The sequence below is a fragment of the Budorcas taxicolor genome, chromosome 11 (genome assembly GCF_023091745.1).
Source record: "Budorcas taxicolor isolate Tak-1 chromosome 11, Takin1.1, whole genome shotgun sequence".
Lineage (NCBI taxonomy): Eukaryota > Metazoa > Chordata > Mammalia > Artiodactyla > Bovidae > Budorcas > Budorcas taxicolor.
Window position 1 is genome coordinate 117,815,319 of NC_068920.1, and position 72,089 is coordinate 117,887,407.

The window sequence follows — 72,089 nt, forward strand, 5'->3', positions numbered from 1 at the left end:
ATAGATGAGGATAAGAGGCTTGTGGAAGCTTCCTGATGGGATGGGCTGGCTGTGGGGAAAACTGGTCTTGCTCTTGTGGGCAAGGCCATGTTCAGTAAGTATTTAACTCAATTTTCAGCTGATGGGTTGGATTGTGTTCCCTCCCTCTACTTTGGCCAAAGTAGAATGGGCTAATAGCCACCTCCTACAAAAGGACTTGTGCCAGCAAACATTGCCTTACAGTACTGCTGCTGTCAGTGCCTGTGACCCTGTGACAGGCCACTGTCAACCCACGGCTCTGCTGAGGAATCCCAAATACTCACAGACAATCTGGCTCAGTCTCTTGTGGGATCACTCTTCCTTTTTCCTGGGTATTGTGTGCACAAGGTTATGTTTATGCCCTTTTAAGAGTTTCTGTTTCCCCAGTCCTATGGAAGTTTTAAAACCAAACCCCGCTGATCTTCAAAGTCAGATTCTCAGGGTATTCTCAGTCCCTTTGTCAGATGCCTATGTTGGCAAGTCTGTTGTGTGGCCTAGAACTTTTGCAACAGTGCTAAAACTTCTTTAGTGTAACTTTTCTCCAGTTTGAATCACCCACCTGGCGGTTCTATAGGGGGGCTAAAGGTGACCTCATTTAGGAGGACTTATGCCACATGCCATGCCTCCCAGGACTGTTGCTGTCAGAGCCCCTGTCCCCACAGCAGGCCACTGCTGATTCATGTCTCCACAGAATACACTCAAATACTCCCAGGCAGGTCTGGCTCAGTCTCTTATTGGGGGGTCACTTTCTTATTACTTGATTGTATAAAAAGTGTTTGTTAACATGATATAATTTAAGGTTACATAATTAGCTAAATAATATTTGATAAATTAAATTTAGATCTTAATTTTAAACCAATGAAAATAAATTTGTCTAGATTTCATGTTACAAAGCCATTGGCAAATTAGTACTAGGATGTTAGTGATGCAATGTCCTAAGTTAAATTTGTAAACTACAAAGGGTTTTATTAATAGAAAATTTTTTCCAAGCTCAAAAGTGAAGCAGGGCATAGAAAAAAACATTGCAAGTTATTTTGTAAGACCAATAGCTTAGATACAAAATCATAATAATGACCTTGCAGTAAAGAAATCTACAGTCCCATAATTTATAAGAATATGGGTTTTTAAAATACTAATACATTTAAGTAAATTTTATTGAGCAATTTTAACTAAATAAAGTAATATATCCAAAGAATTAAGTATCCTAGAATTTCAAGGATAGTTCAGTCATAGAAATCATAATAACAATTCATTTATTCAGTATATTTTTATTGAGTATGTATTAATGACCATGTGCTACAATAAGTACAAATTTACCTGCCCTCATAGGACCTGAATTTTGGATAAGGAGAGAGCAAATGAAGCAAATAATAATTAATATATATAGTAAGTTAGAAAGGGAAAATATTTTCAAAGATGCCAGAGATAGGAAGAACTGGAATTATTCACATTAATAGATTCAATGAGAATAAAAGTATGAATATTGATAGTTGAAGTTTCAGAAAATATGACATATACTGAAAAAGCACTTGGAAAATAATATACCTATCTCAAATACAGAAAACATTGGTAAAATATGAATAAAATGATGTCTTTATCATAAAAGTATCTGTACCTTAAATTAATAACCAATAAAATATGTTATATTAATGCATATTATTTTTATCTTCTTGTTCTATTTTTTCTTACTAATTTATAATATTTTGATTTATCCTTTATTATTTTATCAGATTGAGCTCCAGCTCTTTTCTAACTGAGATAACTTTTTTCACCCTAGTTTCACTCTTCATTCATAAAATAAATATTTATTGAGAGCATACCAAATTCCAGGCATAACTGTTTTGTTTGAATCATAAAATATTAACAAGCAATATATTTATAGAAAATCAGCTTAGAGATCATGAATTGCCATTTTAAATAGGTCAGTTAGGATAAGCTCATTGAAAAAGATAGAACTACAGCAATAATTTGAATTCAAAAAAAGGAATTTTCCATGAAGTGGAAAATTGTGTGGTATAATGAAATTGTACCACACAGGAGAATTATTTGGCACTAACATATAATGATGAGAAAATGCTTAGCATGTTTGAGGAAATGTGTAAATTGTGGTAGTGGCAAAGGGTGTGAGGGACAGAATAGTATTAACAGAAAAGAGAGAATTCTTCTTGCACTGGTTTCTGTGTGTTATTATATAGATATTGGCTTTCACCTTGGGTGAGGTGCAAAACCATCAGGTGGTTTTAAGGGAAAGGAAAACATATTGTGCATTAAAAAGATCACTCTGTTCATCCAGGTACAGACTGATGAGGGCACTGTTGAAAACAGGGAAACAGAAATTTATTGCAAAGAACTACCTAAAAGATGATGATTGGTGGAAAGTACTACTACATTTATCATGAGTTTCTAACAGTCATATAGATATATTGTGAAGACAATCAAGGATTTCCTGTAATATTATATTTGGTTTGTTAGTGAAAAATGAGGAAATGTTAAGCTTGAGCAATTAGATTAAGAGCTGTTATTAACTCAGAAGGGTGGTTTATGTATGGAATATGTTTGAGAGACAAAAACAAAAGTTCACTTTGAATATGAAATATTGATATTTATTAGACCAAATGGAAATATTGAGGAAACAGTGTATATGAATTTGGATTTAGAGAAATAAATCTGAGCCATAAACCTAAATGTGTGAGTCACTAGAGTTTAGAAGGTTTTTAAAGACATCACAAAGGGAGTTAGTGTAGTTAAAGCAGAGAAGAAAACCAAGAACTAAATCATGGCATTCTTCAATGTTAAGAACTTTGAGATTAAAAAAAAAAAAACAATGAATGAAAGTTGCTTATAGCAGAAACTAACACACACTGTAAAAAATTTGTACTCCGTTAAAGAAAAAAAATAGCACACACACACAAAGAAAGAATCAGTGTGGTAGAAACACAGCCAGGTGAGTGTGGTATATCAGAAATCAAGAGTAGAAAGGAAAGAGAGATAAACTCTGTCCAAGACTTCAAGTAATATAGTATTTAAAAATAGCCATGTTATATTGATGTAGCAATTATGAAGTTATTGATGACATACACATGAACAAGGAATGGCGGAAACAAAAGCCTAATTTGAGTAAATTTAGTATAGATAAATTAGAGGAAAAGATACAATGAATAAATGTATTTCTTTCAAGGAATTTTCTGCAGATGGAGCAAAGAAGTGGGATAAGTCTGGTAGAAAATTCAGGAAATTATGGCATATTATTTTTTATATAATATTAGAGAGTTAATAATATATTTCCATTTTGAAAGAAATTATAAAGAAGGAAAATTAACAAAGCAGGAGAGAGAAGAATCCTTGGAACCACTTACTTAAGTAACTGAGAGGGGATGGAATCTATACACAAGTGGGGATTTTGGCTATATATAGAGCACAGATGGTTCACTATAGTAACAGGTGGGAAGGTAGATATTATGGGTGCAGATGGTAGAGGGTTGGAACATGAAGTTGTGGGAGTTTGTGGACTTTTGCTTCTGATTGCTTAATTTTCTCAGTGAAATAGGAAAAGTTCATCAGCTAAGAGTGAGCATGAGAGAAGCTCTGTTGTAGGTTTCAAGATAAGAAAAGTGATAGTTATCTAGGGAAATGGTTGAATATATGGTTAGAAAAATACAATGGAATTTTTGTACAGCATTTGTGTAACATTGTAAATTTTGTGCATCTTTTGGAGACCATTTCGTGATAACAGTCATTGTTTCAAGTGGGATTTGTCAATGCAGGGTTTTTTTTTTTTTTTTTTCTCTCTACAGCACTATTTAGTTTCTGGGGTGGGTGTGATGTAGGCTGGATTATATTTAATCAGTATGATTTCATCAAGTGAGCATGATGATAGCAATCTACAGGTGGGAAAACAGTATATTTGCAAGAAAGAGATTATTATGATTACAGAATTTAAGCTGAGGAAGTAGATCAGAGTCAGGAGGGTGAACAGGTAATAGATCACAAGTGTTTAATGGACAAGGAATTGTGGAGATTAGGTGGTGGAGGGAATGAGATGGATATATATGAGTTTGTGATCATGTGTGAAGTGAAGTGAAGTGAAGTCGCTCAGTCATGTCCGACTCTTTGCGACCCCATGGACTGTAGCCTACCAGGCTCCTCTGTCCATGGGATTTTCCAGGCAATAGTCCTGGAGTGGATTGCCATTTCCTTCTCCAGGCGATCTTCCCAACCCAGGGATCGAACCTGAGTCTCCCGCATTGTAGACAGATGCTTTACCGTCTGAACCAATCATGTGTAAGATGTGCCAAATGAAATTTGAGGAATGATTTCAGTTATTTGACAATAAAAATTGTAGGGTATGACAAAGCAATATGTACTTGAAACTGGATGATATAAAAGACCACTTTATAAAATGTGATGGGTGAAGACTATGGTGACATCAGGCTTGCGTACACATTGAAACTTCTCGCTTTGGGCTTGTTGGGTGTGTCTGAGGCAGCCGGGCAGGAATTTTCCTTTAAAAAATTTTAGTAAAATTTGACAAAAATGGCATTTTATCATATGATTGTCCTCAAAACTCATAACCCATATCTAGTTAACTACGAGAACATAAAATGGATTTCAGTTGAGAAACATCACATAGTAGTACACCTGATAGGACTCCTCTCAACTGACAGAGTCATCAGAAATTGGTAGTCTGGAAAAATGTCACACCCAAGAGGAGCCAAAGGAGACATGACAGTGAAATATAACGTACTCTGGATGGGATCCTGGTTCAGAAACACTACCTAAAAACAAAGGACATTTGAATAAGCTGTGGACTTTAGATTATAATGATAATTAACATTGGTTCATTATAGCAAGCTTATCATCCTGTGTTAATAACAGGGGAAATTAGATATAAGTGTATATGGATATTCTGTGTATTATCTTATTTTTATGTAAATCTAAAGCTTTTCTAAATAATAAAGTTCATTAAAAAAAATGTGATCCTAAAAATCACATTGACTGGTTGCAGTTAGAGTGCCCTACATTGGTAGTAGGTAGAATATTGGTAACCCCTGAGGTGCTCTTTTGTATAATTATTGAATGTTTTCCAAAGTTAAATACTAGATTAGTGATGCAAGGAGTGCAATGGTCTCCAATATCTCAGGCATTTAGAATTTAGTACAGAGCATACAATTTTAAAAGAATTGTAGAGTCAAATGCCACTTTTATTGTTCCTAATCATTTAATTTAGTCTAGTACCATTTATTAACTTTTATATAGATCTATTTCATAATCCTTCCTGACAATATGTATATCTGAGATACTCATAGGTCTAATTTTTTGATTTACTTCTGGTTATTCTCTGAGATTTTCATGTGTATTATTTTTTCAGAGATCTGTTGGGTGACCTGACGAGTCTGAGTTTAAGCTATATTCCTCCAGGGAAAATTTTCAATTGTTTCTCTCTAGTGGACTGGAAGACTGCTAACTAGAGAAAACTTAAAAATATTTTCTGGGCTTGAGGTCTTCAATTCAGAGATAATGAACATTCAAATCCAAAGTATACATTGGACAAGTCTGGGTTTTAAATTCTTGTGGGAAATTGCCTTTATTCTCCAGCCAGATGTATAATCAAGAAATACAATTTGGCAAGAAGGAAGATATTTTTCTAGCAAGCTCCATCCTACAATGAAAGAACTGCAGTGTCTTCAAGAATGTCAATTCTACTTTCCACATTATTGTTGGACCATGAATTTTTGTCAACAAATATCTTCTAGGCAGCTTTTAATTCATGCAAAGTCTGCACTGGCTGGTTTTCCCTTATTGTCTTAATACCCAAGCCTGTGTGCTTGTGTTTGTGTGGAGAGACTGCACTATTTTATCCAGCATGTTTAGAAATTCAGTAGCTGGAAATTTTTTTCAGAATATATAGTCTGCTATTTTTCTGAAGTCTATAAATTCCAGTGACATCTAGTTTTTAGTATTGTGGATGAGAAGTTGATTCTTATGCTAATAAATTTTTTCTTTTATACATAAACTCTTCTCTCTGTATAGGTTAGATATATTTCTCTTTATCATATGAGTTCATAAATTCCACCATGGTATGAGTGGATATTTTTAAAGTTAGTATATCTGACATTCAAACTTTTTAAATCTAAAAACCTAAGTTTGTAGATTTGGAGAGTTTATTCTATTATTTATTTCTTCTTCATTATTACTATTTCTTCAAGAATAGCTTTTCATTCTGTATAATATTTTTATGCTTTCTCTTCTATTCAATCATTTTCTTCAGTAACAACTCACTTGTGGATTTCATATTTTTTAGATCAATATTTCCATTTAAATTATTTCTTCTTTAGTGTAAGGAATGTCTTCTAACCATTATCTATTTTCTCACTGCCTCCACTTGTGAAATGTGCATGCCATCTTCTAGAAGATAATATTCTGAGACATACCCTTCTTCTGAATCCTCACAGAACAGTTTTCCTTCCTATTTTTATTCCCAGAGCCCTGACTTCTGATTTGTTATGATTATTACTTTGCTTCTTTAATTTTCCATTTTTTCTTGGTCTTACATTGCAAAGCAGCAAGTTGAAAATTACAACCACAGGTCATCTTCTACTTATTAAACATTCTCTGCTGGAGATCTTCTATTCTCCAGAAATGAAAGCTTCTCTCACCTGCGTGTCCTGACTGTTTCATTGTTTTTCTTTGTTTGTTTTAACACAAAAAATTTAAAAAACTGATCATCACCAAGGAAACCAGAATTGAAAGAGACACGTGTACCCCAATGTTCATTGCAGCACTGTTTATAATAGCCAGGACATGGAAGCAACCTAGATGTCCACCTGCAGATGAATGGATAAGAAAGCTATGGTACATATACACAATGGAGTATTACTCAGCTATCAAAAAGAATACATTTGAATCAGTTCTAATGAGGTGGATGAAACTGGAGCTGATTATACAGAGTGAAGTAAGCCAGAAAGAAAAAGACCAATACAGTATACTAATGCATGTATATGGAATTTAGAAAGATGATAATGATAACCCTGTATGTGAGACAGCAAAAGAGACACAGATGTATAGAACAGTCTTTTGGACTCTGTGGGAGAGGGAGAGGGTGGGATGATTTGGGAGAGTGGCATTGAAACATGTATAATATCATACAAGAAACGAATCGCCAGTCTAGGTTCGATGCAGGGTGCAAATGCTTGGGGCTGGTGCACTGGGGTGACCCGGAGGGATCCTGTGGGGAGGGAGGTGGGAGGGGGGTTTGGGATTGGGAACACGTGTACACCCGTGGCGGATTCATGTTTATGTATGGCAAAACCAATACAAGATTGTAAAGTAAAAAAAAATAATAATAATAATAATAAATAAAATAAAATAAAAAATGATCATCAAAATTGTTACCTTACTATGTTTGTTCCTCCCAAAGAACTTACAAAACAGTACTTCAGTTCCTGTATATCAACAGATTTGAGAGCAGTGCTATTTTGTAAATCAAAAGAACACATTATAAGAGTGATAAAGGAGGTTAGATATGGAATAGGCAAAAGTAAACCAAATTCTGGCCTGTATTTACAAGTCATGGAAATTCAGTTTCCTTGATAATGTTAGAGCAGGCTCCCTGAAATCTTCAATATATGTATATGCAGTGTGGGGGAGGTAAATAATCCTTTTTTTGTAAGTGGTCTGTTTTATGAGATGGTAGTTGAAAAACTTTTTGTTAATTAGCATATGGTAAGTATAGAAATTCTTCAAGGTCTTGCTATTAAACCTGTCATTTGGATGATGAGTTGAGCTTGATGTATTTTATTCTGAAAGTTTCTCTTATGTTTCTAGTATCTTGATAGTTATTTTTAATGACAATTTGGAGAGACTGCACTAGGGACCACCATTCAGATTCTCCTTTTAAGGATTTTATGATTTTATGTTTTCATGCAGATATACCTATTACTGACTTTAGAACCTAATTGCTTCATCCAGGAATTGGAAACTGTAAACTTGTTTTTATCATATTTAAACTTGTAGCTTTTAAATGTTCCTTCTATTAGAGTGAACTTTGAAATTTTTCATGGCCCATGTTTTAAAAGCTCCTACATTTTTCATATACAGAAGCTAAATAGATTGATTTTGAAAGAAATTAATAAAAAATAAGGACAAAGTACATTTTCATGGGACATTTGGATGTTAGAGATGTTTGCTAATTTCATAGAAATTATGATCAGATATTTGTTAATGCTAAGGTAAAATTATATAATGTTTCATATTTTGCTTACTTTTCTTATCTTACAAAGTTGAAGGGAAATATCTAAAATCAGTGCACAGTGCTCAATTTTAAAGCAAGATTGTTTGGTTGGTTTGTGATTTTCAAGAGTATAAGTGGTAAAAATGGTGGAACAGGGAGAGTAAGACATAGATGGTGAAATGAAAAGTGTTAGTTGCTGTAAACCTCATCTACAATTTAATTTTGAATTTTACTAAAAATATTTAGTATGAATAACCTCTCTTTATTTCTCGTTCCTGTTCCCATGAAAGTTCTATTAAATCAAGTCCTTCCTAGCAGTAGAATACAATGGTAGTCTTATGTTTCTGTAGGTATATATGTACTCAAAACAAAATAGAAGCATCAGTGATGTCCTCAGAATGTGAGAATGTTGCCTAGGTACTGATCGCTGTTCTGTCAACTTTTCTGTTTCTTAACAGAGGCTCCGAGTTTATGCCAGCAGACTCTGTTTAACTGGCAGACACAGTTATAAAAATTAAAAATGAAAAAATATGATAAATTGCATTTCTAGATAGCCTAAGACTAGTAAGACTGAGACTATGTTTTGTCTTTAACTTAACTAACAAAGACAATAAATAAATAAATGCAGATATACTTTGTGCACATGCACACACACACACACACGCACACCATATTTGTTCCCCAGGGAGATTTTGAACAGAAGTTGTTTTAAATTATGTTACTTTCATTCTAAACATAGTTGTTCCCATTCCTAATCTACCACACTTACTGATTTCAAGAAAGGATTATGAAAGAAATTCATAATGATTCTAAGATAGAATGAACTTAATATAAGATGCCTTATGACTTAAATATTTAACTAGTAGCTGAAGTACTTCAATATTATTCCTGTAGTTTCCACAAAATTTTGAATTATCTAATGCCAAATATAACCTGCATCTTGGTTATAGGTAATAAGTGCTCTGAAAAGGAATTTTGCCATTGTCACTGGCCATCAATCTGACCAATTTGATGTTTAACTGTGTTTCAATGATCTTTTGCTCTATACCCAGCAATTTTCAAAAGTTAGTGGCCTGAAGCAATAGTCATACAAATATATTTCATTATTGTGTGTCTTTGAAATAATGGGGAAAGTTCTACAATGGGATCTTTTAGCTCCAACACAACATTGACAAGAATCACTCAGTGGTATTTAGCTTGTGGTCTGGATTGCCAAGATGGCTTCACTGAGATGTCTGTCAGCTTAGCAGAGATGGCTTGAACACTGGGCATAGCTGGGCCCTTTACGTCCCCAAATAGTCTCAGCCCTCTCATTTGGTCTCTGAAAGAGGGTAGCTAGACTTTTTACATGATGGCTAAAGGCTTTATGAACGTGAGTTCCTAGAAACCTGGGAAAAGTTTTTATGTCATAAAAACGTCTTTATGACTCAGCCTCAGAAGCCACAGAGTAAAGTCATCTTTAATAGTCTAAAACTATGTTAGATACCTCATGCTTAACTCCAAGACATCCTGAAAAAATGAATCAATAATTTTTGTTTCTAACATGTAAGTTCTTTAAAAACAATCACTGGTATTTCCTGGAAAATTACATTCGGGTGGCACTTCTAGGAATTAAAGTATACATAAAGTTAAATACACAACCTTTTCTCTGAGGTTGAGAGCATTATCAGGCAAAACAAAGGGGATTCTAAATTATGAGACAGAGGAAGATACAGAGGAGATGAATAGAAAAGCAGTTGGTACGGTGAATCTGAAGACCAATGGAAGCACAGAGTGAAGAGGCAAATTAGGACACCATGAGATTTAGATTGGCAATAGCAGAAAATTAGATCCAAGCCTACTCATCTGCTGTTTGGAAACTGTAGCCAATTCATTTTTTAAAGTAGGAATTGACTTTCTAAGCAAGACCCACAATTATAGAAGCTGGTAACAGGCTTTATACTTCATCTATTTGTTAATACTAATGTAAATTTTATTTTACATTGTCTTACTAAAACATTTAAATAAAGCCTGAAATTTTACTTAAAGGCTTAGTATATTTGAATTACAATTCATAGTGTCTTAATACTAGCAAAACTAGATTATGGCCAGAGAAGTTGATAGAGCACAATGCAGATTGCTGTTTTCAGGACCAGTGTGACCCCAGCATCAAGACAGAATTTGGTCATTGTATATAATCCCATGATATACAAATGTCAGAACAAAGTACATGTTTGAGTTAAAAAACAAGGATCACTGGAAGCTAACAGTGTCCAGGAAATAAGATGTTAACAAGCCTAAAAATCTTTACATGCCTTCCTTGGCTATTTGTCTATAAGTGATATTGAAGTCAAAAGAGGAGAATAAAATGAAAGTTCCTGTAACCCCTTAAGGTCATCAGTGTCCTTAATTAGACATTCTATTTTGCATCCCCAAACTACTATTTCCCTGTTTATCCATACAGATCACTGAAGTGAAACAAAAACGGCCCAGAAACTTCAACTTGTTGGACTAGAGGTACAGCACATGATCAAGGCTATTCCAGATTAAGAGCAGAAGGACCTCAGCTGAATTTCCTGTCACATTTTGAGGCCATCACTGATGCTGCTTTTTGTTTAGCTTTGAGTACATGGAAGAGGAATCTGATGGGCTACTACTCTTCATGGGGTCACAAAGAGTTGGATGCAATTGAGCATATTGACTTGACACCTGCAATACCTTTCAATTCACCAGGGCATACTGTGGAACATCTTTGTTGAAGGAGATGTAATTGGAGACACTGAAACGATCCACATTTCTAAATATATGTGTCCACTCAACTGGAATGATTAAGAGATTGTGTCAGAGGTTTACATCTGTATCTTACAAATTATTAATTTGAGTAAAATGTTTCTGTGTAAATCTTAATATTTAAATGAAACATCTACTTTGTGTTAAGTATCATATGAAGTTCAATGCACTGGATTTACTTCACATAATTAAATTCTGGTGGAGACTTCTCATTGCACCTGTCAATGAGATTGTTCTTAGGGAAAACTGACTTCACTTCATTGGGTCTATCTACTTTAAACTTACTTTGATCTAAAAGACAGAGTCTTCAGTGTTTAATTAAATGCATTAAAATATTGAATGACTTGAATTTTGATGAGGCTTGAAAAATAGCATTGAATAATATAGATATTTTTAAGAAGTTTTGTTAAAGTTTAAGAAGGTTAAAAACCATCATGCAGACAAGACATACTACAAAAGTAGAGATCTGACAAAGTATCTGTTTAATAAAATTATATAAAAATTTTCTTTGTAGATGACAGAGTTCCTTATTTTTCTTCTTTTAGAAAGATTAATTAGGATAGGAATAGTTGTCAAGAACTTGCCTTTATTATGGATATTTGAGCATATAGCTGTCTTAAATTTCTTTAGCATTTTGCTATTTTCCATGTATTACATACTTCTTACTTAATTACATTCAAAACAGTATTTTAAAAATTTTTGGAAATACAGTTGTTGTACTGTGTATGACAAAATGAATCAATTAGACATATACAGTGATCAAAACCATCCCCAAGAAAATGAAGTGTGAAAAGGCAAAATGGCTATATGAGGAACTCATACAAATAACTGAGAAAATAAGAGAAGTAAAAGGTAAAGACAAAAAGAAAAGGTCTGAATGCAGAGTTCCAAATAATGACAAGGAGAGATAAGAAAGCCTTACTAAGTGAACACTAGATGGGAAACACTAGAGTTCTCTTCAAGAAAATTAGAGATACCAAGGGAAAATTTCATACAAAGATGGGCACAATAAAGGACAGAAATGATATGGACCTAACTGAAGCAGGAGGTATTAAGAAGAGGTGGCAAGAATATACAGAAGAGCTATACAAAAAAGATATTAATGACCCAGATAATCATGATGGTGTGGTCACTCACCTAGAGTCAAACATTGTGGAGTGGGAACTCAAGTGGGCCTTAGGAAGCATCACTACAGACAAAGCTAGTGGAGGTGATGGAATTCCAGCAGTGTTACTCCCAATCCTAAAAAATAATGCTGCGAAAGTGCTGCACTCAATATGTCAACAAATTTGGAAAACTCAGCAGTGGCCACAGGACTGGAAAAGATCAGTTTTCATTCCAGTCCCAAAGAAGCAAACTGCCAAAGAATGTTCTAACTACCACACAATTACACAATTTTCACATGCTAGCAAAGTAATGCTGAATATTTTCTAAGCCATTTTTCAACAGTACATGCATTGAGAATTTTCAGATGTTCAAGCTGGATTTAGAAAAGGCAGGGGAACCAGAATACAAATTGCCAACATCTATTGGATCATAGATAAAGCAAGAGAATTCCAGAGAAACATGTACTTCTGCTTCACTGACTATACTAAAGCCTTTGACTGGATGGATAACAACAAACTGGAAAATTCTGAAAAGGCATGAATCTCAGACCACCTTACCTGCCTTCTGAGTAACTTGAATCCAGGTTAAGAAGCAACAGTTAGAACTGGTCATGGAACAACAGACTGGTTCCAAATTGGAAAAGGAATATATCAAGATTGTATACTGTCATCCTGGTTATTTAACTTATATGCAGACTACAACATGAGAAATGCTGGGCTGGATGAAGCCCAAGCTGGAATCAAGATTGTCAGGAGAAATATCAAGAACCTCATGTATGCACAGAGAAGGCAATGGCAACCCACTCCTGTGTTCCTGACTGGAGAATCCCAGAGATGGGGGAGCCTGGTGGTCGGACAAGACTGAAGCGACTTAGCAGCAGCAGCAGCAGCAGCAGCAGGTATGCAGATGACACCACCCTTATGGTAGAAAGTGAAGAACTAAAGAGCCTCTTGATGAAAGTGAAAGAGGAGAATGAAAAAGTTGGCTTAAAACTAAACATTCAAAAAACCAAGATCATGGCATCTAGCCCCATCTTTTCATGGCAAATAGATGGGAAGCAATGACAGACTTTATTTTCTTGGTCCCCAAAATCACTGCAGATAGTGACAGCTGCCACAAAATTAAAAGATGTTTTATCCCTGGAAAAAAGAACTATGACAAAACTGGTGAAAAGTGAAAGTCACTCAGTTGTGTCAGACTCTTTGCAATCCAATGGAACTATAGAGTCCATGAATTCTCTAGGCCCAAATACTGGAGTGGGTAGCCTTTCCCTTTCCCAGGGGATCTTCCCAACCCAGGGATTGAACCCAGGCCTCCCACATTGCAGGCAGATTCTTCCAGCTAAGCCACAAAGCAGAGACATTACTTTGCTTATGAAGGTCTGTATAGTCAAGCTATGGTTTTTCCAGGAATAATGTATGGATGTGAGAGCCAAAGAAGTGATGCTTTTGAACTGTGGTGTTGAAGAAGACTCTTGAGAGTCCCTTGAACTACAAGGAGATCAAACCATCAATCTTAAAAGAAATCAGTCCTGAATATTCATTAAAAGGACTGATGCTGAAACTGATTTTCCAATAATTTGGCCACCTGATGGGAAGTGCCGGCTCATTAGAAAAGACCCTGATGCTGGGAAAGATTGAAGGCAGGAAGGGGAAGGGGAAGGGGACTACATAGGATGAAATGGCTCAATGGCATCACTGACTCAATGGACATGGGTTTGAGCAAGCTCTGGGAGGTAGTGAAGGACAGGGAAGCCTGGTGTATTGTAGTCCATGGGTTTGCAAAGAGTCTGACATGACTGAGTGACTGAACAACAACAGCTCCATACTGATTTTCATAGTGATTGTATCAACATTCCCAGCAATATAATAGAGCTCACTTTTCTTCGCATCCTCTCCAGTATTAATTTTTACTTTTTTTTTTTTTTTTGATGGCCATTCTGATGGGAGGTGAAACCTCATTGTAGTTTTGATTTGGGTTTCTCTAATAATCAGTGATGTTGAGCATATATTCATGTGCTTCTTGGCCATCTGTATTTCTCCTTTGGAGAAATTTCCATTTAGATTTTCTGCCTTTTAAAAAAATCAGGCTTATATATCTAAGCTGCATGAACTGTTTGTATATTTTGGAGATTAGTACCTTGTGGCTGCTTCATTTGTAAATTTTTTTCTTATTCTCATTAACCATTTCAACAAAGAATAGAACACCTTGGAATAAACCTATGTAACAGGCTAAAGATCTGTACTCAGAAAACCATAAGATACTGATAAAAGAATTAAAAAATGACACAGACAAATGAAGAGATATTCCATGTTCTTGGATTGGAAAAGTCAATATTGTGAAAATGACTATTATATTCAAAGCAATCTACAGTTGGTAGTTTTCACAGAGTAAGAACAAAAAAAAAAATTTACAATTTGTGTGGAAACACAAAAAAACAGTGAATAGCCAAAGCATTCTTGAAAAAGAAAAAAAAAAAAAAAATGGAGCTGGAAGAATCAGGCTTCCCAACTCCAGACTATATTACATAGATTAAGTTGGATATACTTTATCAGGGATAGGACCTTATGAGCTCACTCTCTGATAGTTATTCAAGAATTTGCATTTAGCTGTTAATATAATAGATCTATTCATTCTGTCACTTACTTAGATAAATGGACATTGTACATGTCCGTCAGGAGAGCAGAAACTGAGTGTAGAAGATTTGAAGTGCTATGCCTGAGAATCTAATTGAAGTTGAAACCCAGCCACATAATAGATTCATTCAGATACACAGATACACTTCAAAACGTATCAGTCTAGCTCAGGTCAGAATAAAGAGCCCACTCTAGTTAGTTCAAGACATGCAATAAACAGGGATTTCCTCAATGACTCAGTGGGTAAAGAAACCACCTGCAGTGCAGATGACATGGGTTCCATCCCTGGGTCTGGAAGACCCTCTGGATGAGAGGGTGGCAACCCACTCTAGTATTCTTGCCTAGAGAATCCCATGGACTAAGGAGCTTAATTTGCTACAGCCCAAAGGATTGCAAAGAGTCAGAGATGGTTTAATGACTAAGCTTGCAAGCCTGCATGCACACAATAAATGAACTAGTAACTAAAAATCTTTTAAAAGATCAATATGCAACAATAGCAACAAAAGTTAATATAATTCAAATTGACTATAGTAGTTCCTACCTTTCTGGCAATGGAAGAGCAAGAGAAAAGGGTCTTACCAAAACCTCCAATGTGAGGTTACTTACATGAAGTTGAAACAACAATGAGGGCTTCAAGTGGGAACTGTGTTCATGGATGGAAGAACTGTTCCTGGGTGGGAGTGCAGGTGGGAGTGGGTGGAGGCCCAAATCCAGCAGAAATGTAGACAATGACATAGATTCAGCCCAAAATAGAGAGAGTGGAGTCATGAAACCCCTGTCTTCAGTCTCTCACATATCATCTAATTAAAAAAAAAAAAAAAATATATATATATATATATGGAAAGGTGCCAGGTAAATGTTATTTACAACAATATGGTGAAGCATAATAGACAGCATATTAAAAAGCAGAGACAACTTTGCCAACAAAGGTCTATCTAGTAAAAGTTATGGTTTTTCCAGTAGTCACGTATGGATATGAGAGTTGGACTATAAAGAAAGCTGAGCACTGAAGAATTGATGCTTTTGAACTGTGGTGTTGGAGAAGACTCTTGAGAGTTCCTTGGACAGCAAGGAAGATCCAACCAGTCAATCCTAAAGGAAATCAATCCTGAATATTCATTGGAAGGACTAATGCTGAAGCCTAAACACTATGGCCACCTGATGCGAAGAATTTACTCATTGGAAAAGATCCTGATACTGGGAAAGATTGAAGGCAGGAAGAGAAGGGAACAACAGAGAATGAGATGGTTGGATGACATCAACAACTCAATGGACATGAGTTTGAGTAAGCTCTGGGCGTTGGTGATGGACAGGGAAGCCTGGCGTGCTGCAGTCCATGAGGTCACAAAGAGTCAGACACAACTGAGTGACTGAACTGATGGCGAAGAATAGAGGAAGTACAGTAAGTAGATGTGACAGCAATGGGCACAGAAAAGGGTATATACTGCATGCAATCTAAGAATTATGGTTCTTGTGTAGTGAGTATTCACTGGCTAGAATTTTAAGGTTTACGTGCAGAAATTCTTTAAATGGTGTTTTGGATAATCTGTTAATCTTGCTTGTTTGAATTACATTTCTACTTTATATAAACAGAGAGGATTTTTTTGCTCTATAAATTGCTGCATCTTTAGGAGATAACCATGTAGCTAAAGTCTGGTTTAGTCAGTTAGCCGCAATTTGGAAATTTAATCAGCAGTTCATCAGTGGATGATTGGAAGTTCCACATAGGATATCAAGAAGTTATAGCCTTTGGATCACCTTACACTATCTTCCTAAAAAACTATGACAATAACAAGAAAAGGGAGAGAGAAAAAAGGAGAGGGGCTAAATAAGTTCACAGACTAGGATTGGAATGTGATAAACTACTAAAAATAAAATGAGAAGACTATCCAAAGCTAAAATCTGGGATACTAATACCAGATAATGCCAGAATAGGACCATGATATTGATGTGCTGGCAAGGAAGGAAGGGGGACTTTGAAAGGGGCCTAGAATATAAAATGAAAGGCTATATCTGAAGTTATGTTAATTGTATTGATTAAAGAAGCAACTTTCTTTTCACATCAAGAAAGTGTTAAAGTGAAGGGAAAGAAAGGCACTACCATATATTGTTTATTACTTGTGTTTTCTCTCTGTAACTAAGGCCATGCCAGAGGATATACTTCCCTCTCCACTCTGTTTTTACAGTATTTGGAAACTGCAAAATACATTTTAGTCCATTTTAGTAAATCTACAATTTATATAAATAAATCAATTTATTCTAATTGTTTTATGATAACGAATTTGTCATTCTCTCTTCAAATAAGGATATAGAAACTAATACTTTATTTCTCTGCACATATAACATTCAGATCTTTCAGTTCAATCATAATCTTCTCTCCTGAAACCTATGATATAGTCATGGAGTCTTCATCCACTAGGGAAGGCTAGTATTGTGCTTTTCAAAGTTGTACTCTGAATGTCTAGATGTTACCATAAGCCAATTCCCACTCCAATATTTATTTAATTGATCTGTTTGGACCCAGTGATGCATGGCATTTAAATTATGGCATGTGAAATTGAGAGCTGGAGAAAATGAGTTTGGAAAGGGCATTGGAATGATACAAAAATACTTTTATCTAGAAGAAAAAAGAAACTCTGTTTCAAGTTATCCTCAGTTAAACTTTACATCTTGGAAAAAGAGTAACGTAATGGCAACTTCAGATCAGTATAGATTCAGAAAAGAAAGGCATAAAAATAGCAGGAAGTTACATTCAAATGGTGATCCATCAGTCCTCAGTAAGTTATATCCATCAGTAAGTTATTTATAACACAAAAATGTTGGGTTAAGATGAACATCAACAAAAAACCACACAATTAGGTACTCAAAAAAAAAGGTGTTAAAAAATGAAAAATATATATGGTATAATACAGGTCTACGTGTCACTATTAAAGATTTTATAGTCATTCTAAGCTAATTTCATTCTTTTAATTATTATAGTGAAAGTGAAAGCCGCTCAGTTGTGTCCGATTCTTTGTGACCCCATGGACTATACAGTCCTAGGAATTCTCCAGGCCAGAATACTGGAGTGGGTAGCCTTTCCCTTCTCCAGGAGATCTTCCCAACCCAGGGATCGAACCCGGGTTTCCCGCATTGCAGGAAGTTTCTCTACCAGCTGAGCCACAAGGGAAGCCCTTATAATAACACATCAATTCATTTCACAGGGCCGTGCCACTACCAACAACAGACTCACTTTGTCCAAATCCCTTCTCATTCAAACCTGGAGTCGCTACATAAAGGAGAGGTTTTTTGTTTAATTATTTTATTTTGTTTCAATTGATTTTTTTTAAGGAGAAGAGAAAATTTGAGGTCACTATTCTAGATTTTCATCTGCAATGAAAATTTGATTTAAAGAAAATATTCTTTACATCATACATTTCCATTTTCAACTGAAAAAAAAAATAGCAAAGACAGTCTAAGTGGCCTATAGTAGATCATTTTGGGGGCATATGTTTTGGAGGAAGTATGTTGGCTGACATAATCTATCAACTTTGAGCAGCTTTTTTTTGTAAGCACTATTTGAAAGTCATCTCAAAGATGAAATTCATAGTTTAAATCTACATTTTATGTCCCATAATAAATTTTTCACAAGTGAAAATGAGACCAGGTAAAGAGAATAGAAAAGTCTGAGAATAAAAGTTTTAATCTTAGGAGAGTTAGAGTTAAAATGAGTTAGTGAGAGACAGCCTTTAAGAATTGTGTTCAGTTCTGTGCAAAGTACTATAATGACAATGTAATGACTTAGCATGAATTCCAAAGAGAGTAAATGGGAGAATAAAGATACTAAACATCATGTCATATGCAAGTTTTTAAATAACCAGGCCATATATATTCCAGAATAAGTAAAGAAGTTGACACAGGAAATATTCCTTCAAATATTTGAGATGTCCTGTAAGAAAGGACATATGAATGCCAGATTTCACATCAATGATAATAGAATTAGGTTTCAGAATAGAATTGTTGCTCAATAGCAGGAGGGAAGACCTGTATCTCAACAAAAGCTAACAAAAATTATAATGAATTTTATTAATTGCATAGAATGAATATAAACAAATAATACTATATTTGAGTGTATATAAAGCAAAAGTTAATAACTAATAATAGGTAGAATTTCTTCATCTCAGTTTCTATGATATGGTGAAATGACATAACCAAAGATATTGACTTTTTTTTTAAGATTAATTGACCACACTAAAGTCTTTGACTGTGTGGATTACAACAAACTGTGGAAAATTCCTAAAGAGGTAGAATACCACACCACCTTGTCTATCTCCTGAAAAGCAACAGCTAGAACCAGACTAGGAAAAATAGACTGGTTCAAAACTGGGAAGGTAGTATATCAAGGCTGTATATTATATGCAGAGTACATGTTGCAAAATTCAGGCTAGATGAATCACAGACTGGGATTAAGATTTCTGGAAGAAATATCAACAACCTTAGATATGCAGAGGATACCACTCTAATGTCAGAAAGTGAAGACAAACTAAAGAGTCTCTTGATGAGGGTAAAAGAGGAGAGTGAAAAAGCTGGCTTAAAACTCAACATTCAAAAAACAAAGATCATGGCATCCAGTCCCATTACTTCCTGGGAAGTAGATGGGAGAAAAATGCAGACAGAGACAGACTGTATTTTCTTGGGCTCCAAAATCACTGCAGATGGTGACTACAGCCACGAAATTAAAAGATGCTTGCTCCTTGGAAGAAAAGCTATGACAAATTTACACAATGTATTAAGAAGCAGAGACATCACTTTGCCAACAAAGGTCCAATTGTCAAGTTATGGTTTTTCCAGTAGTCATGTATGGATGTGAGAGCTGGACCATGAAGAAGGTTGAGTGCCAAAGAACGGATGCCTTTGAATTGTGCTGGAGAAGACTCTGGAGAGTCCCTTAGACAGCAAGGAGATTAAACCAGTCAATCCTAAAGGAAATCAACACTGAATATTCATTGGAAGGACTGAAGCTAAAGTTGAAGCTCCAATGCTTTGACCACTTGATGCGAATAGCCAACTCACTGGAAAAGACCTCGATGTTTGTAAAGCTTGAAAAAATAAGGCAATAGAGGATGAGATGGTTATGAAGCATCACTGACTCAATGGATATGAATCAACCAAACTCTGGGAGATAGTGATGGACAGGAAAGCCTGGCATGCTGCAATCTGTGGGGTTGCAAAGAGTCAGACATGACTTAGTGACACAATAACAACAATAACAAAAAGATGGGACAGAAAATTTTTACCACAAATGCTGCGCCAGATAGCTACAGAAATGATTTTCAAATTGTGGGTTGTAATCTATTACTAGACTTGACCAATTTAGGGAGTCAGATGAATAAAATGGCATAGGTAAAATATGGGAAATTTCAATTGAAAAGGATAAATACTCTTTAGTACAATCTCTGTGTGTGTGTGTGTGTGTGTGTACACTGTAATGACATAAAGTCTATTTTCTACTGTGGAACATGTTCAAAAACTTCTGAAAATCACTTTCTTGGATCATGTCTCCATATGTAACTTGCACAAATTTGATTAAATTGAAAAATGATGCAGTAGGAATATTCTTGTGAACAAGTGGTAAATTACTTGACTTTTTGTCAATGAATTAATTTGAATTATCTTATTTTATTTACTCTCTACATTGTTTTATATTAGTAGTCTTCTCCCATAGTGTTTCCCCCTTGAAAGTGACTTCAATGTTTTTGAGATTTGATTGAGATATCCTTTGACACATAGAAGTGCTTGTGGAATAAAATTTCATGCAGCTATATTTAAACCCTTGGGTTAAATGCTCAGATAATTTAGAGTTTTAATCAGAACTAAGTTGAGACAAGTTAGTGAGAGAATGAGCTTTAGAACAAGGCATACCTGGGTTCAAATATTAACACTTAGCAGATTTTATTTAACCTTGGACAAATTACTTCACTTTTCTTCTCCTGTATATATACATATGTGTGTGTATGTTTTCATAAAGTTCAATTTCTATGTCATGTCCCTCTACTGCTAACTAACTTCATTAGTGGCATTTAGATCACAGAGAGCACCAGTACCTTTGCTCTTTTTAGTGGAACTTTCAGTAAAAATGTTAAAAAGAAAGGAAAGAAGGAAAGAAAGAAGGAATAAAACAAATGGAGTCAAATTCTCTTCCTCAGTGTAATGTGTAGGATTATACTATCTTTATTTTTTTGGGCTCCAAAATCACTGCAGATGGTGATTGCAGCCATGAAATTAAAAGACACTTACTCCTTGGAAGAAAAGTTATGACCAACCTAGATAGCATATTCAAGAGCAGAGACATTACTTTGCCAACTAAGGTCCGTCTAGTCAAAGCTATGGTTTTTCCAGTAGTCATGTATGGATGTGAGAGTTGGACTGTGAAGAAGGCTGAGCACCGAAGAATTGATGCTTTTGAACTGTGATGTTGGAGAAGACTCTTGAGAGTCCCTTGGACTGCAAGGAGATCCAACCAGTCCATTCTGAAGGAGATCAGCCCTGGGATTTCTTTGGAAGGAATGATGCTGCAGCTGAAACTCCAGGACTTTGGCCACCTCATGCGAAGAATTGACTCATTGGAAAAGACTCTGATGCTGGAAGGGATTGGGGGCAGGAGGAGAAGGGGACAACTGAGGATAAGATGGCTGGATGGCATCACTGACTCGAGGGATGCAAGTCTGAGTGAACTCCAGGAGTTGGTGATGGACAGGGAGGCCTGACTCATGGGGTTGCAAAGAGTCAGACACGACTGAGTGACTGAACTGAACTGAACTGGTACTATCTGTCGTTGAGGAGATTATTCTAATCTATTTGTGAAATCTTTTTCTTAACATGGGCGTTTGAAGCCAGAATAAGGTTAGGAAGGAAGAAAACAAACAAGGAGAATTTTTCCTGATAGAAAAAATTGATGGGATTTTTGACAAGAATGTTACTACAGCACATCAAGATAGGACCGTAGCTATGATATTCAGACAGAAGTATCATGTAAGAATTGAGTATTATTTTGGCTAATGACAACTATGTTGTGTGTCCACAGATATCCTGTATTTAGTTTCAGATGGCACTAAGTAGTGCAGGTTTAGAAATTTAATGCTCTGTGTTTTATTAGGAGCCTTAAAGACAGCCCTCCAAGCTATCAACCAAGACTCACAAAAGAAATATTATTTTACAATGAGATTTACAGACCCTAGATATAAGTCTAACTACTACAATTTGTTTGTAACACAGCAGCTTGAATTAACATGTACATACATTCACACCATATATGTATATGTGATTGTATTCGATAATCTCTTGCTGCTGCTACTGCTAAGTCACTTCAGTCGTGTCCAACTCTGTGTGACCCCATAGACAGCAGCCCACCAGGCTCTGCCGTCCCTGTGATTCTCCAGGCAAGAACACTGGAGTGGGTTGCCATTTCCTTCTCCAATGCATGAAAGTGAAAAGTGAGAGTGAATTCCCTCAGTCGTGTCCGACTCTTAGCGAACCCATGGACTGCAGCCCACCAGGCTCCTCCATCCGTGGGATTTTCCAGGCAAGAGTACTAGAGTGGGGTGCCATTGCCTTCTCCAATAATATCCTAGAGCTGGCTTAAACTGACTCATAAGAAAAAATTTTTCAATTTTCAGTAAGTTTTCAAACTAATTATTAAACTTAAATTCCATAAATGTACATTTTAATACATTATTTTTAAAGATGCAAATCCTTTAAATACTCAAACTTACTTCCTAATTCCTATATTTTACTGTTATCCATACCCTTAAGATTACATATTCTACTGTTTCAGCATGTTATAAATAAAATACAATGACTTGCTATTGCCCATTTCCCTCAATGTCGAGTAATATACTCTTAGCTTTAAGTAAACATAGATGGGAATAGTTATACCACAGAAATGGTAAATCAGGGCATTTTTTTGAGTCATTTGTTATATAATTGCCATCATACAAATGGGTTTTTGTCAATTGATTTCACAAAATATCAGTGGCATGCATTTGTGTAGACAAGTCCAGACCAGAAATTTCTACCTATTTGAATTTCATTAATATGCTACCCTGCCTATCATCACATTAGTGGGCAATGGTCCCTTTAGAGGGATTTTCAGAAGACTACCATTCTAGGAGACCTGAAGGCCACAGTATATGTCCCTATCTCATTCTGCTGCCTGAGAACAACGGGGAAAAAAAAAAAAAAATGCTGTCTTTTTTAGATAAAAAGCATAACCAACCCGAGCGGCATCATGAATAGTTCTTGAGGCAATGAACAAAAACTTGTTTGCCATAGATAGCCATATATAAACTTAACTTCTGTCCATTTTAATTTTTTTCTTCTATCAAAATGAATTTGTTTTTCTCAAGTTGAATAATCTACTCTTGCACAGTTTTATCTGAGATTCAGATAAACATGTTTCACAAGGGAGATTTCCATGATTGCCTCTAAGTCATGGCTGATCCATGAACAGCCATGTTCCTTTTACTCTTCCTTCACTTGAAAAGTTTTCCTAAAAACAGTAGCCTTGTCCTAACTCTGAAATTTAGTGAAAAAAAAAAAAAAAGTAACAAAGTAAAAAAAAAAAAAATCATGAAACAATAAGAACTCTGTTAACACCTTCATAGCAGAGTATAGAACATAATGATTATTTTTTAAGGTGTCTAGAATTGTACTCTTGTGATGAAAGAGAGTTTATATACAGGGGTTTTCTTCTATTAAAGTGAATGTAAAAACTATTTTACTGGGATATAGTGAAAAGCTTTTTTTGTTGTTGTTTTTTGTTTTTTTGTGTGTTTTTTGTTTGTTTGTTTTTCAAACTAGAAGGTCAAAAAAGAGTAGAAGTAACAGCCTGTGAGCTTGTGTCAAACTACTTGCTGTGTCTCTGTAGATACATGGGCTTCCCTGGTGGCTCAGATGGTAAAGAGTCTGCTTGCAACGCAGGAGACCCAGGTTCAATCCCTGGGTGGGGAAGATCCCTTGGAGAAGAAAATAGTAACCCACTCCAGTATTCTTGCCTGGAGAATTCCATAGACAGAGGAGCCTGGTGGGCTACAGTCCACGGGGTCACAAAGAATCAGACATAATTTCTGTGGATGCATCTTTAATGCAGTTTATTCTTTTATAATTTCTGCAAAAAAAAATTATAATATTGAGGTGAAAGAAAGAGATCTGAGAATCCATCTTTTTCAACTGAATAGTGTGCTTATAGGTTGAAATTTTTCCTATGAGAGTATATAGACTATTCCTGGAGAGGCTCTTTTATTTATTCTATAAACACAGGCAGTTAAGAATTTCATAAATGTGCCTGATATAAATATCTTCCACATTTATTTAAATCTTTTCCATGGATATTGAGAGCAAGTGATAATCACTGTCTAATAAGCTGTCTACTCGGGGGGAAATTTAACCAGTTCACACTGAAGTTTTCTATATCCTAAAAGATTCCATTGGATTAAACTTTGGAAATGCACTCCATTTCAGCTTTTGTCAGTTTCCTTGACACTTTTCAAATTCCTCCTCCACTTTTTAATCTAGGAAGTGAGTAAACTTTATAGTTTGTCTTAGCTAATACATCTTTCTTTCTACCAGGAAGTTAAGTCAAGTATATAAATATTTCTGACCCCCAAGTTAAATATGTTGTCTTAAATGCTCCAACTAAGTAACTAATTATATTTATCACAGACAATAAACCAAATAGGAAACTAACTTTAAAAACACCTGGATATTAATAGAGATCCTATAACATTGATTCTCTTCTGGTCTTCCTACTTTACATCATTTAATTTTTAAAAAAACATCATTGTAGATTTTGTTTTTAAAATCCAGAAAACAAAAATTTTTGCAAGCATATTTTTAATATGAATGGTATACTATTTGTTGTCATGATAACATTGACATAACTCATGTCTATTAACTTCACTGAACATTTTATTAACTCTTGGCATACGATCTCATCACTTCATGGCAAATAGAAGGGGAAACAATGGAAACAGTGACAGACTTAATTTTTTGACTCCAAAATCAGTGCAGATGGTGAGTGTAGCCATGAAATTGAAAGATGCTTGCTCATTGGAAAAAGAGCTATGACCAACATAGACAGAATATTAAAAAGCAGAGACATTACTTTGCCAACAAAGGTCCATCTAGTCAAAGCTATGGTTTTTCCATTAGTTATGTATGGATGTGAGAGTTGGACTATAAAGAAAGGTGAACTCAGAAGAATTGATGCTTTTGAACAGTGATGTTGGAGAAAACTCTTGAGAGTCCCTTGGACAGCAAGGTGATCCAATCAGTCAATACTAAAGGAAATCAGTCCTGGATATTCACTGGAAATACTGATGCTGAAGCTGAAGCTGCAATACTTTGGCCACCTGATGAGAAGAACTGATTCACTGGAAAAGATCCTAATGCTGGGAAGGATTGAAGATGGGAAGAGAAGGGGATGACAGAGGATGAGATGATTGGATGGCATCACCAACTCAATGGACATGAATTTGAGTAAGCTCTGGGAGTTGTTGATGCACAGGGAAGCCTGGCATGCTGTAGTCCATGGGGTCACAAAGAGTCAGACAGAGCTGAGTGACTGAAATGAACTGATTAACTCCAAAGCCTGCTATATGAAGAAATACTTCACTGTGTCTAAAAATGAACTTAAATTTCAAGTGATGCTTTTTTTACAGGTTATAGTCATTTAAAATTATTATAATAACTATCTTCCCCTGTGCTATACAATGTATTCTTTTAGTTTATATATTTTGAATTAATATATAGTAATTTGTATCTCTTCATCATATACTGCCAAATTGCCCCCTCTCTTCTTGCCTCTCCTCACTGGTGACTAGTAGCTTTTCTATATCTGTGAGTTTGTTTTGCTACATACCTTCTTCTGTCTTATATTTTTAGATTCAAAATATGTGTTATCATACATTACTTTCTATCTGATTTATTTCATTAAGCATAATGTTCTCCAGGTCCATCCATTTTGATGCAAATGGAAGAATTTCATTATTTTTAACTGGTGAATGATATTCCACTGCATTTATATACACACATATATACCATATCTTCTTTATCCATTCATTTGTTGATGGACACTTAGGTTGCTTCCATATCTTAGCTATTGTACATAGTACTGCTATGAACATTGGAATGTATATACCTTTTTGAAATAATGTTTCATTTCCAGATACATACCCAGGAGTGGAATTGATGGATATGTTACTTCTCTTTTAGTTTTTTTAGGCTATTCTATACTGTTTTCCATAATGTCTGTACCAATTTACATTCCCACTAAAAGTCTACAAGGGTTCCTTTTTCTCCATATTCTCTCCAATATTTGCTATTTGTAGGCTTTTGATGATAGACATTTTGACAGGTGTGGGGAGAGATCTCATTGTGTTTTTGATTTGCATTTCTGAGTATCTTTTCATGTGCTTGTTAGCCATCTGTATATCTTCTTTGGTATATTGAAATTGTTTATTTCTTTTCTTTCTTCTTAATTTAGTTTTGGCAGGTATATGATCCTAAAAACTTGTCCATTTTTTCTTGGTTTTCCAATATTATTATATTTTCAATGTTAGATTTATTATTAATTTTGTCTTTATCTTGTTTGCATTTTCCACATTTTATTATTGAAAACATATAATAGGCATCACAAAGAATGTTCATTGACAATTATTGCAATACAATACTGTTAAAGCAAAATGGTATTCATTGTTGTTGAGTCAGTGTCAGTGGTGTGTTACAAACAGCTTCTACTGGCTTGAAAGAGCCCACTTGACCATCTTTATTTAACTCTATGCTCAGCAATGTCGTGTTGGTTGGTAGAAATTGATCCTGGTGAACTTTTTTACACTGTGGAAACCTGAAAATGGTGCATATTTGACTTTTTTATTAGAGAATGCTAATTGTTAAACATTTACTGTCACACCGCAGCACTAAGCACAACCAAATAAAGGTATTTCAGACACTATATTTAGTAAAAAAGTCACAATTCATATTTAATAGCAGCTAGCAAGCATATTCATTTAACAAGTATTATTTTGTTACTCTTGTCATCTTACTTTCCACTTAATCCAAGTTTACTATTTTCATTTATTCTTAAGTCATTTTTGTTTAATGTTTACTCTCATATAGTTATGCAAAAGGCTCTAGTAAGATTCACACCTTTGCCAGTCAATATTTATGAAGTAAACAGGTCCTAGAGTAATAACTATACATTTGGTTGCACATAATAACATCATAAAGTGAAAGATATATAAATATAGCATGTATTAATAAAACTGCATCTTGCTGGGAGAAGCTCAGGCTTTCTAAATCACAGGTGCTAATGAGACCTTACCTGCTGAGAGTAAGAGAAGCTGAACATTTTATGTAGATATATGGAAACAACAGACACTGTGGACTTTGTACCAATGTTAGTCAGTCCAATCAATGATGATTTAAAAAGTCATGTAGTAAAATGCATTTTAATGCTTGCTATTTTTAATATAGTTTTAAATTATTTACATAGATTTCTATAAGCATTTTAATAGCGCCTCCTTAAAAGAAAGGTTAGCTTTTTGAATTGTAAGTGATTAGACCCTATAATCCATTGTTACTTAAAGTGTAGTTCATGGCTAAACAGCATCAACATCACCTAGAGCTTTTTAGAAACGTAGCTTCTTAGGTCCCCCTCCAGACCTACTGAAACAGAATCTACATTTTAACAAGATGCCCATGTAATATGTATAGGAAGTTTAAGAAATATTGTTCAAATCTATTCTCAGTGTCCATCTTGGTAGGCAATTTTTTTTTACTTGCTTTGCTGTTATATATCAAAAATTTATTTATAAATTAAATATTTTAGTGAAAGTGATTTACATTGTTGGATTATATCATTATAAAGCTATAAGAAACCATGTATGTAGTACATATGTTATATATAATGTTACCTGTTTAGATGTCATCTTGCAGAGCTATATTTAGGCAAATACAGTCATAGACACATTCAAAAGAGTAGGAAGAACCATGTCTTCGAGGATCAGATTTTGTTTGTATTGTAGCATGGATACTAACTAGGCATCTCTCTCTCTCTATGACTCAGTTTCCTGATTCATAGATTACACGGACTACTTTGTATATCTTTGGGGAAGTTAAACCATTTTATAGAAGAAAGCATCTGGCATGTATTTCTTGATAGAAATCTATGTGTTCTAATCCATTATTATCTAATTGATGAGGTTTGAAACTTCTGCTCTTCTTATGTCACTTTATCAAATGAACATCACTCATTTTTATAATAGTCTAAGCCACTAGGAAAAAGTTATATAAATTATGGATATTATGAATACTTTCAAAAAACAATAAGCTTGCAAACCCAGTGTGGTCCATACACTGCAAGCACTCACCACACATGCCAGTGATATTTGTTTGTGGTGTTCCTCCCTCCCCACAACACAACTGAACAAGTGAGTCTAAATAAGTGACCACATTCTTCCGTTGGTTTCAGAGCAGAAATTAGACACTGAAAAGACTTGCAAACAGAGAAAGCCAAAATAAACAAAGAATGGGAACCACTCTAGGAGTGACCAGTACAACAGATTAAAACTCTGTAGCTAACATTGACTAAGCTTTGGAAGAGGTCTATAGACCTTGAGAAGAAGCATAAGCTGGAACAAGGAACTATCTGAAACTGAACTGACCCAAACAGCTCCAGAGAAATTCCTAGATATATTTTCACTATTATCATTTTTAATTTTTTTTATTTTTAAGCTTTTTATTACTCCTTTAATTTTCATTTTTATAGCCTACTATTATCTTGCAAAAAGACCATATTTTAAAGCAAATTTCATATATATATATATTTTATAACTTTTATGATTGATTTTGTTTTGTATTTTTACTATTGTATGTTTGAGAGTCTAACCTCTACTCTAAATTTTTAATCTTTGCTTTTTGGTATTTTCTATCAATTTTGTACCTTTAAGAATCTAATCTTCAGTACTCATTTTTACTTAGGAGTGTGATTACTGGCTTGATTTCTCTCTCCCCTTTTGACTCTCCCTTTTCTCCCCCAGGTCACCTCTATCTCCTCCCTCCCCCTTCTCTTCTCTACTAAACTCTGTGAATCTCCCGGAGTGTTCCAGGCTGTGGAGAGCACATAGGGAATTGATTACTGGCTAGATTTCTCTCTTCCTTTTTGACTCCCCCTCTTCTCCTGGTCACCTCTATCTCCCTCCTCCCTCTTCTCTTCTCCATGTAACTCTGTGAACCTCTCTGGGTGTCCCTCACTGTGGAGAATCTTTTCTCCATTAACCTAGATGTTTTATTATCTGTGCTGTATTGATAGAGAACTCTTGGGACTACTGTAAGAATAAGACCGAAAGCCAGAGGCAAGAGGCTTAAATACAAAACTTGAGAACACCAAAAAACACTGGACTCCAAGGAACATTAATTAACAAGAGCTCATCCAAAAGCCTCCATACCTACACTGAAACCAAGCTCCACCCAAAAGCCAACAAGTTCCAGAGCAAGACATACTACACTAATTCTCCAGCAACACAGGAACACAACACTGAACATTAAAATACAGGCTGCCAAAAGTCCACCAAATCCATAGACACCCCAAAACTCACTACTGGACACTCCATTGCATCCCAGAGAGAGAGATCTAGCTCCACCCACTAGAACATCGACGCAACCAGGAAACCTTGACAAGCCTCGTCCAAACCCACCCACAGGGAGCAACTGCCACAACAAAGAGGAACCACAAACCTCCAGCCTACAGAAAGGCCACCCCAAACACAGCAATCTAAATAAAATGAAAAGGTGAGAAATGTTCGGCAGATAAAGGAACATGATAAATGCCCACCAAACCAAACAAAAGTAGAGGAGATAGAGAGTCCACCTGAAAAAAATTCAGAATAATGATACTAAAGATGATCCAAAATCTTGAAAGCAAAATGGATTTTCAGATAAATAGACTAGAGACAAGGATTGAGAAGATGCAAGAAATGTTTAACAAGGACGTAGAATAAATAAAAAAGAGTCAATCAATAATGAATTATGCAATAACTGAGATCAAAAACACTCTGTAGGGAACCAACAGTAGAATAACTGAGGCAGAAGACAGGGTAAGTGAGGTGGAAATAAATGAAGCAGAGAGGAAAAAAGAAAAAGAATTAAGTGAGGACAACCTCAGAGATCTCTGGGACAATGTTAAATGCCCCAACATTTGAATCATAGGAATACCAGAAGAAGAAGACAAAAAGAAAGTGCATGAGACAATACTTGAGGAGATAACAGTTGAAAACTTTTCTCTAAAATGGGGAAGGAAATAGCCACCCAAGTCCAAGAAACCCAGAGAATCCCAAACAGGATAAACCCAAGGCAAAACACCCCAATACACATAGTAATCAAATAAACAAAAATCAAACACAAACAGCAAATATTAAAAGCAGCAAGAGAAAAGCAACCAATAACACACAAAGGGATTCCCATAAGGATAACCGCTGATCTTTCAACAGAAACTCTTCAGGCCAGAAGGGAGTGGCAGGGCATACGTAAAGTGATAAAAGAGAAAGACCTAGAACCCAGATTACTATATCCAGCAAGGATATCATTCAAATATGAAGGAGAAATCAAAAGCTTAACAAACAAGTGAAAGCTAAGAGAATTCAGCACCACCAAACGAGCTCTCCAACAAATGCTAAAGGATATTCTCTAGACAGGAAACATAGAAAGGGTATTTAAACTCAAACCCCAAACAACAAAGTAAATGGCAATAGGATCATACTTATCAATAATTACCTTAAATGTAAATGGGTTGAATGCCCCAACCAAAAGACATAGATTGGCTGAATGGATACAATAACAAGACCCCTATATATGCTGTCTACAAGAGACCCACATGAAAACAAAGGATACATACAGACTGAAAGTGGAGGACTGGAAAAAGATATTTCATGCAAATGGAGATCAAAAGAAGGCAGGAGTAGCAATACTCATATCAGATAAAATAGACTTTGAAATAAAGGTTGTGAAAAGAGACAAAAAAGGACGCTACATAATGATCAAAGGATCAATCTAAGAAGATATAACAATTATAAATATATATGCACCCAACATAGGAGTACCACAATATGTAAGGCAAATGTTAACAAGTATGAAAGGGGAAATTAACAGTAACACAATAATAACGGGATACTTTAATATCCCACTCACATCTATGGATAGATCAACCAAACAGAAAATTAGCAAGGAAACACAGGCTTTAAATGATACAATGGACCAGTTAGACCTAATTGATATCCAAAACAATGAATTTCACCTTCTTCTGAAGTGCACACCAAACCTTCTCCAGGATAGATCACATCCTGGGCCAGAAAACTATCCTTGGTACATTCAAAAAGATGAAATCATTTCAAGCATTTTTCTGAAACAATATATTAAGATTAGATGTCAACTACATGAAAAATAATTATAAAAAATAAAACATAAGGAGGCTAAACAACATGCTTCTGAACAACCAACAAATCACAGAAGAAATCAAAATAGAAATCAAAATATGCATATAAACAAATGAAAATGAAAACACAACAACCCAAAACCTATGGGATTCAGTAAAAGCAGTGCTAAGGGGAAAGTTAATAGCAATAAAAGCTTACCTCAAGAAACAAGAGGAGAATCAAAAAAATAACCTAACTTTCACAACTAGAAAAAGAAGAAATGAGGAACCCCAGGATTACTAGAAAGAAAGAAATCATAAAAACTAGGGAAGAAACAAGTGAAAAAGAATCAAAAGAGACTATAGAAAAATTCAACAAAACTAAAAGCTGGTTTTTGAGAAGATAAATAAAATAGACAAACCATTAGCCAGACTCATTAAGAAAAAAAGAGAGAAGAATCACATCAACAAAATTAGAAATGAAAATAGAGAAATCACAACAGACAACACAGAAATACAAAGGATCATAAAAAACTGCTATCAGCAACTATTTGACAATAAAATGAACAACTTTGAAGAAATGGGATGAATTCTTAGAAAAGTATAACCTTCAAAAACTGAACCAGAAAGAAATAGAAAATTTTAACAGACCTATCACAAGCACAGAAATCAAAGCTGAAATCAAAAATCTTCCATGAAACAAAAGTCCAGGACCAAATGGCTTCACAGGTGAATTCTGCCAAAAATTTAGAAAATAACCAACACCTACCCTACTCAAATTTCTTCAGAAAATTGCAGAGGAAGGTAAACTTCCAAACTCATTCTATGAGGCCACCATCACCCTAATAACCAAAACCAGAAAAGATGCCACAAAAAAAGAAAACTATAGGCCAATATCACTGATGAACATAGATGAAAAAATCCTCAACAAAATTCTAGTAAACAGAATCCAACAATGTATTAAAATGATCATACATCATGACCAAGTGGGCTTTATCCCAGGAATGCAAGTATTTTTCAATATTCACAAATCAATCAATGGGATACATCACACTGAAAATTGAAATTTAAAACCATAAGATTATCTCAATAGATGCAGAGAAAGCCTTTGACAAAATTCAACATCCATTTATGATTAAAAACCCTCCAGAAGGCAGGCATAGAAGAAACATATGCCAACCCTAGAAAAGCCATACATGATAAACCCACAGCAAACATTATCCTCAGTGGTGAAAAATTGAAAGCATTTGCCCTATTACAGTCAGGAACAAGACAAGGGTGCCCACTCTCACCACTACTATCCAACATAGCTTTGGAATTTTTAGCCACAGCAATCAGAGAAGAAAAAGAAATCAAAGGAATCCAGATTGGAAAAAAGAAGTAAAACTCTCACTGTTTGCAGACGACATGATTCTCTACATTAAAAAAAAAAAAAAACACAAACAAACAAACCCTAAAGACACACCAGAAAATTACTAGAACTAATCAATGGATATAGTAAAGTTGCAGGATATAAAATTAACACATATAAATCCCTTGCATTTCTATACACTTACAATGAGAAAATATAAAGATAAATTAAGGAAACAATTCCATTCACCATTCCAACAAAAAGAATAAAATACTTAGGAATAAATCTACCTGAAGAAACATAAAATACCTATATGAAGAAAACTATAAAACACTGATGAAAGAAATCAAAGAGGACACAAATGGATGGAGAAATATACTGTGTTCATTGATGGGAAGAATTGACATAGTGAAAATGAGTATACTACCCAAAGTAATCCACAGATTCAATGCAATCCCTATCAAGCTACCAACGATATTTTTCACAGAACAAGAACATATAATGTCACAATTTGTATGGAAATACAAAAAACCTCGAATAGCCAAAGCAAACTTGAAAAAGAAGAATGGAACTGGAGGATCAACCTGCCTGACTTCAGACTATACTATGAAGCTACAGTCATCAGGACAGTATGCTACTGGCACAAAGACAGAAATATAGATCAATGGAACAAAATAGAAGGCCCAGAGATAAATCCACAAACCTATGGACATCTTATCTTTGACAAAGGAGGCAAGAATATACAATGGAGTAAAGATAATCTCTTTAACAAGCGGTGCTGGGAAAACTGGTCAATCAATTGCAAAAAAAATGAAACTGGAACTCTTTCTAACACCATACACAAAAATAAACTCAAAATAGATTAAAGATCTAAAGGTAAGACCAGAAACTGTAAAACTCCTAGAGGAAAGCATAGGCAAAACACTCTCTGACATAAATCACAGCAGGATCCTCTATGACCCACCTCCCAGAGTAATGGAAATAAAAGGAAACATAAATAAATGGGACCTAATTAAACTTAAAAGCTTTTGCACAATGAAGGAAACTATATGCAAGATGAAAAGACAGCCTTCAGAATGAGAGAAAATAATAGCAAATGAAACAACTGACAAAGAATTAATCTCAAAAATATACAAGCAGCTAATGCAGCTCAATTCCAGAAAAATAAACGACCCAATCAAAAAATGGGCCAAAGAACTAAACAGACATTTCTCCAAAGAAGACATACAGATAGCTAAGAAACCACATGAAAAGATGCTCAATATCACTCATTATCAGAGACATGCAAATCAAAACCACAGTGAGGTACCATCTCACACCACTCAGAATGGCTGCCATCAAAGTCTACAAACAATAAATGCTGGAGAGGGTATGGAGAAAAGGGAACCCTCTTACACTGTTGGTGGGAATGCAAACTAATACAGCTACTATGGAGAACAGTGCGGAGATTCCCTAAAAAACTTGAACTAGAACTGACATACGACCCAACAATCCCCCTACTGGGCATACACACTGAGGAAACCAGAACTGGAAGAGACACTTGTACCTTAATATTCATCACAGCACTGTTTCCAATAGCTAGGACATGGAAGAAACCTAGATGTCCATTAGCAGGTGAGTGGATAAGAAAGCCATGGCACATATGCACAATGGAATATTACTCAGCTATTAAAAAGAATGCATTTGAATCAGTTCTAATGAGGTGAATGAAACCGGAGCCTACTATACAGTGTGAAGTAATTCAGAAAGAAAAACACCAAAACAGCATGTTAATGCATATATAGCGAATTTAGAAAGATGGTAATGATGACCCTATATGCAAAACAACAAAAGAGACACAGATGTAAAGAACAGACTTTTGGACTCCATGGGAGAGGGTGAGGGTGAGATGATTTGAGAGAATAGCATTGAAACATGTATATTACCATATGTGAAATAGATTGCCAGTCCAAATTGGATGCATGAGACAGGGCACTCAGAGCTGGTGCATTGGGACAACCCTGAGCGAAGGGGTGAGAAGGGAGGTGGGAGGGGGTTTCAGGATGGGGGACACATGTACACCCATAGCTGATTCATGTCAATGTATTGCAAAAACCCTTACAATATTGTAAAGTAATTTGCCTCCAATTAAAATTAATAAATCAATTAGAAAAAAAGAAAATAATTTTTTAAAAAAACTTGTTATTTTAGGTTTGGTACTAAGACTGTTTTCTCTAGTCAATCAGTAGATAGCCTTGAGATTCCACAAGGAATATTGCTATATCTTGCTAATATTGCCAAAATAAAAGACTACGTAAAATACACTTAATATGTTTATATATTTTTTCTGTACTGAATATAGTAGATGTTATCTGTTTACTGGTTACTAGAAGTTAATACGATTATTTAAAAATAAATAAATTTTTAAAAATTAACAATTACTTCAAAGCATTACCATTTGAATGGAAATAAAATCTCAATCCATAAAGATTTCTATGGAAAAACTGGCACTGCAATCTTGAAGAAGAAAAAGTAGCTGAGTTCCTTTACTTTCTTGGAGTTTCTCTCATCTAACATTATTAACAGTAACTTAGATATGTTTGAAAATCAAGTTAAACCTTAATTCCTTGCAGAAAAGTCAGTTTGTATTTTCATAAATTTAGTTCTCTTAAACATAATATTTTTATGTTAATAAAATATATAATTGCATAGAAAATAAAACTAACAATATTAGTGAATATTAAGCTTTGGTATTACTGTGTTCAGTATTTTCTATAAGTAGCACATCTAGGATATTTACCCTGGATTTAACTACTACTTCTGTGATTTGAAAAGCCTGGATAAGAATATTTGTAGTTCTACTTTTAGTTTTTTAAGGACCTTCCATACTGTTCTCCATAGTGGCTGTACAATTTACATGTCCATGAACAGTGCTGGAAGCTTCCGTTTTCTTTATGTCCTCCTATTGATCAACTTTTCATGTGTTACTTGGCCAATTGTATATCTTCTTTGGAGAAATGTTTATTTTCATCTTCCATACATTTTTAATTTGTTTTTAATTTTTGACATTGAATTGCATGAACTTTTTGTATATTTTTGAGATTGATCTTTTGTCAGTTGCTCTGTTTGCAAATGTTTTCTCCCATTCTGAGGGCTGTCTTTTTGTCTTACTCACTACCGTGTGTGTGTGTGCCCAGTCACTCAGTCCTGGCACTCTTTGTAACCCTATGGACTGTATGCCGCCAGACTACTCTGTTCATGGGATACTCTAGGTAAGAATATTGGACTGGGTTGCCTTTTCCTCCTCCAGGAAACCATACTCCATACCCAGGGATCTGATCTGAACCTGTGTCCCCTGTGTTTACTGCATTGCAGGGGGATTTTTACCAATGAACTAGGGGAAGGAGGAATACTACTAGGACTACAGGATTTAAATGAGATAGATACAGATGCACTTATTTTAGCTTAGTTAATCCAACAAAATTAAAGAGATATGTTTCAGAAGAGCACCGAAAAAAAAAAAAAAAAGGCAGCGTGAGGAATTGGAAAAAAGTGAGAAATTATTCAGTTTTGAGTGCAATGGTTATTACTACCAGTATTCGTTTCAAGAATCAAGATTACACTTCTGTAACTTTCCTTAATGCACACTTCTTGTATAGACATTTGTAGATACTTTAGTTTTAATATAGTTTCTGTTTTTCTTTTCTTTCTTCTTGTATGAAGTCCATTATAGAAAACTCAAACAGAAAATAAAACTGATACAATAAGATAAAGCTACAGCTAACGTTTTTTAATATCATCCAAATTTTCCATATTAATTAACATGAAATATCAATTTTGCATACCCATGCACACAAGGACATGCACACACTTACATATGCACAATGGGATAATACTGTTCTGATTTACTACCCTTTTTAATGCTTGCGCTTCAATTCATTTAGAGAATACTACTTAGTCTTCATTGTTCAGTTGCTAAGTTGTGTCCGACTCTTAGCGACCCCATGAACTGCAGTGCACCAGGCTTCTCTGTCCTTCACTATCTCCCTGAGTTGGCTCAAACTCATGTCCATTAAGTTGATGATACCATCCAACCATCTCATCCTCTATCATCCCCTTATCTTCTTGCACTCAGTCTTTTCCAGCATCAGGATCTTTTCCAATTAGTCAGCTGTTCACATCAAGTGGCCAAAATTTTTCTTTGTATTGTTGCTGAATTAGTGTCATCTTTGAGGCAAGGACAGTCTGAAGCTTCCTGTTCCTCCAGCTTGCTGGCTTCATGCTCTCTGTAAGTCCTATTCTTAAAGTTTTCTTGTTAACATGTATAAATGCAAAGGATCTTTTGAAATATAACATATAGTCTTAAAACTCTCTAACTTGCTTAGTTCTGCTAACTTTTTTGGTACATTTCTGAGATCTTTCTACACATATGATGATGCAATTTGTGAATATAGTTTTATTTCTTTTCTAATAGCTGTATTTTAAATATTGATTTTTGTCCTTTTGTAATGTTCAGATTTTCTGTACTATAATGAAAGAAGTGGAGAAGGCAATGGCACCCTACTCCAGTACTTTTGCCTGGAAAATCCCATGGATGGAGGAGCCTGGTAGGCTGCAGTCCATGGGGCTGCTAAGAGTCAGATATGACTGAGCGACTTCACTTTTACTTTTCACTTTCATGCATTGGAGAAGAAAATGGCAACCCACTCCAGTGTTCTTGCCTGGAGGATCCCAGGGACAGGGGAGCCTGGTGGGCTGCCATCTATGGGGTCACAGAGAGTTGGACATGACTGAAGTGACTTAGCAGTAGCAGCAGTAGCAATGAAAGAAGTATCAGAAAACTGCATTTAGATATCCTTACCCTTTCCTCAATTCTAAGCATAAGTATTCAGTCTTTATCCAATTTACTCTTTCAAGATCATGGCCATCACTTGTAGAGACCTTGGTTAGGGGGATGAAAACCACAAAAGTCCCTTATCAGTCATTGGGAGTGATGGTATGTGGGGTCATTCTTATTTGGAGACAGAACACCTTCTAATAGTCTCTGATTTAATAAATACACTGATTTCGGTGTTCAGTACCATATACTTTCCGAATTGTTTCCTCTGAACTAATGGTTTAGCTGTAACATTTGGAATCTTCACATAAGTAAGATGTCAATGACCCAAAACCATTCTCCAAAAGGTATTAATCGTTGTAGAGTCAAAACAGCAGAATTAAATGAAGATGTTATAGGAATATTCACAATTTCATATTTTAAGACCTTTTATTAACTGTTTCAATTCCCTATGGACTGATGTATTGTTTGGAATTAACTATATGGGAAGATTAGTTCTTTACTGCTCAAGTTGTCACTGCCTACCATAAATAACCCTTATTACAGAAGACAATACACAATTCTGAGTATTATTCCAGACAGTCAAGTGACCAACATTTAATGAAGTTGAAAAGCTGTGGTACATATACACAATGGAGTATTACTCAGCCATTAAAAAGAATACATTTGAATCAGTTCTGATGAGATGGATGAAACTGGAGCTGATTATACAGAGTGAAGTAAGCCAGAAAGAAAAACACCAATACAGTATACTAACACATATATATGGAATTTAGAAAGATGGCAATGATGACCCTGTATGCAAGACAGCAAAAAAGACGCAGATGTGTATAACGGACTTTTGGATTCAGAGGGAGAGGGGCAGAGTGGGATGATTTGGGAGAATGGCATTGTAACATGTATACTATCATGTAAGAATCGAATCTCCAGTCTATGTCCGACGCAGGATACAGCATGCTTGGGGCTGGTGCACGGTGATGACCCAGAGAGATGTTATGGGGAGGGAGGTGGGAGGGGGGTTCATGTTTGGGAGCGCATGTACACTCATGGTGGATTCATGTCAATGTATGGCAAAACCAATACAGTATTGTAAAGTAAAATAAAGTAAAAATAAAAATTAAAAAAAAATTTCTACATGTAATTTTTAAAAAGAAAGAAATCCAAAGATTTAAGGAGAGAAGAATATTCAGCCCGGTCACTCAGTCATGTCTGACTATGCAACCCCATGGACTGCAGCATCCCAGGCTTCCCTGTCCATCACCAACTCCCGAATCTTGCTCAAACTTGTCCATTAAGTCAGTGATGTCATTCAACCATCTCATTCTCTGTCATTCCCTTCTCCTTCTGCCTTCAATCTTTCCCAACATCAGGCAGGGCCTTTTCCAATGTGTCAGTTCTTTGCATCAGGTGGCCAAAGTATTGCAGTTTCATCTTCAGTATCAGTCCTTCCAATGAATATGCAGGACTGATTTCCTTTAGGATGGACTGGTTGGATCTCCTTGCAGTCTGAGGGACACTCAAGAGTTTTCTCCAACACCAAGTTCAAAAGCATCAATGAGAGGAATGTTAGATTTGATTTAACCAAAGACCCATTGAGTCAGTCAATCCAGCTATGCCTCATAAGAGAACATGAAGGCACACTATATTTACCAAGTTTTCAAAAAATATTTTGAAGTGCAAATGTAGCAGTTTTTGTTTGCATGATGACTGAATATTTATATTTTGCTTGCATGATGGAGAAAATGACTACAGGTTGTTCATAGACTCACTGGGAGCACTATGAAATGAACCCATGCTAAAATCCATTTATTATTCAATACCTTTAACTTTCTACTTTAACTGAAGAATTAAATAGGTGTTCTGAGTTTCCCAAGAATAATATTAACAGAGAACAAGTGTCCAGTAATTCTCAAAAGATCTGAAAATTTTATTTTCCCTTTGAGCCCAGTTACCTTGTAAACAACTTCTGGTCACCTTGAAGCATGCTAAGAAGAAGATTTACGGTAAATGTGTGTGGAGTACTGCAGAGCCTTTCCTTGTTATTATCAATGTCTTTCTTTATATGAGAGTATCTAGGCCTGTGAACTGAATCATTCTGGGAACTTAATGAAAAATCATGAATGCATCTCTTTCCCAATCAGATTAGAAAGCTATTGTCAGGTATAGTTTTTTGTTGTTGCTGTTCTTATTGTCACAGAAGGTTTTTTCTCCAATTACATTGTTGATAATAGATCTTAAGATTTTCTCATATATTTAATTTCCTATGAGCACAAATGATGCTAAAGCTGAAACTCCAGTACTTTGGCCACCTCATGCAAAGAGTTGACTCATTGGAAAAGACTCTGATGCTGGGAGGGATTGAGGGGCAGGAGGAGAAGGGGATGACAGAGGATGAGATGGCTGGATGGAATCACTGACTTGATGGATGTGAGTCTGAGTGAACTCCAGGAGTTGGTGATGGACAGGGAGGCCTGGTGTGCTGCGATTCATGGGGTCGCAAAGAGTCGGACACGACTGAGCGACTGAACTGAACTGACTGAATTGATGAGCACAAAGATCCATTAACAACAATCTCTTTTTGCCTGGGTCAAACCAATCTGACCCAAAGGACCTGCTACCTTTAGGAGAACTGCTAAACTCCTGGTCCTTAAATGAAACTGTAAGCTCATATCTTGCATGGAGAAATGGGGAAAACTATTTCAGTGAAATAATCTCCAGTTTCACACCTAGCTGACAAAGCTTTATAAATAATTTTTCATCTACACTCTTTTCGGGGCTCAGTAGAGATTGAGTTCATGGGTGGAAAGGTTAAATCAAACCAACTTCTTTATTCTCATAAAGTTTTGAGTTTCTTCCTCAACATTAGACTTTGACTCCTGGCATTTCAAGTTATTTTACTGCTGGCCACTGTTAAATCTAGGCTGTACTCTCCCAACTGAGCAAGCAAATAGATTTGTCTCTAGCTAGTGGATGATAGTTTATGCAATATATTTGATAAATATATCATGTTCACAAACTTGTCCCGATGAAAAATTGTTTCCTCAGCTCTACTATAGCATGTTTGAAACCCATTTGGCATTATATTTCTTTGAATACTTGGTAAATTCATCAAAATATTAAGTCTTTTAGTCTATAAGAATTACTTTCTTTGGTTAAATGGTATATATAATTAATGGTGTATATAATTAACGGTGTATATACTTAATTGTTTTTATATGTCTGATGATAGTAGAGGTGATGTAAGAGGAAATAGGCATCCCTTTTTGAGATGTTTAAATTATTTCTAAAAGGAAAGGGTGATTTTCATCATATAATGGAAGAGAGACTACTATCCAGACAAAAAGACCATAATTTTGGATTCAAGTAATTAAAAACATCTTAACTTTTACATGGAATATTTGAAATGACTGCAAATTCGTTGCAATAATTGGAACAATCCAAAGGCTTTAAGTTTGTCTGTATTTGGCTCCTTACTTTTAAGATAAATAGCAAAAGACATTGTTTTAAGGAACATGTGAATGAATATTGGTCTTCGAAAAAGCAAGAGAGTTCCAGAAAAGCATCCATTTCTGTTTTATTGACTATGCCAAAGCCTTTGACTGTGTGGATCACAGTAAACTGTGGAAAATTCTGAAAGAGATGGGAATACCAGACTACCTGACCTGCCTCTTGAGAAACCTATATGCAGGTCAGGAAGCAACAGTTAGAGCTGGACATGGAACAACAGACTGGTTCCAAATAGGACAAGGAGTACATCAAGGCTGTATATTGTCACCCTGCTTATTTAACTTGTATGCAGAGTACATCATGAGAAACTTTGGGCTGGAAGAAACACAAGCTGGAATCAAGATTGCCGGGAGAAATATCCATAACCTCAGATATACAGATGACACCACCCTTAAGGTAGGAAGTGAAGAGGAACTAAAAAGCCTCTTGATGAAAGTGAAAGAGGAGAGTGAAAAAGTTGGCTTAAAGCTCAACATTCAGAAAACGAAGATCACGGCATCTGGTCCCATCACTTCACGAAAATAGATGGGGAAACAGTGGAAACAGTGACAGACTTTATTTTGGGGGGCTCCAAAATCACTGCAGATGTTGACTGCAGCCATGAAATAAAAAGACGCTTACTCCTTGGAAGGAAAGTTATGACCAACCTAGATAGCATATTCAAAAGCAGAGATATTACTTTGCCAACAAAGGTCCGTCTAGTCAAGGCTATGGTTTTTCCAGTGATCATGTAGGGATGTGAGAAGTGGACTGTGAAGAAAGCTGAGTGCTGAAGAATTGAAGCTTTGGAGCTGTGGTGTTGGAGAAGACTCTTGAGAGTCCCTTGGACTGCAAGGAGATCCAACCAGTCCATTCTGAAGGAGATCAGCCCTGGGTGTTCTTTGGAAGGACTGATGCTAAAGCTGAAACTCCAGTACTTTGGCCAGATCATGAGAAGAGTTGACTCATTGGAAAAGACTCTGATGCTGGGAGGGATTGGGGGCAGGAGGAAAAGGGGACGACCGAGGATGAAATGGCTGGATGGCATCACTGACTCAATGGACATGAGTCTGAGTGAACTCCAGGAGCTGGTGCTGGACAGGGAGGCCTGGCGTGCTGCAATTCATGGGATCACAAAGAGTCGGACATGACTGAGCGACTGAACTGAACTGAACTGAATCATACATAGATGTAAGCTTTATCAGTGTAATTTTACTTAGTTAGGTTTTACTATGTAGATTGGTATAGTTAATTCTCTCTTGTACCCTATATTCTTCATTCTCATTAACTTGTTGTTGATAGGCACTTTATTCGAGGCCATTAGAAGAAATTTTGTAACTGATTCTTTTCTCTTTACAAGTCACAGCAAACATGGTCAAATGAATAAATACAACAGATAAATCCACTTCAACATTTATGTATTCCTAAATCTTTATATTTATCCTTTCTAATTTTTATAATAGTATTATTTTCTTATTGGAACAAATCATCACTGTCTACAAACCCTATCAAATGAGACAGCTAATCATGGATTATTACTCGAGGTTTCATTGTCTGAGTTCATTTCTTATATCAAATAAGAAAACAGAAACAGTGGTAGTGTTTTAAATCAAAACATGCTATAATGCAGAACTTTAATTTTTACACAGTGTTTAGAACAGTCAAATAAATATTCTGTAATGACACTAGGGAACCCCAGAAATTACTTTCAGAGTAGCATTGCCAATCTGGGTTTATCAAAGATGACGTTGCCCCTGTATAATTATAAAAATGAGAAATAAGGAATCTTCATATATGATCCAGACATCAGGAATCTGACACTATTACAAGTGTCTGCATCACTGTTTTGACCCAGAGAGGATGTTTGTGCCTTACTTTTGACACCCAGGAAAATGCAGGGCTTCCTCAATTATGCTAGAGAAGAGAAACATTGGAAGCAAAGAGCAAAGTCTCTTTTTTAAATCGTATACAAATCCTAGTTGTAAAATTGTCTGGAAAAACTGCGTTTTAGCTGACTTTCTCTTCAGTGCAGGTGGACACTGTAGGAGGGTGGAACAGATGCTGAACTATTCAACCGTATTTCATTTTGGATATTTCTAGGTGGGCATATGACACAAATTTTTACTTCAACTCAGCGAGCTCATTAGATATGATCATATAAATTATTTAGCAGTTCAAAAAATTTCTGCTGTATTACTGCTTTCCTACCCTTGTGTTTTCACTCACTCATTAAATTCCTTAATTCTGTTTCAAAAGGACCCTAATTAATTTACCTCTTCTGCTGCTGCTGCTGCTGCTGCTAAGTCGCTTCAGTCGTGTCCGACTCTGTGCGACCCCATCGACGGCCCCCCATCAGGCTCCACCGTCCCTGGGATTCTCCAGGCAAGAACACTGTAGTGGGTTTACCTCTTCTAGTGCCTAATAAATGACTATCGAAACCAAAATAAATCCTGAAACTCTTGGAAGGATGCTATTGAAGAAGGACGTTTTAGAAATTTTTTGCTATGAAAGAAATGCCATTAAATTAGGAACTGATAAAACCACAATCACGATAGCATTTACGTCACAGTAAGTTCTTCCAACATAAAAGCTCAGTTCTGTTTCTGGGTTTCATAAGAATAGAAAGTAAGGAAGGTATTGAAGCAGCCAGGAGGATAATTAATTTGCAACTTTTGGAAAAATTGCCTCCTACTCCCACATATTGTGACTTTTTGCCCCAGACAATATATAGAAGTTTTTCTCTTTTTATAATGAAGATAAACTATCAGAAACTTTCATTGTTAGCTAACCCAATTTATGAGAGGAAAAACATGTCAATATTTGCAGGATATTTCCAGCTTCATGAGTGAATATAAAGCTTTCTCTGGAGACATGTACAGTAATGTTTATCTCAGTATAATTTGTTGGTGGCCCAAGCTGAAAATAATGCCCATGAACCATAGAATTAATGCAGAACTACACTGTAGAATATTCATAAAATGGATTGTTATGCAGCAATGAAAATTAACTGATGCTATATGAAATGACAGGGATGAATCTCAGAAATATAATATTGAGTCAAAGAATGCATATACATATTAATGCACATTACATGATAAGGGTTATATTAATTTCAAAGAACAAACCTAAATGATAGTGTTTACATGATTAGTGATATGTTTTTGAGGGGGTGTGAGAAACATCTGCATGCCTCGATACTGAAGTCCCCTTTTCCCACCCAGACTCACTCATAGAGTTTGGCTCTGGCTCTGTAACACATTCTCTTTAAACCTCCTCTTTCTTCTTTTCCTTTTTTTTTTTGGAAGCAGCTTTTTTATTGTTATGTTTTAATTGGAGGATAATTGCTTTACCATGTTGTGTTGTTTCCTGCTATACAACAAAATGAATCAGCTCCAAGTATACAAACATCCCCTCCATCTTGAACCTCCCACACACCTCCCTCCCTCCCACCCTTGTAGGTCATCACAGAGCACTAAGTTGAACTCCCTGAGCTAGACAGCTGCTTCCCACTAGCTATTTATTTTACACATGGTAGTATATACATGTCAGTGCTACTCTCTCAATTCTTCCCATCTCTATACCTGTCCTGCCAGTAGGTTCATAAATATTTTTCTAGATTTCATATATGTGTCAATATATGATATTTGTTCTCTTTCTTAACATGTATAATAGATACAGGATATTCAGCTTGTGGTAAATCCTCAAGCTGTGCAATTTAATTTGTGGACTTTTTAAAAATATGGCTGCCTTATGATATAGACATAGACATAAAATTTTTAAAAATTGATATGAAATATATTTTTAAAAGAAGATTTTTAAACAGCCTGAATTCAAATCCTTACTCACTATGATAGCTGGGGCTTCCATAATTAGCATGAGGAATCCATAACTGTCATTTCACTTATGAAAAGCCTCTATCTACTCAGTTGTATGTGTGTATATATACATGTAACAGGAATTAGAAAGTTTTTAATGATCACCAACAGTACTGGGACAGTTAATTAAGAAGAAAATAGGTATTATCAAGCCAAAAATTCAGAAAGAGAGTATGTTTTTTGAAGAAAATAATCAGGTTTGAGTTATTATCCTTCAGAAAAATAAGAGATTTGATCTATTTGAAAGAAAGAAACAGCAGTCAGAGACAGAGACAGAGCTAGAGGAAGAGAGAGAGAAAGGAGACCTGTCTTGAAACATTAAGTTCTTTAAGTAATTAACATGTATTTAGGCTAGCTGTTGATAAATATAACAGGAAAAAATAGTTACCATATTAGTCACATGAAAAAGTTGATGAGCTCTCCCATAAAATACTCCTACACAACAAATAGTTAAAAAGTATGAAAGAAAATTTAAGATCAGTAATTGATCCGGTGTTTCCAGTATTCATATTCATTTATTAAGATTTTAACCAAAGGAAGATACAAGATAAAATACACGTGCAGAAATACAAAAGCACAATTGAAGAAAATATGCCAAAACTTATGGGAAAAAAAATCATGGAAAGAGATCAAAGTGTATTTCAAAAGTAGTATCATAAATGTGAGAAAACACATTAATATGTACAAAAGAAACAGTTACTGTAAAGATAAAGAGGAAGGAGTAAGTGCCTTATAACTTGAAGAGAAGGAATATATTTACAAAATGATTATGTTATGGTTCTTTTCAGACCATTTTTCAGAAATATAATGTACTGAAAATTGTGTAACACTTACCTCAAATTTAAGAATAAAGATTTTAACTTAGCATCCCATTCTTGGCCAAACTTTTGATAAAGAAGTAAGATCTTGCCAGTTAAGGATTCAAAACATCACATAGTCTTTCTGAAAAGAAAACTTATATACATATAAAAAAAGGAGAAAACATGGGTATGAGAAACATGAGAAGCCAAGTAAGCACAAAAGCATATAATTAGTCTTAAATCCCACAGACAGAGGAGCCTGGTGGGCTACAGTCCATGGGAATCACAGAGAGTCAGACATGACTAAGTGACTTAGTTCAGTTCAGTTCAGTTCAGTCGCTCAGTCCTGTCCGACTCTTTGTGATCCCATGAATCACAGCACGCCAGGCCTCCCTGTCCATCACCAATACCCGGAGTTCACTCAAACTCATGTCCATTGAGTCAGTGATGCCATCCAGCCATCTCATCCTCTGTCATCCCCTTCTCCTCCTGCCCCCAATCCCTCCCAGCATCAGAGTCTTTTCCAATGAGTCAACTTTTCGCATGAAGTGGCCAAAGTATTGGAGTTTCAGCTTTAGCATCACCACTTCCAATGAACACCCAGCACTGATCTCCTTTAGGATGGACTGCTTGGATCTCCTTGCAGTCCAAGGGACTCTCAAGAGTTTTCTCCAACATGACTTCATATGAAGAATAATTGCAGAGATTTCAATAGTGAAACTTAGTAATGTTAAGTAAGAATTCTAAAAATAGAAGAATCAAAATGTTTGAATGAATAAACTTTCCCCCCTGTAATACAGAAACAGAAGGAAAAAAAAAAAAAAAGGCCAAGAAGATTTTAATAAAAAGCAATGAAGAAGATATTTTAGGCAAATATAAGAACAATAAAAGCAAGATCTATAATATTAATATATAAAATAAAATTACACACAATTGTATTAAGCAATCTGACAGTTAACAAAAAATTCTATGTACCTTAAATTGATAACCTTAAACCATAATGATGAAACATTTGATATAAAAGGACAATGGATAATCCCAATGGGCATATTTAATAAACTCCTTTCTGATTTGGTAAGTAGATAACATATGACTCATTTTCTGCTTCCCACTGAATTTCATAATTTGTTTCTTGGTTTTCTCCTATATTACAGAGCTATTTCCCTCTGGCCTGCAGCCTGAAGCTTCCTCCTTTGTGTCTTTTGTTAACTTTCTATCATCTGCCTGTTCTTTCCTAGAAATGCACTGAAACCTTTTGCCCATTATTGCTCAATTCCACTGCTTCCAGCTTCTATGGGTTGGTTCCCTTTGTTTTTCTTTACAGAAAATTAAATGTGGCCATCAAATTATTTGAAGCATTAGTTTAGTTCTCCATCTTGAATTAAAAACCACTAAGAGTGTTCGGTTTCTATCTTGCATTAAGAATACAGCTATGGGAGTCTTCCTGATAGGAATGTAAGGCCAGCAATTTTACTAAAATAATTTATTTTTGTTTGGGTATATGTGTTTTGAATAGCAAGTAGGTTCATGACTAGTTACTAAATAAAAAAATATTAAGTGCTTTGCATTTTATTTCATCTACTGGTTTTAATTTAAATCATATGATTTGAGATACATATAAAAACTAATAATCTTATTTAAATTATCCTTTCTACCAGATGTTACCAATAGTGATGATAAAAAATAAAATGTACTTTTTTCCAAGAAAGGCAAACATTTACCTGGAAAAGCTTATGGTAATTGACCAAATGATCAAAAATATTTCAGTTTTAATTCTATAATCATGCATCACTTTGAGCTTACTTATTAAGAAAAGCTTCCTAAGAATATTTTATTATTCAGTAAAAGAAAAAGAGAATAGTTTCACTTAAGTAAATGTCTCAACACCTTCCCCATGTAGCGTTTAATTTAAACAATGTTGGAAAGGAGAGTCAGAAAAAAGAGAAAACATAAAAAAAAACTAGCTGGACAATCTTGCAAAGGATGCAAAATGAATCACTCTCACTAAAAGTCTCCAGATAATTCATCACTATCCCATTCTATGAGCCCATGATAAAAACTTGAGCATTTACTAGAAGACAAACAATACAATTGTCAAAGCTGAGATTCCAGGGCAGAGCTGCTTTGTATCTTCCTAAGCTAGGAACGGCAAATGATTTAATTAGTTAATTCTCTTGCACATGAAAATTGTCTCTAGTTTAATGATGTCTTATGGAATTTGCTTATTTATGGACATATAATATTAAATTATCATTTCTTAATGTTATGATATCATACTTATTTGAAAGAACTATCTCAATAAGTCCTTTTGTGCTTGTCCATGATAGAGCAAAAGCAGCCATAATTCCTTGCTAAAGAAAAGGCATTATTTAGCTGTCTTAAGTGACTTCTGGCTGTTTCTAATAAATAATGAAAATTATGATGCAATAATGTGTTTGGTCTTATTTATTGGGGGATGTCCCAGTGTTCTTTGAAGTGAGAAAGTCAGGAAGGTTTTGAAAGGCTAGTACATGACTCCATCACCAGATAGACAGCACTACCTTTTCCTGTCTAATCTATGTCAAGCATACCTGTGTTTATTTCTGGCCTAAAATATTTCATCATCTGCATAATATTTATAAGCATTTATAAACTACTTTTTCTGTATTTTTTGTCTTGTTCCTTCTTTGTGACCTATATAGAGTATTACAGTTACTCAGTTCAGTTCAGTTCAGCTCAGTTCAGTCATTCAGTCATGTCCAGCTCTTTGTGATCCCATGAATCACAGCATACCAGGCCTCCCTGTCCATCACCAACTCCCGGAGTTCACTCAAACTCATGTCCATGAAGTCAGTGATGCCATCCAGCCATCTCATCTTCTGTCGTCCCCTTCTCCTCCTGCCCCCAATTCCTCCAAGTGTCAGAGTCTTTTCCAGTGAGTCAGTTCTTCGCATGAGGTGGCCAAAGTATTGGAGTTTCAGCTTTAGCATCAGTCCTTCCAGTGAACACCCAGGGCTGATCTCCTTCAGAATAGACTGGTTGGATCTCCTTGCAGTCCAAGGGACTCTCAAGAGTCTTCTCCAACACCACAGTTCAAAAGCATCAATTCTCCAGTGTTCAGCTTTCTTCACAGTCCACCTCTCACATCCATACATGATCACTGGAAAAACCATAGCCTTGACTAGACGGACCTTTGTTCGCAAAGTAATATCTCTGCTTTTTAATACACTATCTAGGTTGGTCATAACTTTCCTTCCAAGGAGTAAGCGTCTTTTACTTTCATGGCTGCAGTCATCATTTGCAGTGATTTTGGAGCCCAAAAAAATAAAGTCTGACACTGTTTCCACTGTTTCCTGTCTATTTCCCATGAAGTGATGGGACCAGGTGCCATGATCTTCATTTTCTGAATGTTGATCTTTAAGCCAACTTTTTCACTCTCCTCTTTCACTTTCATCAAGAGGCTTTTTAGTTCCTCTTCACTTTCTGCCATTAGGGTGGTGTCATCTGTATATCTGAGGTTATTGATATTTCTCCTGGCAATCTTGATTCCAGCTTGTGCTTCTTCCAGCCCAGTGTTTCTCATGATGTACTCTGTATATAAGTTATATAAGCATGGTGGCAATATACAGCCTTGATGTACCCCTTTTCCTATTTGGAACCAGTCTGTTGTTCCATGTCCACCTCTAACTGTTGCTTCCTGACCTGCATATAGGTTTCTCAAGAGGCAGGTCAGGTGGTCTGGTATTCCCATCTCTTTCAGAATTTTCCACAGTTTATTGTGAGCCACACAGTCAAAGGCTTTGGCAAAGCCAATAAAGCAGAAATAGATGTTTTTCTGGAACTCTCTTGCTTTTTCCATGATCCAGCGGATGTTGGAAATTCGATCTCTGGTTCCTCTGCCTTTTCTAAAACCAGCTTGAACATCTGGAAGTTCACGGTTCACATATTGCTGAAGCCTGGAGAATTTTAGGCATTACTTTACTAGCATGTGAGATGCTAGCACGGTTCACATATTGCTGAAGCCTGGAGAATTTTAGGCATTACTTTACTAGCATGTGAGATGAGTGCAATTGTGCAGCAGTTTGAGCATTCTTTGGCATTGCCTTTCTTTGGGATTGGAATGAAAACCAACCTTTTCCAGTCTTGTGGCCACTGCTGAGTTTTCCAAATTTGGTTGCATATTGAGTGCAGCACTTTCACAGCATCATCTTTCAGGATTTGAAATAGCTCAACTGGAATTCCATCACCTCCACTCGCTTTGTTCATAGTGATGCTTTCTAAGGCCCACTTAACCTCACATTCCAGAGTATTCTACACATGGACATCACCAGATAGTCAACAGCAAAATCAGATTGATTATGTTCTTTGCAGCCAAAAATGGAAAAGCTCTATACAGTCTGCAAAAACAAGACTGGGAGCTGACTATGGCTCAGAACATGAACACCTTATTGCCACATTCAGACTTAAATTGAAGAAAGTGCAGAAAACCACTAGACCATTCAGGTATGACCTAAATCAAATCCCTTATGATTATACAGTGGAAGTGAGAAATAGATTTGAGGCACCAGATCTGATAGACAGAGTGTCTGATGAACTATTGATGGAGGTTCATGACATTGTACACGAGACAGGGATCAAGACCATCCCCATGGAAAAGAAATGCAAAAAAGCAAAATGGCTGTCTGAGGAGGCCTTACAAATAGCTGCAAAAAGAAGAGAAGCAAAAAGCAAAGGAGAAAAGGATAGATATACCCATTTGAATGCAGAGTTCCAAAGAATAGCAAGGAGAGATAAGAAAGCCTTCCTCAGAGATCAATGCAAAGAAATAGAGGAAAACAACAGAATGGAAAAGACTAGAGATCTCATCAAGAAAATTAGAGATACCAATGGAATATTTCATGCAAAGATGGGTTCAATAAAGGACAGAAATGGTAGGGACCTAACAGAAGCAGAAGACATTAAGAAGAGGTGGCAACAGTACACAGAAGAATCTTACAGAAAAGAACTTCACGACCCAGATAATCACAATGGTGTGATCACTCACAATTACTCAGTTTCAGCCAATTTTCTCTCTCTGTGAAGCTTTTTTGTTCCCTGCAGGTGTTTTTTTCAGTTATCAGAAGTTTAATTGCATTTATCTTCTACCTCCCTTATTAAATGAAATTCATGCAGCTCCCTATTTTGTATTTTCACTGAAGTATGGCTTCCCATGCAAATCTTACCAAAAAATACTATGATTTTTACTTTCACTCTATCATGACACTTAGCCCAGTTCTTTATACATACAAAGCTTATAAGATACTAAGACATAATTTTGAGAAGTGCATCATTATTATTTAAAACTAGGTTTTCTCCTTAACCATGTCATCCGAGTTTGACTTACTTTATAACTTCTGATACATTTACAGCTATAGACAAGAAGTTACTTTTATAAAAGTCACTGTTATAGATCTGCAAAAAATATAATAGAAATATATATAATTATTTTCATATAAAATATATAATGCTTTATATGTAATATATGCTATATATAATGGATAGTATTTTATATATAATGTGATAGTAAATAATTCTGTAAATTCTTCAATTTATCCATTCAGCCATTTTTTCACTGTTCTATTTGGCTAATGTATATTGATTATATACTGTATATCAAGGTTTTTACTAAATTGTAGGCATAAAATATGACATATATTCACAAATCATTTTGTCTTATGAAGAGATAAGCATGCACTGACAGAAGAGCTTGGTGAGAGATACGATCAGAGATATATCAGATGCTTTAATAATTTAGAGTTTATATCACATGTCTAAGGTGCATGACCTCTTCAAGTAGGCCACTTAAGCTAAGATATAAAGTAAAATAAAAGCAACTATATAAAAATCAAAATAAACCAAGATCAGGAACCATCATGAAAATAAAAAATATTACTGTATATCCACAGTGAAGTATTTTGTCAAGATGTTTTAGTGGAGAAGGATCATTGTAAGTCATAGTAAGGCCTTTGGATGCTATCCAAAACTAGGTTCAGCAACATTGAACAGTCCAAATCAGAGATAATTTTATGATTAAACTCAACTCATGGCATTATGATTCTGCCTGGATTCCAATCTCAGTTCTGCCACTAGAATTCATGAATTTATGGCAGGTAACTGCTGACTGCTTCTATTTGCTCATTTTTTAAAATAATGTAGAATACCTAACTTACAGACTCATTTGGAGGCCAAAATGAGTTAGTATTTGAAACTTAGAAAAGTGTCTAGCACATAGTCAGTGTGAAGAGAATGTTTGAAGATAGGACAATTGGAAAACCGTTGTGGTAACATAGTCTAGAAATGGTGGTGATTTACTCTTGAATTGGTATGGCGATCTGTAGCTAAGCAAGCAAGCCAAGTTAGAAAGGGGACCCAGAGACAGGAAAACCAAGAGCCTGTCAGAAGAGAAGGGAGGCCCCTGGAAGAAGGGCAGGCTCGCTGATGTCTGTAAAGGCTCCTTTATGAATTTACAGGAATTGTAAGGACAGAGCCTGGACATGTTGAATGCAAGGCATAAGCTTTAGCTAGATGGATAGGACAAAGAACGGTTGCACACTTTGAGCACATTTTACACTGTATTTTTTAAAGTAGTGTCTCCTCATGCTTGTTACCAGTTGTGAATTTAATATATATATATATATATATATATATATATATATATATATATATATAAGAGAAAGCCTTCTGAAAATAATCGACTGACAAAACAGAGAAAAGACAGTCAAAATATGCTGGATATTTTCCCCTAAAACTAACGACACACAGTTCTTGTCCACAAACTCTCCATGTTGATAGATTTCTTTGAACCAAGGTTTCCTTAAGAAATTGCTTTTATATGTGGAGACATATAGAAATAGAAATAAAATATTATGCGTCAATTATTTTTTCGAACTTCTTTATTGGTAATATTTTTTGTCTTTACTTGGAAATGAGCTATTTTTGTCAAGATGTCAATTTTGCAATTAAGAAATTAGCTAATTAACAATATTTTTCAATGTCAGTGAGAACGTAGGTTTTTCTTCTTAACCTGGTAGTAAACTAATCAGAAGGAGAAGGTTTGAAAGCAGGTACTAGTCCAGGAAAAGTCATGTTATTCACTCTTCCTATAATTTTAAGAAATTAGTAATATTTATTCCTCGGCATTTTGATACTTTATTCATGATTCATTAAATGATAAAATATTTGTTTATAGATAAGATGAATTGTGGCTCTTACAGAGAATTTCATTTGCATATTAACTTCTTTAATATGATTTCAGCTCTGGGTGATTTTATTAGCAGTTCACTAAAGAAACTAAATGCAAGAGGAAATTCAGGATGTAAAGTAGAGACTTTTCCCCCTGAAAAAGAGCATTAACATTTACATAAAATAAATGTATCTTTGTTTAAATCTTGGGCATTAATTTTGATAAACTCATCAGTATCACCATTATTATTATTACAAAAATATCAGTGAAAAATTATAAAATCTTTCTTAAAAGATTACACTGGTATATTCTTCACATGCATCGGCTTAAACGTTAGTAACCTCATCTCTTCAAAATGTTTAAACTTTAGCATATTTAGCTATATGTTCATTAAAATTGTATATAAATGTAAAATGCTTATAATACAGACTTTTGTTTCCTAAATGATTGTTTTTTCCAATTTTGGTAATTGTCTGTTTTAATTTACAGCTTCCTTGACCTACATTGTGAAAACGCATTTCTGTATTTTGTATATTAAAGTTCATAGAGGAGATCTGAGAGCTCTCTTCAAGTGGTTTACAGTTCATAAAATATCCATATTTAATAAGTTTAAAAGTATAAGCAATTTAAATTAATATATTTTATTAAATTATTAATTTTAAAGTATAAAATTAAAATCATTTGAAGTGATTCAAGAGAATATATACTATACATTAATGATATAGGCCCTTAGACAAAGCTTTATCAGTTGTTAAAAATAGTATTACATATCTAATCTATTAATTTTCCATCTAGTTTTTCTTCCTACATCTTTGCCAATCCATTTCCAGTTGAGTACTATGAGTATTAATCTAGACATAAATATAAAAACCGCTAAAATGTCTTATGATTTAAATGTACATTCACATACTTTGATATTTTTCTAAGCTATTATTACTGCATGCTGATACAATCATCTTCCCATCTTTTGTTGGAGCAGAATGCACTTATTGTGGGTGACTCAATATCACAACTATATGATTTCAAGTCAATGGAGCCAACAGGCTATATGTTGACTTCTGCTCTTTCTGTTGTTCAGTCGTTAAGTTGTGCCCAAATGTTTGCAACCACACGGACTGCAACAAGCCAGTCTTCCCTGTCCTTCACCATCCCACAGAGTTTGCTCACGCTCATGTCCATTGAGTTGGTGATGCCAGCCAATCATTTCATCCTCTGTCGCCCACTTCTCCTCCTGCCCTCAACCTTTTCCAGCATCAGTATCTTTTCCAGTGAATCGGCTCTTCACATTAGGTAGCCAAAGCATTGGAGCTTTATTTCAGCATCAGTTCTCCCAGTGAATATTCAGGGTTGATTTCCTTTAGGACTGATTGGTTGGATCTTGACTTGGCTTGTCCAAGGGACTCTCAAGAGTCTTCTCTAGCACCACATTTCAAAGGTATCAATTCTTCAGCACTCAACCTTCTTTATGATCCAACTATCACATTCACAAAAATCATAGCTTTAACTATTTGGATCTTTGTTAGCAAAGTGATGTCTCTGCTCTTTAATACACTGGTTAGGTGTGTCACAGCTTTTCTTCCAAGGAGCAATCATCTTTTAATTTCATGCCTACAGTCACCAACTGCAGTGATTTTGGAGCACAAGAAAATAAAAATCTGTCACTGTTTCCATTGTTTCCCCCACCTATTTGCCATGAAGTGATAGGACCCAATGCCATGATCTTCATTTTTTGAGTGCTGAATTTTAAGTGAGTTTTTCACTCTCCTCTTTCACCTTCATCAAGAGGCTCTTTATTTCCTCCTCACTTTCTGCCATTAGGGTAGCATCATCTGCATATCTGAGGTTGTTGGTTTTTCTCCCAGCAATCTTGATTCCAGCTTGAGCTTCATTCAGACTGGCATTTTGCATGATATACCCTGCATATAAGTGACAATTGTATGACAATATACAGCCTTGATGTACTCCTTTCCCAGTTTGGAACCAGTCCATTGATCCAAGTCCAGTACTAACTGTTGCTTCTTGTTCAGCATACTAATTTCTCAGGAAGCAGGTATGGTGGTCAGGTATTCCCATCCCTTTAAGAATTTTCCACTGTTTGCTGTTATCCGTACAGTCAATAGTCAAAGGCATTAGGTTAGTCAATGAAGAAAAAATAGATATTTTCCTGTAATTCTCCTTCTTTTTCTGTGATCCAGTTGATGTTGGCAATTTGATCTCTGGTTTATCTGCCTTTTCTAAATCCAGCTTGTACATCTGGAAGTCGTTGGTTCATGTACTATTGAAGTTTAGCCTAGCTCTTAGTCATACTACTTAATGAAGAAATGAGATGATAGTTGCTATAACAACAGACATTGGTAAGACTGGGATGAGGTGATTTTTATAAACCTCATAACAGATTTCTCATTAAATATTTTAGCATTAATAGTCAATTTTCCATCATGTTAGATGTGGAGGATAATCATGTCAATGCTATTAAAGACTGCTTTGTTTATATATTCTTTCTTTAGCCATCTAAGTGTTTGAGACAAGAAAATAAAATATTTAAGAAATAATTTATTACTCAGATATTCAAAAACACTGCCAAATGTCAGTATTCAGTACTTAAGGATATTCTGCAAAGTTGGATTATGAAGGAGAAAGGTGTAGAGAAGAAAGGAACAGGAAATTCACTAAGTTAAAGTAAAAAGGAATTTGGAGAATACCTATGTGTGGGTTTAATCACTTTGAGAGATATAAGAAAAATTTATGCCTAATACATTAATCTCCTAGAGAACAACAGCTCAGTCAGCTGCAGATAGACAATCTGAACTTGTCTTATAAACCTTATAATATCTTGAGTAATTTACATGAATCTTCTGTATCTTATCAGGTAAGTTCAGGTGCTCAATCATGTCTGACTCTTTGCAACCCCATGGACTGCAGCACGCCAGGCCTTCCTGTCCATCACCAACCCCCGGAGTTTACTCGAACTCATGTCCATTGAGTCGGTGATGCCATCCAACCATCTCATCCTCTGTAATCCCTTTCTCCTCTCGTCTTCAATCTTTCCTAGTCTGAGGATCTTTTTCAATGAGTTGGCTCTTTGTATCAGGTGGCCAAAGTATTGGAGTTTCAGCTTCAGCATCAGTCCTTGCAATGAATATTCAAGACTGAATTCTTTTATGAAGGACTGGTTGGATCTCCTTGCAGTCCAAGGGACTCTCAAGAGTCTTCTCCAACACCACAGTTCAAAAGAATCAATTCTTTAGCACTCAACTTTCTTTATAGGCCAGCTCTCACATCCATACATGACTACTAGAAAACCAGAGCGATGATTAGATGGACCTTTGTTGGAAAAGTAATGTATCTGCTTTTTAATAAGCTGTCTAGGTTGGTCATAACTATTCTTCCAAGAAACGAGCGTCTTTTAATTTCATGTCTTTAGTCATCATCTGCAGTGATTCAGGAGCCCCCCAAAATAAAGTCTGTCACTGTTTCCACTGTTTCCCCATCTATTTGATATGAAGTGATGGCACCAGATGCCATGAAATTAGTTTTCTGACTGTTGAGATTTAAGCCAATTTTTTCACTCTCTTCTTTCACTTTCATCAAGAGGCTCTTCAGTTCTTCTCCACTTTCTGCCATAAGGGTGGTGTCATCTGCATACCTGAAATTATTGATATTTCTCCTGGGAATCTTGATTCCAGCTTGTGCTTCATCCAGTCCATCATTTCTCATGATGTATTCTGCATATAAGTTAAATAAGCAAGATGAAAATAAGCAGCCTTGACATATTCTTTTTCCTATTTGGACCAGTTGTAGTTCAGTGTCCAGTTCCAACTGTTGATTCTTGACCTGCATACAGATTTCTCATGAGGCAGGTCAGGTGGTCTGGCATTCCCATCTCTTTAAGAATATTCCACAGTTCATTGTGATCCACACAGTCAAAGGCTTTGGCATTGTCAAGAAAGCAGAAATAGATGTTTCCCTGGAACTCCCTTGTTTTTCTGATGATCCAGTGGATGTTGGCAATTTGATATCTGGTTCCTTTGCCTTTTCTAAATCCAGCTTGAACATCTGGAAGTTCACGGTTCATGTACTATTGAAGCCTGGCTTGCAGAATTTTTAGCATTATTTTGTTAACATGTGAGATGAGTGCAATTGTGCGGCAGTTTGAGCATTTTTTGGCATTGCCTTTCTTTGGGATTGGAATGAAAGCTGACCTTTTCCAGTTCTGTGGCCACTGCTTAGGTTTCCAAATTTGCTGACATATTGAGTGCAGCATTTTCACAGTATCATCTTTTAGGATTTGAAACAGCTCAACTGGAATGCCATCACCTCCACTCACTTTGTTCGTAGTGATGCTTCCTAAGACCCACTTGACTTCACATTCCAGGATGTCTGGCTCAAGATGAGTGATCACACCAGTGTGATTATCTGGGTCATGAAGTCCTTTTTTGTACAGTTGTTCTGTGTATTCTTGCCATCTCTTCTTAATATCGTCTTCTGTTGTTAGGTCCACAATGTCCTTCATTGTGCCCATCTTTGCTGAAAATTCCCTTGGTACCTCTAATTTCTTGAAGAGATCTCTAGTCTTTCCCATTCTATTTTCTTCCTCTACGTCTTTCCATTGATCGCTGAGGAAGGCTTTCTTATCTCTCCTTGCTATTCTTTGGAACACTGCATTCAAATGGGTATATCTTTCCATTTCTCCTTTGCCTTTTGCTTCTCTTCTTTTCATAGCTAATTGTAAGGCCTCCTCAGACAACCATTTTGCATTTCTTTTTCTTGGGGATTTTCCTGATGATTGCTTCCTTTACAATGTCATGTACCTCCGTCCATAGCCCTGTACCTTATACCTGATATCTATACTATACAGGAAAATAAATACTAAGTTATAAAGTTTTGTAAGAAAAATGTTAGGGCATATGAAGCTTTAGATATGAGTTGCATTGACTACTTCTATGGTTATCAATATTACATGAACTTCTATAAGTCTTGTTTAACAGCAAGAACACCAGGGTCTATTAAACAATAGGACTGTTCTTATCCATGTTATCTAAAATCCAGGCAAACACACCACACAAGACTTTATTCACATTGGAAGTGAATCAGTACTGGGGTGTGGAATGTAAGGGAAGACAACATTGGAAGTGAATCAGTATTATGGTATGGTATGTAAGGGAAGGAAATATGGGGCTAGAAATGTAATACTAGATGTATCAGTTGACATTACTTCTGATGGTTTTTATGCATCTAATCCAAATATAATAAATTTCCATCTTATTTTACAATACTGTTGATACCTTCTGCCTCATACTTCGCTTGCTTTTACCTAGACTGTTCTAATACCTTCTGAATGAAACTAGCTCCTTCTATTCTTCTGCACCCAACCGTATTAATTGCACTTACTCTGCTAGTGAGATTAATAAGTAACATTTGTATACAGCTTAATAGTAAATAAAACGCTTGCACAGTAATTATCTCACTAAATTTAATTTTCCCACTTCAGTTCAGTTAAGTTCAGTCGCTCAGTCGTGTCCGACTCTTTGCGACCCCATGAATCACAGCACGCCAGGCCTCCCTGTCCATCACCAACTCCCGGAGTTCACTCAGACTCACGTCCATCGAGTCAGTGATGCCATCCAGCCATCTCATCCTCTGTCGTCCCCTTCTCCTCCTGCCCCCAATCCCTCCCAGCATCAGAATCTTTTCCAATGAGTCAATTCTTCTCATGATCTGGCCAAAGTACTGGAGCTTCAGCTTTAGCATCAGTCCTTTCAAAGAACACCCAGGGCTGATCTACTTCAGAATGGACTGGTTGGATTTCCTTGCAGTCCAAGGGATTCTCAAGAATCTTCTCTAACACCACAGCTCAAAAGCATCAATTTTTCAGTGCTCAGCCTTCTTCACAGTCCAACTCTCACATCCATACATGACCACAGGAAAAACCATAGGCTTGACTAAATGGACCTTAGTTGGCAAAGTAATGTCTCTGCTTTTGAATATGCTATCAGGGTTGGTCACAACTTTTCTTCCAAGGAGTAAGCGTCTTTTAATTTCATGGCTGCAATCACCATCTGCAGTGATTTTGGAGTCCCTAAAAATAAACTCTGACACTGTTTTCACTGTTTCCCCAATCTATTTCCCATGAAGTGATGGGACCGGATGCCATGATCTCCATTTTCTGAATGTTGAGCTTTAGGCCAACTTTTTCACTCTCCACTTTCACTTTCATCAAGAGGCTTTTTAGCTCCCCTTCACTTTCTGCCATAAGGGTGGTGTCACCTGCATATCTGAGGTTATTGATATTTCTCCCGGCAATCTTGATTCCAGCTTGTGCTTCTTCCAGTCCAGCATTTCTCATGATGTGCTCTGCATATAGGTTAAATAAGCAAGGTGACAATATACAGCCTTGACGTACTCCTTTTCCTATTTGAAACCAGTCTGTTGTTCCATGTCAAGTTCTAACCGCTGCTTCCTGACCTGCATACAGATTTCTCAAGAGGCAGGTCAGGTGGTATGGTATTCCCATCTCTTTCAGAATTTTCCACAGTTTATTGTGATTAGACAACTTTATTTTTCTTAATGCAGCTCCAGTAAAATCAACACCAAACTTTCCCAGTATTCTTATGCTACACCTAGATTTATTAGTGTTAAATGTTTTAAAAATCATTTTATAGTACCTAGGAAACAGGGACAGATTTTATTTTCTTGGGGTCCAAAATCATTGTGGACTGTGACTGCAGCCATTATATTAAAAGACACTTGCTCCTTGGAAGGGGAGCTATGACAAACCTAGAGAGCATATTAAAAAGCAAAGACATCACTTTTCCAACAAAGGTCCATGTAGTCAGAACTGTGGTTTTTCCCAGTAGACATGTACTGATGTGAGAGGTGGACCAGAAAGAAGGCTGAGGTCCAAAGTATTGATGCTTTTGAACTGTGGTATTGGAGAGGACTCTTGAGAGTCCCTTGGCTGGAAAGAGATCAAATCAGTCAATCCTAAAGCGAATCAACCCTGAATAGTCAAGGACTGATGCTGAAGCTGAAGCTCCAGTACTTTGGGAATCTTATGTAAAGGGTCGATTCCCTGGAAAAGACCCTGATGCTGGGAAAGATTGAGGACAGGAGTTGAAGAAAGCAACAGAGGATGACATAACTGACTCAATGGACATGAGTTTGAGCAAACTCCGGGAGATATTGAAGGATAGGGAAGCCTGGAGTGTTGTAGTCACGGGTTCACAAAGAGTTGCAAACCACTTGGCTGAACAACAACAACAGAGCTTTCACTAATAATTAAAGAAATTAAAAATACAACTTAAAAAAATACCCATAAAAATATCATCAAGCAATTAGTGCTCAATTTTTATTTCTCATCTACACATTTCATACATTCTGAAATTCTGTTTTTGCGAAGTATCCAGCAACCATTTGTGTGAAAGGTTAGATAATTGAAGCAAAACCACTTAATGAATAGCCTAATATCTACTGCTTATTTTTGGTTTTATTTTTTTTTACTTTTTATTTTTACTTTATTTTACTTTACAATACTGTATTGGTTTTGCCATACATTGACATGAATCCACCATGGGTGTACATGCGATCCCAAACATGAACCCCCCCTCCCACCTCCCTCCCCACAACATCCCTCTGGGTCATCCCCATGCACCAGCCCCAAGCATGCTGTATCCTGCATCGGACATAGACTGGTGATTCGATTCTTACATGATAGTATACATGTTTCAGTGCCATTCTCCCAAATCATCCCATCCTCTCCCTCTCCCTCTGAGACCAAAAGTCCGCTATACACATCTGTGTCTTTTTTGCTGTCTTGCATACAGGATCATCATTGCCAGCTTTCTAAATTCCATATATATGTGTTAGTATACTGTACTGGTGTTTATCTTTCTGGCTTACCTCACACTGTATAATCGGCTCCAGTTTCATCCATCTCATCAGAGCTGATTCAAATGTATTCTTTTTAACGGCTGAGTAATACTCCATTGTGTATATGTACCACAGCTTTCTTATCCATTCATCTGCTGATGGATATCTAGGTTGTTTCCATGTCCTGGCTATTATAAACAGTGCTGTGATGAACACTGGGGTACATGTGTCTCTTTCAATTCTGGTTTCCTCTGTGTGTATGCCCAGCAGTGGGATTGCTGGGTCATAAGGTAGTTCTATTTGCAATTTTTTAAGGAATCTCCACATTGTTTTCCATAGTGGTTGTATTAGTTTGCATTCCCACCAACAGTGTAGGAGGGTTCCCTTTTCTCCACACCCTCTCCAGCATTTATTGCTTGCAGATTTTTGGATCGTAGCCATTCTGACTGGTGTGAAGTGGTACCTCATTGTGGTTTTGATTTGCATTTCTCTGATAATGAGTGATGTTGAGCATCTTTTTATGTGTTTGTTAGCCATCCGTATGTCTTCTTTGGAGAAATGTCTATTTAGTTCTTTGGCCCACTTTTTGATTGGGTTGTTTATTTTTCTGGAATTGAGTTGCATAAGTTGCTTGCATATTTTTGAGATTAGTTGTTTGTCAGTTGTTTCATTTGCTTTTATTTTCTCCCATTCAGAAGGCTATATTTTCACCTTGCTTATAGTTTCCTTTGTTGTGCAGAAGCTTTTAATTTTAATTAGATCCCATTTGTTTATTTTTGCTTTTATTTCCAGAATTCTGGGAGGTGGATCATAGAGGATCCTGCTGTGATTTATGTCTGAGAGTGTTTTGCCTATGTTCTCCTCTAGGAGTTTTATAGTTTCTGGTCTTACATTTAGATCTTTCATCCATTTTGAGTTTATTTTTGTGTGCGGTGTTAGAAAGTGATCTAGTTTCATTCTTTTACAAGTGGTTGACCAGTTTTCCCAGCACCTCTTGTTAAAGAGATTGTCTTTACTCCATTGTATATTCTTGCCTCCTTTGTCAAAGATAAGATGTCCATAGGTGTATGGATTTATCTCTGGGTTTTCTATTTTGTTCCATTGATCTATATTTCTGTCTTTGTGCCAGTACCATACTGTCTTGATGACTGTGGCTTTGTAGTAGAGCCTGAAGTCAGGCAAGTTGATTCCTCCAGTTCCATTCTTCTTTCTCAAGATTGCTTTGGCTATTTGAGGTTTTTTGTATTTCCATACAAATCTTGAAATGATTTGTTCTAGTTCTGTGAAAAATATCGCTGGTAGCTTGATAGGGATTGCATTGAATTTGTAAATTGCTTTGGGTAGTATACTCATTTTCACTATATCGATTCTTCCAATACATGAACATGGTATATTTCTCCATCTATTAATGTCCTCTTTGATTTCTTTCATCAGTGTTTTATAGTTTTCTATATATAGGTCTTTAGTTTCTTTAGGTAGATATATTCCTAAGTATTTTATTCTTTTCGTTGCAATGGTGAATGGAATTGTTTCCTAATTTCTTTTTCTACTTTCTCATTATTAGTGCATAAGAATGCAAGGGATTTCTGTGTGTTGATTTTATATCCTGCAAATTTACTATATTCATTGGTTAGCTCTAGTAATTTTCTAGTGGAGTCTTTAAGGTTTTCTATGTAGAGGATCATGTCATCTGCAAACACTGAGAGGTTTACTTCTTCTTTTCCAATTTGGATTCCTTTTATTTGTTTTTCTGCTCTGATTGCTGTGGCCAAAACTTCCAGAACTATTTTGAATAGTAGTGGTCAAAGTCGGCACCCTTGTCTTGTTCCTGACTTTAGGGGAAATGCTTTCAATTTTTCACCATTGAGGATAATGTTTGCTGTGGGTTTGTCATATATAGCTTTTATTATGTTGAGGTATGTTCCTTCTATGCCTGCTTTCTGGAGAGTTTTTATCATAAATGGATGTTGAATTTTGTCAAAGGCCTTCTCTGCATCTATTGAGATAATCATATGGCTTTTATTTTTCAATTTGTTAATGTGGTGAATTACATTGATTGATTTGCGGATATTGAAGAATCCTTGCATCACTGGGATAAAGCCCACTTGGTCATGGTGTATGATCTTTTTAATGTGTTGCTGGATTCTGATTGCTAGAATTTTGTTGAGGATTTTTGCATCTATGTTCATCAGTGATATTGGCCTGTAGTTTTCTTTTTTTGTAGTATCTTTGTCAGGTTTTGGTATTAGGGTGATTGTGGCCTCATAGAATGAGTTTGGAAGTTTACCTTCCCCTGCAATTTACTGGAAGAGTTTGAGTAGGATAGGTGTTAGCTCTTCTTGAAATTTTTAGTAGAATTCAGCTGTGAAGCTGTCTGGACCTGGGCTTTTGTTTGCTGGAAGATTTCTGATTACAGTTTCAATTTCTGTGCTTGTGATGGGTCTGATAAGATTTTCTATTTCTTCCTGGTTCAGTTTTGGAATATTGTACTTTTCTAAGAATTTGTCCATTTCTTCAACATTGTCCATTTTATCGGCATATAATTGCTGATAGTAGTCTCTTATGATCCTTTGTATTTCTGTGTTGTCTGTTGTAATCTCTCCATTTTCATTTCTAATTTTATTGATTTGATTTTTCTCTCTTTGCTTCTTGATGAGTCTGGCTAACGGTTTGTCAGTTTTATTTATCCTTTCAAAGAACCAGCTTTTGGCTTTGTTGATTTTTGCTATGGTCTCTTTTGTTTCTTTTGCATTTATTTCTGCCCTAATTTTTAAGATTTCTTTCCTTCTGCTAACTCTGGGGTTCTCCAATTCTTCCTTTTCTAGTTGCTTTAGGTGTAGAGTTAGGTTATTTATTTGACTTTTTTCTTGTTTCTTGAGATATGCCTGTAGTGCTATGAACTTTCCTCTTAGCACTGTTTTATAGTGTCCCACAGGTTTTGGGTTGTTGTGTTTTCATTTTCATTAGTTTCTATGCATATTTTGATTTCTTTTTTAATTTCTTCTGTGATTTGTTGGTTATTCAGAAGTGTGTTGTTGAGCCTCCATATGTTGGAATTTTTAATATTTTTTGTTCTGTAGTTGAGATCTAATCAATGCATTATGGTCAGAAAAGATGGTTGGAATGATTTCTATTTTTTTTTTTTTAATTTATCAAGGTTAGATTTATGGCCCAGGATGTGGTCTATCCTGGAGAAGGTTCCATGAGCACTTGAGAAAAAGGTGAAATTCATTGTTTTGGGGTGAAATGTCCTATAGATATCAATTAGGTCTAACTGGTCTAATGTATCATTTAAAGATTTGTGTTTCTTTGTTAATTTTCTATTTAGTTGATCTGTCCATAGGTGTGAGTGGAGTATTAAAGTCTCCCGCTGTTATTGTGTTATTGTTAATTTCCCCTTTCATACTTGTTAGCATTTGTCTTACATATTGTGGTGCTCCTATGTTGGGTGCATATATATTTATAATTGTTATATCTTCTTCTTGGATTGATCCTTTGATCATTATGTAGTGGCCTTCTTTATCTCTTTTCACAGCCTTTGTTTTAAAGTCTATTTTATCAGACATGAGTATTGCCACTCCTGCTTTCTTTTGGTCTCTATTTGGGTGGAATATCTTTTTCCAGCCCTTCACTTTCAGTCTGTATGCGTCCCTTGTTTTGAGGTGGGTCTCTTGTAAGCAGCATATAGAGGGGTCTTGTTTTTGTATCCGTTCGGCCAATCTTTGTCTTTTTATTGGGGCATTCAACCCATTTACGTTTAAGATAATTATTGATAAGTATGATCCTGTTACCATTTACTTTATTGTTTTGGGTTTGGGTTTTTACACCCTTTTTGTGTTTCCTGTCTAGAGAATATCTTTTAGAATTTGTTGGAGAGCTGGTTTGGTGGTGCTGAATTCTCTCAGCTTTTGCTTGTCTGTAAAGCTTTTGATTTCTCCTTCGTATTTGAATGAGATCCTTGCTGGGTACAGAAATCTGGGCTGTAGGTTATTTTCTTTCATCAATTTAAGTATGTCTTGCCATTCCCTCCTGGCTTGAAGAGTTTCTATTGAAAGATCAGCTGTTATCCTTTTGGGAATCCCCTTGTGTGTTATTTGTTGTTTTTCCCTTGCTGCTTTTAATACTTGTTCTTTGTGTTTGATCTTTGTTAATTTGATTAATATGTGTCTTGGGGTGTTTTGCCTTGGGTTTATCCTATTTGGAACTCTCTGTGTTTCTTGGACTTGGGTGATTATTTCCTTCCCCATTTTAGGGAAGTTTTCAACTCTTATCTCCTCAAGGATTTTCTCATGGTCTTTCTTTTTGTCTTCTTCTTCTGGGACTCCTATAATTCAAATGTTGGAGCATTTCATATTGTCCTGGAGGTCTCTGAGATTGTCCTCATTTCTTTTAATTCATTTTTCCTGTTTCCTCTCTGATTCATTTATTTCTACCATTCTATCTTCTATTTCACTAATCCTATCTTCTGCCTCTGTTATTCTACTATTTGTTGCCTCCGGAGTGTTTCTGATCTCATTTATTGCATTATTCATTATATTGACTCTTTTTTATCTCTTCTAGGTCCTTGTTAAATCTTTCTTGCATCTTCTCAATCCTTGTCTCTAGGCTGTTTATCTGTGATTCCATTTTGATTTCAAGATTTTGGATCATTTTCACTATCAATATTCAGAATTCTTTCTCAGGTAGATACCCTATCTCTTCCTCTTTTGTTTGGTTTGATGGGCATTTCTCCTGTTCCTTAACCTGCTGAGTATTCCTCTGTCTCTTCATCTTGGTTATATTGCTGCATTTGGGGTGGCCTTTTAATATTCTGGTAATTTGTGGAGTTCTCTTTATTATGGAGTTTCCTCACTGTGGGTGGGGTTGTGTCAGTGGCTTGTCAAGGTTTCCCAGTTAGGGAGGCTTGTGTTGGAGATCTGGTGGGTGGAGCTGGGTTTCTTCTCTCTGGAGTGCAGTGGAGTGACCAGTAATGGGTTATGAGACATCAAAGGTTTCCGAGCAGCTTTGATCTGCCTGTATATTGAAGCTCAGGGGTGTGTTCCTGTGTTGCCGGAGAATTTGCGTGGTATGTCTTGCTCTGGAACTTGTCGGCCCTTGGGTGGAGCTTGGTTTCAGTGTAGGTATGGAGGTGTTTGATGAGCTCCTATTGCTTAATGTTCCCTGAATTCAGGAGTTCTCTTATGTTCTCAGGCTTTGGACTTAAGCCTCCTGCTTCTGGTTTTCAGTTTTATTTTTACAGTAGCCTCTAGATTTCTCCATCTATACAGCACCAATGATAAAACATCTAGGTTAAAGATGAAAAGTTTCTCCACATTGAGGGACACCCAGAGAGGTTCACTGTTTTCGAAGACAATGGTCTGCTTTTCTGGTTGCCTGATGTCCTCTGCCAGATTCAGAAGTTGTTTTGTGGAGTTTGCTCAGCGCTGAAATGTTCTTTTGAGGAATTTTTGAGGGAGAAAGCGGTCTTCCCATCCTATTCCTCCTCCATCTTAGCGGGAATCCCTACTGCTTATTTTTAAAGTTGACATTATCACAGGCTTCATTCAAATGATTTCCTGGTTCTTTATTTCCAAAATTATTTTTTTATTTCACAAAATTCACTTTCAAACTAAGTACCAGAAGGCTTTCATTATTAAAGTTTAATAACATCTTTAAATAACTTATGAGAAGGAGAGAGCAACCCACTCCAGTATACTTTCCTGGAGAATCCCATGGATGGGAAGCCTGGCAGGATATAGTCCATGAGGTCTCAAGAGTCGGACAAGACTTAGCAACTAAGCCACCACCAAATAAATTAACAGGTGATCCTCCATGACTCATCTACTTTACCGTGTTCCTGGCTATCCCCTACATAATATACTTTCAATATGATAATGGTAGCCAAAGAATATATATGTTCCTGTATGCGTGTTTGTGTGTGTGTTAACCTTGGAGTAGACTTAGTGTGTTTTAGATGTTTCACTTATTTATATATAAAACAATAACTTTTTCTTTGTGGTTAATTTTAGTTTTTCATACACCAATATTTACTTCTTTCCAAAATCAAATTTCCTATGACTAAATGTATTCTTATCTTAATTAATTAATTTAAATAATTAATTTAAAGTATATAGTAGGACATTTTATCTATCATTTATCTATTTATCTATCTAATCTTGTAAATGTACAATGCTATTCATTGCAGCATCATTCATAAAATATAGTACAATAGCCCTAAGAAGTGTTCATTATGGAGCACATCTAGGTATGGGAATATCAGCTGTCCAGGAGGTCCAGGCTGATCCTTTTAACCTTTTTCCCCAATGGAATAAAACATTTAATCTATGATGGTAAAGGCAACACTCAGGGCTTTCATCTTGATCTCTATCTCTCCCTTTTTAAAGATACTAAACTTTTGCTACACGTAAAAATGTAAAATAGGAAAAATGAGCAAAGGGCAAACATGCTTAACTAATTCATGTCCATCAGAACAAATGGGGAAAGAGTGCACCAAAGAGGCTGCTGAAAGGTAAACACTTACTGAACCTGAAGAAGAGAACAAGGAGGACAAAACAAGGCTAGCTTAAGTGCAGGAGGCTGAACAGGAGAACCTAAAAATTCACACTAACACTCAGGGAGAGTACCTTGCCTAAAGCTTACTTACCCTTATTCAGATAGCAAAGCCCATGTTCTACGGTTAAGTTAAGAAACCCCAAATTATAAGGAATAGGATACAGTTGGAAGACACTGGGGACCTGAGAAAGCTTGTAGTTTGTTGTTGCACTGTTTGTCTTCTAGGTACAACAATCGAATTCCTGTAGAGAGAATTTGTATGGTTTAACAGACCATATCAACATTTTTTTTAAGATTCCTCATGTAGGTGATACCATATGATATTTCTCTTTGTCTGTCTGAATTACTTCACTCAGTAGGACAACCTCAGGAACTCTGCTCAATATTCTGCAACAACCTAATTGGGAAAAGAATTTGAAAAGAATAGATACATGTATATGTATAACTGAATCACGTCGTACATCTGAAATTAATGCAACGTTGTTCATCAGTTGACCTTCAATATAAAATAAAAAGTTAAATAAATAAATAAACAGATCTTACTAGTTCTGTTCTGAGTATTATTAGGTCTTTCCTTTGTGCGATACTTCAGAGAGGTCTCTACATAAACTTCTTTACAGTCATGAGATTTTTTCCATAATGATTATTTATGTAAGTACTTTGACACACAGAAAACTCAGTTTTTATATAGTTTGTTAACAACTGCATAACTGTCCCGTCAATATTATAATGATTTGTAAATTCATTTTCAACCATTTTCTTCAAGATTATTATCAGAATTTGTATACTGAAAAGCCAATTGAGTAGAAAATCTTAAGTGTTCATTAAAAACTCATAAGTAGAGTGCAAAGTTATAATATCTTAATTTGGAAGACTCATTTCATTTGTTTATTTTTCTAGTTCTTTAAAAAAAAAAAAAAAAAAACCATGAGGAAGAACCTCCACTAATTCACATTACCCAAAGGCAGCCCTAAAGTGCTCTGCCAATATGTGACATAAATAAAACCTGCCCTACTCCCTTCTATTGTGATTTACTTTTAAAAAAGAAAAACTGCATATGCAGTCATACAACTATCTAAGGTTAAAGCTTTGAGCCAGAGTCCTTTGTATTAATAAGAGAATGAATTCAGTTCTGTTAAACTGCCAGAGGGATAGTTGGTTAGTTGTTGACTGGAGGATTTTTATTTAAATTTGTGTGTTTTAACCTGGAAAAAAAAATTTACTAGCACAAAATCTTCACAAGCTACTTCTTTCTTTCACACGTTCCATTTAGTGATAATTCCTGGAGACATCACTGTTACTTTATGGAGTTTCAACTGATACATATGGAGTTTCTCATATGTATCAGTTGCAGTAGAGGGATGTATTCAGTTTTTCAGGCTATTTGAATGCTAAGGAACAGACACAAAGCACACTTCCAGAACTGCTGACAGGGCTTTGGGTCCAGTTAATTGCTGGTAAACAGAACTGTCTCTAATGCTCTTTTTAGTTCTGTGTTGATGTCTGCCAGCAGTTTTCAACAGGGGTTTTAAAATTTCTTTATCTCTGACTCCAGTTGATTGACAGGTAAATCATGAACTGGCAGTGTTTGAAGAACTGCACTAGATTTCTATAAAGCTGTGACTATTTCTTAAACCTTACAGAACAAGTTCTAAATACTACATTTTCTGCTGTGATTCTCTAATGCCTGAAAATCACTAAGCTGAAATACTAGTCAAATATTTTAGTGAGTTTATTCCTTATATAATCCTTTGAAAATGCATTCTATAAGTACAAATTTGATAGTAAGCCATGCTTATTGCAACATTTATTAGCACAGCTTTTAACTACATATTTGTTTACATTTTTGTTTATCAATATAGGATTCTTGCTTCCATTTTGATTTACATTTCAATGTATAACTAGTAATATTAAGAAATATGGGCTTTCCCAGTGGCTCAGCAGTAAAGAATATGCCTGCAATGCAGTAGACATAGGAGATTTGGGTTCAGTCCCTGGGTTCGGAAGATACCGCCTGGAGGAGGGCATGGCAATCGAGTCCAGTATTGTTGCCAGGAAATCCCATGGGTAGAGGAGCTTGGCAGGCTACAGTCCATGGGGTCATAGTGAGTTGGACACGATTGAAGCAATTAAGCATGCATGCACATTAAGAAATATATCTACAGAATATATTTTAAGTTTGTTCCCTAATTTATTATGTTTGCCAAGTTACAAGTAAACCAGTTACTACTAATTTTGAGGAGTTGGTGTAATTGTGATTTTCTATTGAGGGGACATGTAACATCTGTGTTTGAAATTTAAAGATCACAAATTACAATGTACATTCTGTCTCTCTCTTTTTTGTTTACCTCTGCTACCTTACTGTAATGAAAAAGGGAAGAAATTTCATTCATGTATAATTCTCTGAAATATAGGAATAGTGTTATTTATAGAAATGAAATTAAAATAGACTATATTACGTATTTTGACCACAAATTATCTGTTTTAACATAGTAGCCATCTTTCATCTGAGAGACAGTAATTAAGACCTTTTTCTCCCTATTATGCAAATCCTTTAAAAATTGTGAAAAAGAACACAGTGACAGGGTATAATCCAATGTGGATTGCAAAGGAAGTAAAATAAATGGAATGTGTGATACCAAAGTCTTTCTTTTATGCTACAGATTTCAGCATTCTGCAGCCAATCTTTTTGAAAAAGAACTTCAAATATTTCTTAAATGCAACTGCACTTTTTGTTTATCATCCATTCCAGAAGTGTATTTTTTTAAAACTTTTATTTATAGTATTTAATATTTTCATAAGCTGATTTAATATGAAGTCGTTTTAGGTGTTGGCTGTGCATGTGGACACCCCAGTTGATAAGTAGTTCTGTGAAATCAAGAATCAACATTTTTTATCCTGAAAATAACACAGACTCCTTAGAGACTTGACTTCTAATGCGAATAGTTTGCTTCATTTTAAATAGCATTTCATATTTTCTACATATGATTTAGGGCTCACTCTTTGGTTCTCTTGTTGGGCTGAAGAGAAAATACTAACTCTCAGAGCTCAAACTACCTGCATGTATGAAAATTAGAAGTGTAAGGCATAAAACATAAGGTGAAACACAAACTCCCTTAAGGATATAAGTATCTGATCTGGGCAGATATGCAAGGTTACTCCATGATTTAGGACTTCACTAGTTAATACGTGAAGGTCTCAAGATCATCATATTTAAATAGGAGGTTTCAAAGTAATGATCTTAAAGGACTTTGTAGCCTAAAGATTTTCTTATCCAGGAAAAACACATGTTGTCTTTGTAAATGATATAGTTATTCCACATGCACATAGCAATGCTGGACAATAGTGTACGCTTGTTCTCATTGTTCTAATGAAATGACATGTGTTTTTACAATGTTACTTTACAATTACTAATTTAAAAATCAGCAACAAAGAAAAGAGTAGCTAATTAACTATATGACAGTGACAGAAAAAGTTATGCATGCTGGAAAATAAAGGTTTTTATTCATGCCTTGGAAAAATTCATTTTGATTTGTAAATCAAAGTAAATAATACTTAAGCAATAACTCTTGATCAAGTTATCTAACCACATAGAATATTGAAATTTGATGACTATATGCTGCCTTCTAGTAAAACAGATAGAATATCAGAGTAAAATTAGCCAACTGAGGAAAAATGAAAAGGTGCACAGTTCTGCAAACATAAATTCTTTCATAAGAGCTATATGTTATATTATTATGATGTACACCTTAAACTGATGTAATGTTATAAGTGATTTATATCTCAATAAAACTGGAAATAAAATTGTGGAGAATTTACTATACCTTAAAAAGTGTCCAATTATTTGGCACTTCACAGATTTATAAAAAATAATAATATAAAAAACAAACACAAAACCAAAGAGTAAGAGATCCCATGTATATATGGGATATACATATATTACAGATGATTATTAAACAATATTTAAAATGATATTGAAATGATGTCCATCAATTTGGAAAATAGTTAAGTTTTTAACCTATGTTTTCTCATATACATAAAAAATTAAGATAAATGAAAGATTTTACCAGAAGTGTACATACACATATATACACACACAGATGTATAAACATGTACGTATTTGAATGCTAAGTCACTTCAGCTGTGTTGGACTCTTTGCAATCCTATGGATTGTAGCCATAAAGCAAATCATCAGTTGAATTAACCATATGGAAATTAAATCAATTTTAGGTGGCAAAGGCAATATGAGCATTCTGAAAATATGATGTTCTGAAAAATAACAAAGACTGGATGCATTTTTTGAATAAATAATAGACTGCTAAGCTTCTAAATCATTTCAGTTGTGTCCGACTCTGTGCGACCCCATAGATGGCAGCCCACCAGGCTCCCCCATCCCTGGGATTCTCCAGGCAAGAACACTGGAGTGGGTTGCCATTTCCTTCTTCAATGCATGAAAGTGAAAAGTGAAAGTGAAGTCACTCAGTCGTGTACAACTTTTCATGACCCCATGGACTGCAGCCTACCAGGCTCCTCTGTTCACAGGATTTTCCAGGCGAGAGTACCGCAGTGGGGTGCCATTGCCTTCTCCAAAATAATAGACTAGAACAGTAATACAAATATTTGTGTCAAAGCTATAAGGAAAGAGGTAACTTCATTGGTGGCTGAGATGGTAAAGTATCTGCCTACAATGAGGGAGATGGGTTCAATTCCTGGGTCCGGAAGATCTCCCAGAGAAAGAAATGGCAACTCACTCCAGTACTCTTACCTGGAAAATCCCATGGTGTTGCAGAGTCAGATATGACTGACTGACTTCACTTTCTATAAGAAAAGAGTCAGTACCACAGGAAAAAAAAAAAAACACACACACACACACATCGAGCAAAGCTATGAACTGTCATTATGGACTTGAGTCTGTTAACATAAGAAGTAAGACAA